General features: G+C 39.6%; 1 protein-coding gene across 1 annotated transcript; it reads left to right on the top strand.

The window, feature by feature from the left end:
* The first annotated feature begins 34,061 nt into the window (after positions 1-34,061).
* cbln1 (cerebellin 1 precursor) lies at positions 34,062-54,832 on the top strand. Its single transcript, XM_062421242.1, has 3 exons — positions 34,062-34,319; positions 35,672-35,791; positions 54,635-54,832. Exons 1-3 carry the CDS (start codon positions 34,062-34,064, stop codon positions 54,830-54,832), a joined length of 576 nt encoding a protein of 191 aa, XP_062277226.1.
* Positions 54,833-72,089: the final 17,257 nt, after the last annotated feature.

A 72,089-nucleotide genomic window follows, 5' to 3' on the forward strand; every position in this document is an offset into this window, starting at 1 on the left:
AAATGTACTGTTTGACTGTTGCTTTCTGGGTATTCATTCCTGTTGATTGTGGACATGTATTGCGGGTGCATCAGGTGCACCTGTTTTACATCACTGTCAGCTCTGAGAAGCACTTACTCATTTGTTTTTTTATTTCTTTATATAAATGGTACATTTTAAAATAGCACATTGAAGCACGTTGGAACTTACAGAACATACTTTACGAAAGAGCAGTTAGCAGTCTGCTTCCAACTCTGTCGCATTTCATTTGCTTAGGTCTAGTGCGCACTTACCGTATGCTTGACGTTCTGTCACTTTCACTCCAAAAGTTATTAACACACAATTAATGGAAATACACACATACAAAAAAACAAAGTGACCGCATTTTAAGTGCTTCACACTGTCATAGAAAGTTGTTGGAATGTACATACATTACATCTACGAGGCACTCTCTCTTTTATTAATAATCCAGGCTTATGTCTAATAAAGTTAGGGTAAACAACAAAATTAACTAAGTATTTTCTCCTAGATTCTATGTGGTTATGACCCTGTAAGCAATTAAAATATGAATGGGTTATATCATCACTTATAACATATAAAACTGGACTGATTGTGTAAAGGTTGTGACCTTTCAAAATAAAACTAAAGCAAAAATTAAACTAAACATCAGTCACACATTCACTGAATAATAAGAATAACGGCTGCATGGCTGCATTTATATGATGCTTTTGTCCAAAAAAGGCTTTACATTTTTCCGCCGCTTTCTCACACACACACACACACACACACACACACACACACACTGATGGCAATACTACGCAAGGTGCCATCAGTATGTTGCTCAAGGGTACCGTGAAATGCGGAAAGGAGGAATCGGGGATTGGAACTGCCAACCCTGAGGTTAGTGGACGAACCGCTCTACCACCTCACCTAGCTACGTGATATTACACACAATCATCAATATTTCTATTTGCATGCACACACACACACACACACACACACACACACACACACACGCTTGCACGCACCCTACACCACCGACTCAACGACATCAACCAGACTTTGCTCAGAAATTGTTTCAGTGTATTCAGATAGATGACAGATATTGATCAAATGTAGAGTTTGTGCATCATTGTGTGAATTCCTGCGTGGCAGCTGATAAGCCTCATTGCTAGGGGCACAGTCACCTCATACAACACACGCATACACACACATAGGCAGAGGTTTATAAGAGAAAAGTGGGTGGTATGATCATAAAAAAGTAGCCTCTATGACCTGTTTCTTTGTAAAGGTTATTCCATTTTTACTCCGTACAGTATTTATCGAAGCATGGCAGGGCAGGAAAATCAGTCCTAAATATCCATCCAAACTCTCCGATTTGAATTCAGCATATTGGGATGTGTTGTTATAGCCTCTGGAGTAAATGCATTTATCAACCAGCAGCATGATATCCCTCCTGCTGCATCTCCTCCAGGATTTTTTTCTGCAGAGCTGTCATAATGTGTTAGTTTATACCAGGTGGCAAGTGACAAGTGACAGAACATGTGGCATTTTTCAAGTAGCTGTAAAAACATATAGATTGTCTCATTTAAGATAAAAAAAAAAAGATAACATCTCATTGTATCTGTCATGTTAAATTAATAGAAATTAATTTGCCCTTTTCAAACAGGAAATGGAGGCCGAGGACGTTGTAACTACATTGAGCATTGCTACATTATAAAAAATGTATGTGTTTTATGCACTAAACACCACTCTACAGTATCACATACAGTATAAGCCATTAGTAGGTTTATTGGGTTAATTTAGCAGAATGTAATTATTTGGTACTGAGAACGAACACGAATGCTAATGCTAGCTTGCTAATGCTAGCTTGCTTATGCTAGCTTGCTAATCAACATTTCCGTGCAACAGCTGTGTGTTATTTTGAGACAACGCTGACAACATGTCGAAATTTGCGTACTATACAAGTTAGTACATAGTGTACACAGTGTACTACACGGCAATGTGCTAGAATGTAATGACTTTAGTAAACTTGTCATTTCCTGTCTTCCAGTCTACCTAACCACTGTTCAAGTTACAAGTTAACTACTGTAACTTGTGATACACCTTATGCTATTTTCTGTATTTATTATGTCTGCCTTCATTAACCTTTGTGTCGTCCTCCCGGGTCAAATTGACCCCGTCTGTTTTGACTGTTCCTTCTTTCCTCCCTTCCTTCCTTCCGTCTGTCCTTCCTCCCTCCCTCCTTCTCTATTTCTTTCCTTCCTCTCTCTTTCCTCCCTTCCTTCTTTCCTTCCTCCATCCCCCTTTATTCCTTGCTTCTGTCCTTCCTTCCTTCCTCCCTCCTTCTCTCTTTCTTTCCTCCCCTCTATCTTCCTCCCTTCCTTCTTTCCTCTGTCCTTCTTTCCTTCCTTCCTCTTTTCCTTTCTCCCTCCCTCCCTCCTACCTTCTTTCCTTCCTTCCTTCCTTTCCTTCCTCCCTTCCTTCTTTCCTTTCCATCCTTCCTTCCTGCCTCCTCCCTCCTTCCTTCCTTCCCTCCTTCCTTCCTCCGTTCTTTCCTTCCATCTTCCTCCCTTCCTTCCTCTTTTCCTTTCTCCTTCCCTCCCTCCTACCTTCTTTCCTTCCTTCTTTCCTCCGTCCTTCCTTCCTTCCTTTCCATCCTCCCTTCCTTCTTTCCTTTCCATCCATCCTTCCTCCCTCCTTTCCTTCCTCCTTCCTTCCTTTTTCCTCCCTTCCATCCTTCCTTCTTCCTCCCTCCCTTCCTCCCTCCTTTCCTTCCTTCCTTCTTCCTCCCTTCCTCCCTTGACTCGAGGACAACAGGAGGGTTAAACCATATCTCTGAATGTGTTGATTGTACATCACAACTAATGGGGAAAACTAAAAAAAACACGTCATCATCACAGTCATTTCAATTTTATGATTCAGTGTTGCAAAAAAACAGACTTTCAAAGGAGAACTCAAAGCTGATAGTGGAGGATTCATAAATACTTCAAGTAGCCTACCCCTCTGGCGAAAGAGGATTTTTTTTTTGTTCCTAGTTTAACTTTTCAGTCTGAGGATGGATGGATGCTGAGATTCTTGATAAAAGCTCCTTCTCATCTAATCTGAAGAATCAACTTTATAACAGTGGTAACGGTGTGCTGATGGGAGTTCAGGCATAAAAGAATGAACTGGAAATAAAGTTGCTTTTAATATCAACATTTTAACACGATTAGATCTTACTACACCTTAAAAAAAAACACACATGTACCTGAGTGCTAAGTGGTCTCTTCACCATCTTATCTTTGGACTCCAGAATGCACCAAACATATGCTGAGTTATCAGTCCGGCGTCGCTCTAATTCTTTTAGCTGCTGCCGAGAGATAATTTAACCCTTTCACGTGTTGTGATGCTGCTGTTTTTTTATGTGCTTTGTTGCTATGGGAATGTGTTTTTTTTTTTTGAAGATACGGGGAGAAGATGCTTAAATAATGGGCTGGAGTGTGTGTTTCCATGTGTTGTTCCATCCATCTTAGCTTCCTCTCAGCGTGAGCGTGAATTTACCGTCCGTCAGCTGACTGAAACCCCTCCTATCTACATCTGTAGCCCTCTCCGCTTACCCTCCTGTCAAGACTCCATAGATTATATGGGAGTATACTGTAATGAATGTCCCCCGTTGGAACAAAACAGTGGTTTGATGCAGTGGAACTAGGTGTCTCAGTCTGATGATGTTCATGTCAGATGTTTCTGTCTTCATTATTCCCTGTGGACTCACACATCGCTCCCCCGTTCCGTTCTTCCTCTTGTCTTTCTCTTTGCTTTCTCATTCTCTTTCTACACCAGGTTTGTGTGTGTGTGTGTGTGTATGCGTGTGTGTGTTTGTGTGTGCGTGTGTGTGGTGCCTCCCGAGTTTTACGGATGATGAGAGGAGGGATGCAGTGTCACTTCAGTCAGGGCCTCTCATCTGTCTCCCCCTTCTTGCAAGCGCATTCAGCCTTAACACACGTACACACACACACACGTAGACGCACGCACACACACACACAGGCGCACAGATGCTCCTGAGATGTCTTTTTTTTTATCGTTTCTTTCCTTCCCATCTACTCTTATTTCTCTCCTCTTTCTCCTCTCTCAAGCTCACTGGCCTTTTTTAAAATGTTTTACTTCTCTTTCTTTCTCTCCCCGCCCCGCACTTCCACATACAACCTTTCCTCTCTTTCGTACACCACCCCCTCTCCTCACATTTTTCTCGTCGCTCACCCTCTCCCGTTCATACATCCCGATTTAGCCGCGTTGTCCAATATTTCCTGGTTTTAAGAGGTGTCGCCTTGTTCTCCGCTCTCCTGCGCCGGCGTTTTCCCCTCCGGGGAGCTATTTGTGGGATGTGGCTCGCCTGTGTCCCTGCTTCCAGCATCTCTGATACCAAAACGAATGAACTTAAATATTGAGGCAGTCACTTTTTACATTACACCCATGTTACAGTTTCTTCTCTTACTCTTCAGAATATTGAGGAGTATTTGACTCCACTTTGTGATATCCAATAAGAAACAGAGAAAATGAACTGTTGACCTTTGGACATGTGACCTTTCTGTACACCAGCACAGAAAACAGCTAGTATGAAAATAGATTAAGATGATGGTGATAGTAGTGAATTGAATTCTCATAATTGATGCAGCTGCGACCGTGATATCCTGACTTTTACTGCCTTTTGTTTGTAGATCCTATACTACCCTTAATGCATCTTGATAGCATCCTTTACTATTAAGCCTGTTCAGCATGGTAAATGCCTACATCTTTGAAAAGAAAATCCTTGTTGACAATTTGTAAAGAAAAAAAAAAAGAAAGTTATTTACAATCTCAAGCCATGATGACTTTTTCAGATGTTATACAACAGTTTTTCTCACTGGGTAAAATGGTAAACGGTAAATGGAATGTACTTGTATAGCGCTTCTCTAGTCATTATGAACACTCAAAGCTCTTTTACACTACATGTCACATTCACCCATTCACACACATTCATACACTGATGACAGGGGCTACCACACAGGGTGCCAACCTGCACATCAGGGGAAGCTAACCATTCATACACATTCACACACTGTTGGCGCAGCAACGGGAGCAATTAGGGGTTAAGTATTTTTCCCAAGTACACATCGGCATGTGGACTGGAGGAGCCGGGAATCGAACTGCCAATCTTCCAATTGCTGGACGACATCTCTACCGCTGGGTGAGTGGTACTCCTCATGACTAGTAAACTAAGTTATACAGACTGTGTTCTTCTGGCAGGTGTAAAGTTATAAAAGAAACTGAAATGATGAGTTGTTACACTACCTGCTTGTAATGGTACAGCAGCCTAGAATTGCTGGCTGATCCCTGACAAGGACCATCGATGTATCAATCTACATCGATTCAGTGATCAATGAGCCAATAGTATCGATAAAAAAAACGATCAGACATCGATCATCATCTTTTAAGACGTGCATTTATTTTGACATTCCAGCGCACCACAACTCTAAAAGAGCGATGTGTTTCACATTTCAGCATCGAGCAACACGTCCACAGCTGGATTAGAGGCGAGGCTGTCATCAAATGCCTCAGACACATTTTAAAATCGGCCACACAGAAAAACCTGAAATTACATTTTAGTTGTTTTTTGTGATTTGATATGAATGGAAGTGATTGTGTTAAATCAGCTGATGATATCGTCTCATATTGATCGCTGCCTCCTATATCGAATGGAATCGAACACGCCCCAATGATGCCCTGACTCATGCCGCCTGCACATGTTACAACAGTAACATGCTTGTGTACACGTGACCATCCAACAATGGCCTTAGTCAATGTATAACTGCACTAGGAAAGTTAATCTTTTCATCTCTTACTCTTCCTTGTCTCAACATTATTACTTCTGTCTCAGGCAGGTAACAGTCTCCAAATGGCTGGATGAGACTAACCTGGATTAATAAGGATTCAATAGAAAAAAAACATCTCCATCAACCCGTCAAGTCTGTCCATCCTGTCTGCTCTTTATTCTCGCCTATCCATCCATTCATCATCCATCTGGCCCGCTATTTAGCTAACGCCCCCACCCTCTCCTCCATCCCTCCGCCCATCAGCCATCCATCTCCCTCAATCTTTACGTCGGTTTCTGCACACATTTCTACCGCCCCCCCCCCCCCCCCCCCCCATTCCACCTGTCCGTCTGTATGTGTTTTCCTCTGTGCGCCGTTGGCAGCATTGCTAAAAGGCTGTCAGCTTTGACCTTTACAGTACTTGCACCCCCCACCCCTGTACCCCGACCCACCACCAAACACACACACACACACACAGGCTGTAGAGAGAGAAAGAGAGAGAGAGGTGGAGATCTTTCTCACCTCCTCACTGTATACCATAAAGTACAGAACGACTACCAAAGAACGAGAGAGAGAGAGGGGGTAAAGTTGTGGTGAAAAAGAGGATACAAAGAAAAACTGTGAGAATAAAAAGTGGAACGTCTGAGCCAGGCAGACAACAGGTATTGATTTTTGGTCTGCATAAGACCATAACACCAGTAAATGACATTTTGAGATATTATGAGATGATGAAAATTCAATTGAAGTCACTGCACAGCTGCAATTCACTCCTTCACCACAACAGAACTGTTTCAATTTTTAATTTCATTTTTAAAGGAGGAGCTGATGTTAAAGTGACTTCAGACTGATTTAATAACAACCACACGTAAAGGAGATAAGGTTGTATTGTTCCCAGAGTGCGACGTCTATCGAACGGAGCAAATCAGCGGGCTATACTTTGCTGCTCCAGCTGTTATAGTTAGTTAAAAATAGACAGATGTGACAAGACAGCGATAATAGGAAATGCAGTGTAGGGGACGTCTATAAGGATAATATCTGTATTACAGACACAGGGGTGGATGCAGCGTGCAGGACTTCAACAGTAGGCACTGCTGTTTATTTTTTGGGGGGGGAATAATCAGACTTGTAATGTGACTGGACAGGTGTAAGCGTGTGCTGCTTTATACAGCTGTCAGCCTTCCTGCCATATCACATGGGTGATTTTTCACAGGGAAGAGGGAAGGGAGGCTGTGACCGGGACACTGCACTCACCCTGCTAATGGACTGCCTCTCCACCAGTTTTTTTTTTTTGGGGGGGGGAAACACAACACTCCTAATGGAGATCCAGCTTCAACATTTTGACTACATCTTGTGACATCAGTGGTTTTTACTCTCCTGATGTTATCAATGTGTATGGGCAAGGTGCAGCAGAGATTCAGATTTGTTGTTGTTCAGATTCATTTTCACTTTAAATGATTTTAAATTCTTAGCTCTGTAAGCCAGATGCTGTTACGTTACATCACCTTGCAAACTAAACTCAAGAAACATGCACAATATGGGCTGCTTTTTGTCAAACAGAATGGTAATGATTGTCCTTTTGACGTAGAAGCTAACCACAAAAAAAAAAATCAATGTTTAGTTCAGTATCTAGCTCTATCCTAATATTCTGTTTTATTCTATAAATGTACAAATTATTAAGGGCGACTTCACAAAACAAAAGTTAAATTACCTTGTTAAAACTCAAAATTACAAATGACTTCTCCCTTATTGAAGTATAATAATGCAACTCAATTGCAAAAGAACTTTCAAACTCCACTCCCACACAACTTTGCAGCAAAGGCTTTTTTATTAAAATAGGAAGTCTCCGAAGCCATTCTGAAATAACGCCTGATTATTTTCTCTGACATGACAAAAGAACCTCATACAGCTGTTTTTCAGAGGCTGAGTAGTACTTACAATTAGGGCCCGACTGTCTTTAAAAATGACTAATTCAACGACCCTTAAAGTGATACTGATACCAATTGAGTACTTCATGCAATATCCATCATGTGAATAGAAGCATTAACTCCTCCACATCTAATTTGATTTAATTTGATTCAAATTCTAAATATTTATGAATTGAAGAATGCTTGCGTTGACTTGTCATATTTTCTAGCTCAAGGTGCAAAAAGGATCGATTGCAGGTATCGTTTGTACGGAAGATGTTTCGATACCCATACCCAGCCCTAATATTAGGGAGTAAAAAATATTTTTTGCAATGTGGTTATCAAATACTAATAATAAGATATGTAATGGAGGCAGAATATTTTATAATAATATATAATGATAAAATAGGCAATATAATTTTATATTTAATAATTATAAATTCCTATAAATAATAAAACACACTCAACAAATAATATATGTGCTTATACATTAAACTTGAATCAAGAAAAATGATCAACTATACGTAAAATGCTGACCTATATAACTTAAAAAACAAATATTGGGACAACATATATGATAGGCCAATATGCACGGTCGCCCATAAAGTTGGACTAATTTAGTTTTCAGACACATTCCTCTCTTTATTTTCTATTCATACACATCAGTAATCACCTTTGACCAGGTGCAATGAGATCAATACAATTTTGAGAATATATACACTTTATCTATCAACAATAAATCACATTGTCACAATCATTTTCATGAGAAGAAGTAAAAAATATTTTATTCCAGCTTTATAGGCGACCGTGTATATCCATGATAGGACAATATCAACCGATAATATCGATATTATTGATCTGGCTCTACTAACCATTAACCAAGTGAACTGGTCTTCATGTGTAAAATTGGTAACATGCCCATTCAAGTCATGATTACTATGATTACGACCATAATTACTACAATTTTGCATTTTTGTGCAGTTCTTTAATTATCACCTCAATCCAAATACATTCAAATGAATATAGTTTGTGTAAATGTCCTGTTTGTGTCTTTTAATCTGCTCTCTCCACCCTTCTCTCCTTCTTTCCCCACAGCTCTGAGTTTTGGGACCCATATTTCTACATTCTCTCGACCCCTGACCCATTTCCTCCTCCGCTCGCAATCTTTCCCTCCGTCTACCCATCACTCCATCTTTTTCCATTAACAGTATGTGACCTGTAGGTAAGTGCTGGTTGAATCAGTCCTCTCCTCTCTTCACTGTGTTTTTAAATAGCTCTGCTTTTCACTGGCTTCTGTATTCTTAGCTCTTAGCCGCTCTACCCATCGCCTTCTCCCCTCGTTCTCTCTCTCTCAGCATCCCCGCTCCTTCCGTCTGCCCCCCTTTCCCTTCGCTGTTTTTCAAAACCGAGTGTTTGTCACAGCAGCAGCTCAGCGGTTACTAGTGACATATGACGTTTTGTCTTCGGCACCGGCTTTCTGTGTAGACTCGTACATGTCTTCGTCATGTTTTCACGAGCCAAAATTTGACATCCATACGAGTGAGCTGGACTGAAGCCTCAACATTTGCTTACAGATGTTAGCGTGTGTATTGTGTGTAATCACTGTGATGGCAGTGTTACCTTCTCTGGCTCATTTCCCTCCCATCCACCCACTTTATACTGGGATGGGACCAGCACCCTTGCAACCCTGACAAAAAAAGGGAAGGAAGAATGTGTGCACAGTTCCTCTATCCATTTTTAGGTGCTTTCATACTTTTCTTTTTCCCAGTGGTGGAGGGGGAATCCCCAAATTACCTGCAAGCAAAAATAACAAGCAAACAAATTGCTTTCCATCTCTTCTTGCTTTTTGCTTCTTCCTCTTCCTCGTGATGAAAGGTCCAAATTATCGGTTGCTTATAATGCAGCTTTGTGAGATAAAGGCATAATATAAAGTGGAAACTGAATTTACCAGTCTGCAGCACGGTTGTGTTTTTCCATCTGCAGCCCTGACCCTGTCCATCACTTTTGTGGAACAGACAACCAACAAAATGCCATCTTTTATTCTCACTTTCATTACAGTCATTTTATTGTAGCCTTCAACTGCATCATGTCTGCACATACACAGTTACAGCTTTGAACACATGTCATGACATGTCCTGACATTTGTGTGTTGCCTCTCTGAAACTCCTGCACAAATGATTGCTTTCCTACGTTGTTTTTTCTCAACATGTGTGAATAAAATGTCATTTTTTTTCAAACATCATAAGGCTCCTTTTTAGCAGTTATAAATATCTATAACTTGAAAAATGTATGCTCATAATGAGATGACAAGAAATATGAAGAAAAATGGAGGAAGAATCTGCTGACTGATAAAGCTCTGATAGCCTATTTAACCTGAATGGATACAAATACAGTAGTACAGCATACCTTCATCTTGCCAGATAGTGACCCTGCATTAATGTATGGGAAATTAGGTTATAACTGTTAATCAATGGTTTATGAACTGTTTACAGTCTAATTAATAACTCACTTACAACCATTTATAAATCCTTTATAAGGGTAGTCTTATTGTAAAGTGTTACCAAATTCATTTATGCAGATTGGCGCTTTCAGAGTGTCTATTCCTACATTTATATTGTGGGATTAAGGTGTAAACAGCATTGTATATGTATACTGTTGGGTAGTTTACAGTAATTCATACAATAATTCAAATATATCACATTTTATTTTATTACTATGTACAGTATAGAAAACAGCAGGTAGGCTCAGATACACCGTCATTATCCCTCCACACGTCAGTTAGTGCTTTAAGAGCACTGAGTGCAGCTGTACAGTTAAAACAGAGTCCTCCATGACTAAATGCTTGGTCTTTTGAATTTGGAAATTTCAACTTGAACAGCAATAGAAAAAATCTGACCTGCAGACTCTTACCTCATGCAACTTGTTGGATGCGCTCTGTCATTGGAACACCTGGTTGCCATTTGCCATTGTGAGCAATACTGTGTTCCTCTGCAGCAACATTTACTCAGTTTCACCCCCCCAAAAACCTGAAATGTATTCTCAGCTGCAAGGGAAAACAAATTTCCCCCAAAAGGTCAAAACTGGTTGTGGCTGTACTCATTTACAGTGTTTTTTGAGTTAGCTGACCATAAAAATCTATCTTGAATCTCAGCCGTATAATATACACACTTTCATCCATTGCACTGAAAAACTTTTTTTTCTCCCCTTCAAAATGGACAACCTGCCATCACTATCACCAAATTATGTCATGTGTCTTTGTCTTCCTGCCATTTTCTTCCAACCCACTCACCCTTCTGTCTCTCCGTTTCTCGATGTCCCTCTCCACATTTACTCTCTCATAACACCTGCATGTGTTTCTCCCTCCCACTACTCTTCCAGCTGCTCTCTCGTTCCCTCAACTTTCATCTCTCCCTTAACAGAGCCATATGTAACAATTGTGAAGCAATTTACATGATTAATTGTTATTTATTGCCAATGAGTGAATGAGTTATTAAAATATGACCTTCCCTGACTTTTCTCGGTTGCCTATAGCAGCCTGTGGACTTATTTCTACACGAAGGACTCTGGAAACCAAAGGATGTAATATTTTTGCACACTCCCGCTAACCTAACCCTAACCCTAACCCTAACCCTAACCCTAACCCTAACCCTAACCCTAACCCTAACCCACCCACCATGAAATCTATGCTAACTTATCCTTCTAGAAACACTAGAAAACAACCTCTCGGAGATCTCTTATGTTATTATGAGAAGTGTAAGCGAGGAAATAGACCCGCAACAGTCTCGTGCCGCTACCTACTCGCGCTGACGGAGTACTCCACAAGCAACAGGATGCTGACTGTAGCTCACTTGACAGCCACCGGTGTCACTAATGAGAATACATTTCTGATTTTTACATATAGAACTTTTTAATGTGTGGATGAAGTGAATGGGCCTGCCAGACTCTCCTCTCTGCATATATTTAAATTAATTGAGGGCGTGAGAAGCAAACTCAACACACACACAGACACACACACACACACACACACACACACACACACACACACACACACACACAGACACACACACACACACACACACACACACACATTCTGGGAGTGTTAATTAGTGTGCCGAGCCACTGCTTCGCCTTCTAGGAAAAGACAGCTGCTGGTTTGAGATGGAACATTTTTCTACTTTAAACAGTTTGAAATGTTTTAGCTCCACTAAAGTCAGCATTGTTTTAATAAGAGAAGAAGAGACAAAATACTTTGCAATTGACAGACATATTATGTCACTTTTATAATATATTTCTGTCATATCTGTGTACAGGTAATCACCATATAACTCCAACAGTTGAGACAAGACGAGTTATGTGATTGGCTCTAGTTGTGGTCTAAATGAGTTGACAGCCAGTCACATAGCTGCATCTGTCTTGTTTTTTTTTACTTGAGTGAAAGTGGCATTATTAAATAAAAACACTTAAAAAAAGAAGCATATCCTTAGAATGACTCTGTGTAAAGAAGAAGGATAAAATAGTTTTATAATATTGACCAGAGTGGGGGGAAATTTACATTATTTCATGTGTTTCTTTTTTTAATTTTTTATTCATATTATTGTTTATTTAATTAATTTTGACCACTTTGCATGTCCATATTACTGAGCTTTGTGGTTTCACTTCAACTGAGTGACTTTAAAGCAACTACCGCATAAATCAACCATCATTTACTGTAGTTATTAATACTAATGCAACACTTCTGGAAAGCTAGAGTTGTTATGTGCTTTACTTTCGGGGGGTTTTCCCTGGAATTTTTGGAGACGACGATGGCAAAGGTTGGAGAACGAGAACCAGAAAATAAGACTGATGTCTGAGTGCTGCTCTACCTTTTTTATTCCGTCAACATCACCTTTGTTAACATCTTGCTTCCAGGTCACAAAAAAACGCACGATGATGTAACCGACTAATCATCTACGGTTATATTAATCGGCAACTAATTCTGTCATCGATTTTTGTCGACCACGTTGACTAATCGTTGCACCCCTACTCCAGTGTTCTTCTTGGACTTTTTCTCATTTCAGTAACATTTCTACATGGTGTGTCGGGTGACATTTATAAACCCTGACTCCATCAAATCTGTTGAATAGCAGTAAATCATTTACAAATGAATTTCCAAGCACATGAGTGAGAAAGGAAACATCTGCACCGTGACTTCATTTTCTTCTGGAGTGTGACTTTTTTTGTCCTTGACAGCTGCATAATGTAAGAGGAACACACTAGGTGAACGACAAAACTCACCTGGTTACAGCATTAATATCTGTATAATGTAAGAGACGATGTATATACTGTATATATACATATATATATATATATATATAGACCAGAAATCAATAATGATGGTGGTTACATCTGTACATGGTCACTGCTAGATGAAAGGTGCAGTGATCATGTTTTGTAGGTGTAGCCTATGTTTTTTTTTTTTTGTCATACACACACACACAAACCAACACATAAACACACACACACACACACACACACACACACACACACACACACACACACACACACACACACACACACACACACACAAACACACACACACACACACACACACACACACACACACACACACACACACACACACACACACACAATGGCGTGCCAGTGTTATTACAGTAGAAGATTGGCCTTTTCCTCTTCCGCAGAGATCAACCATCGATCTCCAGAGTCAACACAGCACCTCACGCTTTTCTGATATTTGCAGAGGGGCGCAAACAAACGTTAAAAGAGGCACACATACAGTCAAAAAAAATAATGAATGTAAGGAACCCCAACACCATCCTCTCCCCCCACACACACACACACAGAAATGACACTGTGACCTGACTAGATTTTCATTTAGATAAACAGAGATGCAAAACAGATTTGTGTCCTACTCACCTTGTTAGAATTGAAGACATCACCTGCTGCATTCGGGGGCACATTTATCATCATCTGAGGCAAATGAGCATCCACTTATGAGCGTTGGCCGCAGTGACATGTTATTCTTCAGGGTAGGGCTGCTTGTTCTGTGCCTATTCTCCAACATGTCTGGCTTCCTCTGGTGAAAACAGTGTTTTCACTGATTGCCCACTTTACACCTCCCATTCAAATCTATTTAAATAGCTTATGGCGAAGGAGTCAGTCTATTTTTGTCCCACCAGGTTTTTCTCGGTGCCTGCCCACTTCACACGTCTTTTAGGACTACTAGAGCATTCACCATCATGAGCAAAAACTAGTCAAAAGAGTTGAGAGCGAACAAAGAGCTTTTTTTTTTGGCGGTAAATGATGTTGTGTTCAGTGTCTTATGTTGTCTTGTAGCTCTGCTCGTCAGTCTGAGATGTGTGTGTTTGTTCACTGGAGTGGAATCTATCAACTAATCAATCTATTGATCAATCAGTCAAACGTGTTAAGCTTGATATTCTGCCATGCAGACAGAGTTGGTTTTTCTTCTCTGAGAATCAGGAAACAATCCCACCTTTAATAATGTGATCACTCTCTTATCAAAGCCGCACCTGTCTTTCAGCTATATATATATCTTGGTGTTTCTCACCTCTCCCACATTTTTTTCTTCTTCTTCTTTTTTTCAATTTATCACCCTTGCTGCTACTCTCACACTCTCGCAAGTCCCATCTTTCCTCTCTGTCTTCCAACTGCCACGCTAACCGGCGCAGGGCCTTCCACGCGTAAACTTTTCACATTTAATCATCCTATCTTTTTGGGGGTGTGTGTTTGTGTGTGTGTGTGTATGTTTTTTTGACAGTTTTGTACACACATGCTCTGATTTACACAGTTTTTAGCTTGACAGTCTCTCCAAAAAGAAGTTTTCAGTCTGCAAATCAAGCTTTTGAAACATTTTGGATGAAGATTTTTTTATAACTAGCATTGAGCAGTTTGGTTTCTTTTACTGTGTATCCTTACATTAAACATTAAACATACAAAATATTGTGGACAGGCTCATGGGTAGTGTTTCTTTATTACAATGAGAGGACATGGCAAAACTGTCCTTTCACTAGCAATGGCCACACCGTCAACGAGATGCATTTAAACGATTTATTAAGAAAAAACGATGGAGCGTGTTTAGTTTGCTTGCTGACTGAGTTGAGATGAAGCTTTTAGGAAGTCCATCAGACCAACTTGGCAGCGTGGACCCCCTTTGGGACCCTACGAAGGACAGGAAGAAATAGGGTGAGGGCAAGGTGGAGGTAGGGCTGGTTATTGTTTAAAAAAATGACGATATCAGCAACAATCCAAGTACCCTTAAAGTGATACTGATACCATCTGAGTACCTGATTGGATACCCATTCCACATGTTGTGCACATACTATTATCCAGTGTAACAGGCGTGTAGTGTAGACACACTTAAAGTTTAGAGCGTTTAGATGACATCTTGGCTGCTGAACTGCTAAGCGTGCTAACTCAAATTCCACGACTTCACCACCACAGACAGGTTGTAGCTGCTGTGGCTGTGGGTTAATCACATGTTGCATTAAATCGAAGAATGCTCGCATTGATTGGCTGTGAGCAAGTTCATACAAATAGTCATATTTTCTATCTCTGGGTGCAAAAAGGATGATTGCAGGTATCGTTTGACGGGAGACGTTTCCATACTACTTGGTATTGATTCATTTCGGTCGATACCTGAAAAGTATTGAGTACCGATACCCAGCCCTAGGTGGGGGCACACAATGTAAAATATAGAAGGAGAGGAGATGGTTAGGTGTTATACTGTAAGCCAGAGGTGGAGCAGTTGTTGGGTGATCCTGCTCCTGAAACTTCGCTGAGTACGCTTCAACATGAGAAACTTGAACCTAAGAGATATCTATTAGTATAGTGTCTCCTACGAACAGACAGTACTGTGTGTATACTCACATAAATTCTTATTAATTTAAAACAGTAGATTTTTTCCAACAATACACATACAGTGTGTCTGGGCTTATGTAATAGTATATATTAATCTTCAATAAGTTAAAATCCTGTTGAAGTTAAAAAGCTCATAAAAGAAACAATTCATTTAAAAAAAGGGCTGAGATATGATTAAAAAGACCATAAAGTCTATAAATATTAGTTAAAAAACAGTAAATGTGAAGAGTTAAAAAAACGGCTTAAAACTGTAAACTCATCAGATGTCTAAGAAGGGGTTAAAATGTTACATAATCTCTTATTCATTTCATTGTTTGTTTTATTTGTTACAGTTAAAAACTAAGTTATAATAATCTCTGTCTTCCACTAAGGAGGTCTAGATCTGTCAGAATCGGGGATTGATTATTTTGGTCTGCGCCCACATACGGTTGATATCGCGCGCAATGTTTTCCTCATTTCACTAAAGCTCTGGTTGAGGAACCACTGCACCACTTGTGTGATTATTTATCCCTTTTTTCCAGGTATGTGGTGGATAATATGAACTGTGAAACTGTTTCTGATAATATTATAAGACGTTTTGACTGTGAGGAGAACATTCATATGATGCTTGAGTAAATTAAAACTATCTTTAATGGGTATTTAAGAGTAAGTACGAGCTAACGAGAATGCTGCCACCTTGTATAAATACGCCAAGCGTCTTCATTGTTTACGTGTGTATGTGCACATAAGTGAATGTATTTTGCACAGTTTATATCCTGTTTATTTAGTTACTTTATTTGTTCAAGTTTACTTGTTTAATTAGCAACTTTTGTATAAAAAAAAGGGTGTGAGTTCACTGAACTACTTTTTTTTACTGATGATACTGAGCTGATGAGGAAATTGTGAATAACATGCTGTATTTTATTTTATTAATAATTTAGATTCAGTTGTTGTATAATGCAATTTGTGTATTAAAAAGACTGCAGGTTTACATTGTTAAATGTATGTGCAGTTTAAAGACAAGTGGCATTTAATCACATCATTTGAGCTGTAAACATACTAACACAGTATATGCAGATGTAATCTGTTTTAACGAAAGTATTGTTGTAAAATATTATTTGAGCTCACTTCACTAAAGCTCTGGTTGAGGAAACACTGCATCACTTGTGTGATTATTTATCCCTGTTTTTTTTCCAGAGTGATCATCATCATCTCTGCTCAAAACTATCTTCTATGTGTTTCCTTTGAGTCATAAAGTCAGGTAAGCCACATTTTTTGTGGAGCCTCCTCAACCGCGATGTAACTGCCAAGACCTTAAGGTATGTTTTGTTTATCGTCACTAGCTGGACCGCTACTTTTCACTCTTCCTCCACAGAGACTATGACAGTCATTAAGCTAGCGAATACCAAAATATATGTGTTAGCAAGTTAAATCAATGACCATGACAAAACTGTAATGTAGTGTGTAATGGTAACATTAGCAAGGCAATGGGGAATTGATGTCACACTGTAGCCATAGCCCATGTACTACTATATAGATTTCTAGTTTCTAGTGGTGGAGCCGTTAGCCAAGTACAGATATCCGCTATATAAGCTGCCTGCTTATCATTGATGTCCTCATGTATTTATGCATGGTCACACACTATGTAGCTATGAGGCATGTTTGCATACTGTTGTGTTTTTACAATTGCTGGGAGGTTTATAGCAGAATCAGATCTGTACTTATTGTGTAATGAGCATGTCTGAATACGTGTCTTCTTGAGGTCTGCCCATCAGAAATTTGGGCCAATCAAAAATCATGATATTGCTCTTTAAACTAGTTTAGTTTAACTGACAAATGTGCACTCAAATCAGATTGAATTTGATTATTTCTCGCTCCTTAGTTTTGTCATTGATAAGCCTCCGTATAGAAGAGGCAGAGAGAGAGAGAGCAGATCACTGTGCAACAAGCAACGAGGGAACAGGTGAGAGTCAAAACAAGAGAGAAAAGCTATAAGCCGGCGAGTGCGAGATGTGCGAGGGAGAGCGAGCGAGCGAGCCAGGGAAAGTTAACAGAGGTGAGAGGGAGGACAGCAGGAGCAGGAAGAAGAGAATGAGAGAGAGCGAGCGAGAGAAAGAGAGAGAAGTGATGACAGGTTATTTTTCACCTTTCTCTCCTGACGGCTGATGTTATTTCCCATTCTCCTCAGACACACAGCAGATCCAATCTAAGGCTTCTCTGGACGGCCCTTCTGAAGCCCCATAACCAAATGAAAACCTTTATTACATACACCTTACACAGACGCACACACACAGACACACACACACACACACACACACACACACACACACACAGAGCAAACTAGAATCTACGCAAAATGTACATCGTATACCCAACACACTGCCACTCAAAATGAAAGAAGAAATATCACAGTCACATTGTCGGGCGAACACACACCTCAGTCTAACAAGATATGCTTTACACATGCAATATGAGGAACACACACCTTACCTCAGGCCTGATATATATACGTATGTATATATATATATATATATGTGTGTGTGTGTGCGCGTGTGTGTGTAAATCTGTGAGGACATACAGATATGTGCATGTACCCAGTTTTCAGTTGTGTGGGTGGCATACGCAGTGTACCCTGACTGGATGGGCATTTATGGTACCTTGAGTGTGTGTGTGTGTGTGTATGTGTGTGTGTTAACAGTAAAGAGGCCAAAGGGGTCTGTATCAGGTGAAGGTTTAATTTTTCAATTGTTTAGTTTACGCAAGGTTTACTATTGTTCACAAGGCTGAGTGTGTACGCTGGAGACATATCCAGCATGTACCTGTACAAGTACACACACATGCACGCACAACACTGGAGAGCCATGTGCGTCAGGCTATAAAAATAAAAGACCCTTAAAAGATCTCTACTGTGAGCACTCTAAATTATTATCCCACCTCTTCCCCTTCCCCCGTCTGATTTTTATTCATTTTTCTTCCTCCTCATCTCAATAAAGTCCCTCATATCTCCTGTACAGTGCTATACGTGCGATCTACAGACATGTTGTAACACAAAATTTGATTCTGATTGTTGGAAACAGATTGGGGTTTTGTGAAGAGAGTGACACTCAGAAGAAATATAGGAAAAACTGAAAAGAGAGAGTGAGAGATTTAGACAGGATGTCTGAGAAAGAAACTGAAAGAAAGAGAGGCGATGACAGCTAATCAGATAGGTGCGAGAGAGGAGAGTCAAGGTCTATTGTTGCTCTTAATTCTCCATTACTACCATCAGGTTATTTCAGTCCATTGCGGTCATATGACATAGAGAGGGGTCGCGCCGAGGGAATTGTGGGAAATTGAGTTGTTATGTATTCACCAGGGGGGGAATGAGTGTGAATGAGAGGGAAAACAGAAAGGTCAACATCAGACTTCCTCCTGTGACATTTCTCTAACATGGCAAATGAGATCCAGTGATCTTATCGCTACCTCTGCTGTGTTATCCAATTGGAGTGAATGAAAGTTGAGTGCAAAAATATTCTTGTTTATTAAATATCCAATTTGAATTTTATACATGTTTACATTACATAGATAAATAGCAATTATGGTAACTGGAAAACTTGTTTCTTCTCTTTTGGCTCTCTGATAAGGCGAGGCTATAGATGGATACCAGCAAACAGTAGAAGTTTACTAAATGATGGGAATACCATAGCACATAGCCAGCATCCACTACTAAAATATAAAAGCCTTTATACAGTCACCGGCCACTTCATTAGGTACACCTGTGCAAGTTAATGCAATCCAATACTACAGCTATGCTTTAAATTCTACTTTAAAGAAGTTTATACATTTCCAGTTTTTGTTGACATTATTAGAAAAGTGATAATTCACCTCAATGTTAATTATTGAAGTCATAGTGCGTGATGGTGGTGCACTGGAGTGCATTATATTGAATGGTGTTTCTAATATTTTGTCCATCCTGTTACCGTACATAAGAATCAGAATCAAAATAGTCTTTATTGCCATTATACATGTACATGAAATTGAAATTAAAAAAGAAAGAAGGCGCTTTTAAAGGAATACAATACATTCCATTCCACTCTGTACTGCCATCTGTATTGCATGATTCCCCTTTAATATTACACTCAAAATTGCTGTTGCAGTTAATACAAGATCAGATGTTTGGAGCATTTAGAGCTGTTATTGGATAAAAACGTTTTTTTAACCTGCTTGTCCATGTTGTTCATATTAGGAACACTATATAATATAAGCTTCTTTAAAGACCGTGTGAAGTGAATTCAGACATTTTCTTCTAAACACATTAAATGGGTCATAAATGTATTTCTAAAAAATGTGTAAAAAGCATTTCAACCATTTAGATTTGAATTGTGGAGCTAGGCTTCACAAACTGTGTTTCAAGATTTCTGTGTCTGGATTTAATGGGCGGGTCTGAAAATCACTGCTGCGTTACGCAAACCGGCAGTGTTAACCAATAGCACGGTTACACACCGGAGCATAAACCCGCCCCTGCTGCTGAAGAGGTATAAATACATTTAGGTCACACTACTACTACAGTCTACAGGTAGCCAGTTAGCTGAGTTAGCCGCCGAGCTAACCGCCGAGTTAGCCGCTGAGTTAGCCGCCGTGCTAGCAGCTGAGTTAGCCGCTGAGCTAGCAGCTGAGTTAGCCGCTGAGCTAGCAGCTGAGTTAGCAGCAGAAAGCTCTTAGGCCTAGTGTCCATGTTTCTGGTAGAGGTGGTGACTTTGATTGACAGGTGACACTTGGTAGGGGGCGGGGTTTCAGCGAACTCATCGGTCACTCCCACAGCGTTTTGGAGCAGAGAAATAGGCAGACTTTTACACAACTTTGAAGCCTAATTTCATATATTTATATTTATACACACTTTTCTGTGGTATGTCAAACTCAGAACACATTTATTTTTACTTTACACGGACTTTAAAGTAGAATGTATAGCAGAGCTGTTGTATTGGATTGACTTAGATTGCACAGGTGTACTTAATGAAGTGACCAGTCAGTATATATAAGCTTGTCATAAAACTGTGAGCTTTATTTAAAAAAAAAAAAAAAATGGGCAAGATATCTCTTTGTTTTTGAGTGACTAACCAACCAATCCGGAATAAGATTATCACTGATTATTATTATTATTATTATTAGATCATTCAAAACTATAAGAGAGAGAGGCTGATGAATTCCCTCTAAGCATTGTTTATTTTCCCTGTCTGTCTGACACTGATATAATACACAGTGTGAAAGACATTGAGACATGTTTTACTTCCAGTACATTGAGGAGCATCCGCACGTCCCGAGCACAAAATATGCTGATTGGACAGGAAAACGTGTTCCCAAATCTTCCAAACTGACAACAGCAACACTAAACTGTCCCGATGTTCCAGGCGAAGCTCCTTTCCTGTTGCTTTCACAATAACAACACCTATTTTTGAATTGCAGATATGTCAGGATAGATGCAGAATGAATGAGGACTTGTATTGCTTTGTATAATGGATACTGCTGTAAGCATTAAGGAGGATGAATTGTCCACAAATCCTCCTCTAGTTTCTGTATAAATGATGCCCTTTCTACATCTACTAGTCTATTATCACTTTTTTTTCCTTCCAAGATCAAATCAGACTTTGCAGCTCTGGCTAGACTTTTCATCTACTGTCTAAACATAGAGTGAAAACATATTCACTCAAGGTACAGTCTCAGATATTAAGCATGCCTGCTCCTGAGTGGGTTTACTTTGTCGTTGATAGTAGATGGATATCATGTAATATTAATAGAAGATTTCTCAGAGAGTTTGTTGCTTGTTTCTGCTGAGTGCTCTCTCTCTCTCTCTCTCTCTCTCTCTCTCTGCAGCAGAAAGGAGAACAGCTCCAGCATGACAAATAAGAAACATGTTTCATTCATACATTAACTAGACCTTGTACGACAAAAAAGACACATTTTAACTGGTTTGATGCTTTCTGTTGTCGTCCTTTACTACTACTGTACCACTGTTTGTGTTAATAAAAATAAAACCCTTGAAATGCCTTTCCCCTCCATTTAGATCTTAATTTGATTTTTTTTTTCTGAGCTTAGATTTCATTTGGAATATTTTTTATTAAACAGTGAGCAAAAACAGCATGTTCATTTTGTGAGTGCTATACTAACACCAGGTTTCCACCAGGCAAAGATGCGCTGCTATCTGGCTGTGCAACGGTTCTGCTGCGTCCTCGGCACAGAAACGCATCGGAGCGTACTCTGGGCAAACAATCCACCTCTTAAATTAAACTGCACTATTAATAACAGTAATTACAGCAGCCCAATCAAATCTGAACTAGTGCCTTTAGGATACCGTAATTACTGGAGCAGCAGCACAATTAGATGGCCCGATTTTGTTACCTGCTCCAATTTAGTTGATTTGGTAATTTCCTTGATTTTTGTGCTTCTATTGTGGGTCAGTAGGCTGCATAGTTAAATGGTCTTTTTATTTTTTATTTTTTATTTGTGTTTGTTGCTAAAATATGATCAGGAATCTGCTTTGGTTGTTTTATTTTGAAAATTGACCAGAAGATTTATTTAAATTCTGAGTCTGACTTCCTATCTGGTGTGATCTGCTCCCGGAGGCCACAGCACCTCCAGTGGAATCACGGGGTAACAGTACTTCACAGAGAGGCAGAACTTTTCTAATGAAATCAGCGATCTGGTTCCCACTAAAAATGGCAGTCATACAGTAGCATGTTGTGTACTTTCATAAAAATGAATTAGTTAATTGCTCTCAAAGAAATGATCATGTTTGTAAAGATTGACTGAGTGGTGGAGAAAGGACACATAGAGATGATACCAGATAAACAAAAGCAGTTCAAACTGGTTTTGGTATGAGGTGGTGGGGGATTGAAACTATTTACAACAAGAAAAACAACAACAAACAAATAAAAATCAATAAAAACTCATCAGTAAACCAAAAGGAAACCTAAACTACACAGATGGTTAGATTATAATCGATGTAGTTAATCTAAATAACATTTCTAATTAAAAAACAACATGGGGAATGTCTACATGTTATTCTAAGTGTCCTAACATATGACACATTGACAAACCTATTTTTTGGTGTAAAAAAACCCCCTAAAAACAATTAATAGAACCCTGTGTATGCTAACCCACCTGGTACAGTCTGGGTTCCCCCCCTATACTATAAAGTCCTTTGGTGCCTCCCACTTCCTGTTGGGCAGTTTGGTATCTTATGGCGCTTTTCCACTACACAGTTCCAGCATGACTTGGCTCGACTCGGGTTTTTTTGCGTTTCCACTAGGGATAGTACCTGGTACCTGGTACTTTTTTAGTACCTGCTCTGGTGAGGTTCCAAGCGAGCTGAGCCGATACTAAATGTGACATCAACAGACTGCCGGCCACTGATTGGTCAGAAAAGTTGTCGCTGGAAGAGTCATGAGCCGTCCCACATAAACCCGGCATTTTTAAATACCGGCATCAGCGTTACAACCATAGTTACATCCATATGGCTCAATTTTCTTGCTCTGTGTGTGACAAAAGCAACAAACAGCAGCAAGTACACCACTGCCTCTGTGTCCTCCATTGTTTATGTGTTTTGTGTCGCGTATAATACGATACAATAAAAGTGCACAGTTTCCAGCCTGGGTCAGACAATGCTGAGTTTACTGACGAATTATTAAAAATCAGGATGTGTTGTGTGAACTATCGTCATCTTAACCCGCTCAGCACTAATATCCCCGCACATTTTCTGTTGTGTATTGCGTTAAGCGGCAGATTGGAGAGAAAATGAATTAATGGACAAGAAATGTCCAATAAATGCAGCATGTTTCTAAAGTTAAAAAAAAGCGTTTTGATAATCGTGATTTCAATTTTGACCCAAATAATCAATGCCCGATTTCCGGAGCTGCCCGATTTGCTGTACGGACCGTCTGCGCATGCGCGAACGAACCGCCATCTTGTATGTTAACTCCACTTGGACAAACTTCATTCCGTCTCTACCCGATTTCCGCTTTTGGACATACTTCATTACATATATTAAAACCTCTATTTTAATAGCTTTGTTGTGAATCGTTTATATATATATATATATATATATATATATATATATATATATATATATATATATATATATACACACAGTACCACCATCATAGAAACAGAAAATACAGGAAATATGTACACGAAATGTAACATTAATTATTAAATATTATTATTTAAAGTCCCTGCTATTGGTCTAGTGCAAAGAAGGTCCTTTTTTCCTTTTAGTTTTTAATTGTATTGTTGTATATAGCCTACTATATGTTATAACTGCAGTTTAAGGTCCTTTTTTTAGTTTTAATTTTTATTGTGGTATACATTTGTTTTGTTTTGTTTTTCACATATCACTACCTTTTTGAGTTGCTGTAGTGGTGAATTTTCCCCACTGTGGGATCAATAAAAGTTTGATCTTATCTTATCTTAATACTTTACTCCACTTTAACCTATTTTCTGGTTGTATTCTAATTAAGAGACTGAAAAATAATAATGTATGGTCATTATAGCATTGCTAAAACAACTCCAATGGCCTAGGATTTTTGCACAGTACTGTATATACATATATACAGTATATATATATATATATATATATATATATATATATATATATATATATATATATATATATATATATATGTAAAGGAATCACAACAAAGCTAGAAACTGGGCAGAGACGGAATGAAGTTTGTCCATACAAGATGGCGGCTCGTTGGCGCATGCGCAGACGGCCCGTACAGCAAATCGGGCAGCTCCGCAAATCGGACAGTGACACTGCCTCTTCCTGGCAGCTCATGCTAGCTCCCTAAAAGCTACAAGTGGTAGCAGTAGCTAAAAGTCTTCCCTTGCATAAAGTGATTTTGGCAGCAGCTTCCTTTATCTGACCTCCAGATCTGCCAGCTCCGTCTGCATATTTTTGCATTTGAGATACACAATCAATCAATCAATCTTTATTTATATAGCGCCAAATCACAATAAAAGTTATCTCCAGGCACTTTTCACCTAGAGCAGGTCTAGACCGTATTCTTAAGTTTAATATGTGGGCACAACTAAGAAAATGGCACATTTTAATACCAGGTTAATGCAAAGTCATGAGGATGAGATGTCATTATTCAGATAATGTATCCAGTTACAGATCACATGTGTAAATAGGGCAATGTGTCTCTAGTATGGGTCGAATTAAAAAAAGACTATCCATTTCATTCTACTTTCATTAGACTCTTCCTGCTTTGTGAACACTAAAATCTTTCAAACAGTTTGTGACGCAGGTGTTTGTTGTCTCCCAACCCAACAATTACTCAGCACATACAGGAACTATTTTATCCAGGAAATGACAACCTTGCAGAGGACCAGACTGTCAAGCCCAGCAAACATCAGACCTACCAGTGTCCTGTCAACAAAATGTAATCAAGTTTAGAAAATGAGTTTACAGGCCACACTTTACATATCTGATTTGATTATTTGAACAGAAGTGCTAGATGTGGTGACAGAAGATAATTCAGTTAATGGCAGCGCCGCTTCAAAAATATGCCTATAAATAGCCAGAGCGTATGTTAATTAAACTTATGCCAGGACAACTGTATATTAAATAACCTTTTAGACTTTGGGCAGTCTGATGCATCAGGACATTATGATGCTGATATGTCAATAAAAACTGGGGGGGGGGGGGGGAATATAAATTATACTGCACAGTGTCTTGGATAGAGGTCAGCACCAGGTGTGAGGCCACAGCAAGATTATATGTGTCATATTATAATATATTTAGACTTATAATTTACATAAGTGTCAACAAATATTATTTCAGAAGAGCAATCACTGTGGAGAGATGTTTTTTTTAAATGTCTTCTTATGATCAGGATGGAAAACAATCTCTCAACACAAAATATATACTGTGTGTGCATCTACCTTTTGATACTAAAATAGTTGAAAAATGATGTAATCCCAGTCTCAGAAACTGTAAAAAAAAGAAAAGAAAAAGAAAAGTGGTGTGACACCTCTGGAGCACCAGCCAGGGTCATGCTCACCTTGTACACCCCTCTCCCACATCCCACACACACCTATACTTATGCACGCACGCACACACACACACACACATTTTGTGTATTTTGTAAATTTTGTTTTTGCAAAATAAAACAAATAAAAATGATGCTATGATCTAGTGCTGCACAATTAATTTAATTGCAATTGTAATCACTATGTCAGCCTGTGTGATTATATTACTGCAAAAGACTGTGATTCAATTCAAATTAAAGATGTGTGCGTGAGAATGTTTGGGTGCAGTCTATGAAATATTCTATGCTTATGGTGCATAGATGACCAATCGCTGTCTGTCTGGTCAGTGAAACGTGTGCAGTGCATGGTCACATGACTTCCTGGTATTCAGATCACAGACCTGGCGGGAATGGATGCTAACGAGTAAGCTAACACTGAACTGGTGGCCAAAGAAATAATATTTTTTTAAAAACCCGACCTCTGTTATATGGTGATATTTTGGTTACATTGATTTGATCTATTTTTAACATTATATATTCTCTTAAGAAATTCGACAATTTATAAGAGGAATATAACATTAACAAAACAGTGGTGATATAACCAATATAGTATTAATTAACAGGGCCAATAGTATTGAATAGTTTGAATCATCATCATAACGTGACCTGTTTCCAGGCTAAATAAATGAACTGTGAAGCTCAGAGTGTGTCTTGATGATCTCTAATTTGATTGTAGACTTGTTTAAGTTAAAGACTTCCTGTTTGGTTTCATATGACGTGAAAACTAAAAATCTCTGTATCTTGTTTGGAGCTTCTACCCTAAATATACTGTAGCTTTAACCAGTGGTGTGCAGCTTGTTCCCTGCCTAGCTTGATTTAGATAGAAGCTAAGCTTACCTGAGTTCAAGGCATGAATAATCCAGCCGCTGTGTACTCCATTAAAAATTTAAAGATGTAGAAACGTAACATTTGTGATTTTGCCCTCACTGTCTCACAAGGCTATCTCAGCCTCTCCTTTGATTAGGCAGATCATGCTGAGATTGAGAGCCAGGTCTGTGAATTCAAACAGGGGAGTGGGCATCGGCTCATGGTACAGTATAATAAGGATCAGACACCATTTTTTCCGACTGCTTGCACGCCTGCTCTGTCAATAGCCCCTGAAAGGCTTGCTGCGTAATGTCCCAACGGTCGACAGCTTCCTCTCCCTCTTTGCTTTTCTCTTTGTGTTTAGTCACCCCCATTTCTCAGAGATGTATGACGAGTACAAGTAATGCGGAAAGCAGAGATCAAACTCCCCAATGGAACAAAACGAGGGCAGAAATAAAGCAGAGGGCATTAGCTTTTTCCCCATCCTACTCCCATCTCTCTGAGATTGTAGAGAAAAAAAAAGTTCTGTACCTCAGGCAAAGGTATGACGCAATGAGAATGCTCACATGTACCTACTACACACACACACACACACACACACACACACACACACACACACACACACACACACACACACAGACAAGAGGGTCTCAGGAGGAAAGCCACTGATCACCAGACAGCACATGATGCCTGGTTAACCCAGATCCCTCTGTGTCTACCTGGCTCAGTGTGTTTGAACATGTGTGTGTGTACATGTTTCGTTCTGGAAGACTGCTTCTGTCTCTTTGCTGGCTTAGTGTGTGTGTGTGTGTGTGTGTGTGCGTGCATGCATGCATGTGTGTGTAGGTATGTGTGTGGGCGTGTTGTTTTGCAGGAAACTGTCTGTGGGACCTGAGATTTCTCTGGTAAGATGTTCTTTTTAGCGGATGAAAAATCACTCTCTGTGTGTGTGTGTGCGTGTGTGTGTGTGTGTGTGTGCGTGCGTGCGTGCGTCTTGGACAGATAATGGATGCAACTGTTTGTGTATGTTGCATAAAGTTTTACTCACACATTCTCTCTACACCCTGTCTATAATTTACTTTACACCTTTAAGTGAGAACTTGAACTCCTTTTTCAATTTTAACACATTTGATATGTTTGGTGGAGATTGTTACACTTTTTTTTTTTTTTTTTTTTAAATGTTGTACATTTGAAATAAGTGATGATACATAAACAAACAAACAAAAAGCTGTATGAGATCTTGTTAACTTCAAAGATGCTGATTGTGATTGTTGAATGTCTTTAAGGGTTTATGGACTAATGTGGGCTTCAACTTTGGGCTGAAATCAATTGATTTCAATAGAATGAGTGCGATTATTGGATTCTTGCCTTTTGACCTTTTAAGGGAATTAGAACAGCAGTCATTTTGACTCATCATAGCAGGAAAAAGCACACGTGTTACTAATAACATTAACAATGACTGCTCTATTCAGGTATCCCAGTATAGCCATGACAGTGTGAGCCAGCATGCACAATACCAGGACCCTGAAACTGAAGCAGCTAAATGGAATACAGCCATCATTCACTTTATTATTTACACCTGTGCTTTTCCCTCTGTGACATGTCAGAATGCCTTTTGTGAAAATGACCTGTGGATAGTCAAAAAGCGAGGAAGCTATCATGTCAGCTGTTTGCCCCATCAAATATATGGGGTTTTATAACTCTTCTCTGCTGCAGAATGAACTGCTCCACAAAAGAAATACGGTAATGTTTCGCAGTCACACATGACTCATCCTCAGACAAGAGTGATATAACTTTGTAAACCTACTGTCCGATATATGATTAAGAGCCGCGCCAAGCTTCTAGCGAATCCCACTTTGTGAACACGTGCCACTTTTTCAGTCAGTTTCTACGACCGAGCCACAAAATGTCAATATAGGCCTAAAGAATAAACGTAAAACCAGATAGGAAAAAATATATACTGTGCACTGATGCAATGATTTATATTCACGATTTTTAGGTTACACAAGTGACACAACAGAGACTAAGGAAATATACAAGAAACTGCTGCAAGTGAGAACTTAGATAAGATAGATAGATAGATAGATAGATAGTCACTTTATTGATCCCACTGGGAAATTCAGGTTTCCAGCAGCTCAATGTAAGCATGAGAGTAATAAAGCAACAAACAGACCAAAAAAAAGACAATAAAAAAGACAAGAGGTGTAAGAATAAATAAAACCAACAGCAAGATAAAAAACCATATGTAATGTCTAAAAGTAAATGAGGATACTAAAATGTATTATAAAAAAAACCCACAAAAAACCCATGACCTAATAAGGCTGTCCTGGTCACTCTAAGCCTTCCAGTGGTTCACAGCAGCCTATTTACAGACAACATCAGCCTCAGTGTATAAGGTACAGAAAGCACAACTTGCTCAGTTCTTTATTGTAGGTGAGTAGGTAGGGACAAGTGACTCTGCCAGACACTGGAAGAACTGCAGGCAGACTTGTTTAGTAATCTTTGAAATGAGTCTCACAGTGGGAGGTGTGATATAATTATATTTGTATGTATGATTGTTTCAGACTGTATATTTAGAAAATGATTTGTTCAGATTGTTGTAATCAGCCTGGGTAAAGACAACCAGTGAAGCTAAAGAGAAAACTTAAAAACATTTTTTTTTTTTTTTTGCAGTTTTGTGTTTAACTGGTAAGAGAGCAGCTGTTGAGAGACATGTTTCTTTAGCAGTTCCACATCTGTAATTTTGAGTCGTGCATTTTAGAGTGAGGCAACACTCACTGTGATTTTCTCATAGGACTTCCTTTAGGACTTGAGCTCATGAGAAATGATACCCAGGGACACGTAGATAGATTAAATACATTGAATCCAATGCATAGAATAATCTAATTATCCTCCTGATTGGCTCCTCTTCACTATCAACAGGAATTTGACATTCACAATGAAGAAATTATTCACATAAACCTATTTTCCAATCCTATAGAAATAATACACAGCTTAGTTAACACTATAGAGGTAGAAGAAATAGAATGTCACATCACGCATCTCAGTTAGACTAAAATAAGCCCGCAAATAGAAAAGTGATACTTGTTCTTGTCGTCTCAGCTTTCACACCTAATTAGCTTCCAAACAGCACATTAGTCCAGTGATGACAATAGGATTCATTCCAGACAATATGCCAACTGAGTAAAGCCATATTTTCTTCACATTATGCTGGCTTGTTGGTTACAGTGTATTCCTACTGCTATCTTCATAATTATAATAAGAGGACTGTGTTTCCCATATTAGCTTTTGATTATTTTCTGGTTGTCCTTCTTTAAACCCCCCCCCCCCTCCAAAAAAACCCCCTGAACTTTGGTGATCTCACTTCCTAAATGTCATGGTAGCACTGCGCATCCTCGGAGTCTGAGGCTAGAGAGCATCATCGGCCAGCAGGCAGACAGACAGACAGCCGAGCGGAGAGACAGACAGGCAATTAGGCTGGCAGGTGGACAGACAGGCAGTATGGGGGGGGGGGGGGGGGTCTAGAGGCAATGAATATGATATCCATGATGGCTCTTAATCTCTGCTGAGTGAAAGCCAACACACACACTCAGACAAGCACATGTACAACACACAGACACACACACACACACACACACACACACACACACACACACACACACACACACACACACACACACACACACATACATATGGACAAAGTAGGTTTGTGGTGGCAGCTTGCTCCTGTCAGTCCAGTTAAACTGCAGTCAGGCCAGTGTCACCCTGAGAAACAATGAGCTCTATTCCTCCTGTGTGACTGTGACAACCTCAGACAGCTTACACACACACACACACACACACACACACACACACACACACACACACACACACACACACACACACACACACACACACACACACACTGTGGTTGGCAAAAGAGCAACGTGGTACTGAGAAAGGGAGAGGAAAATGGAGATTTGAGTGTGTGACAGAATCTATATATGTTTGTGAGAGAGAGAGAAGGAGAGAGAGAGAGAGAGAGTAGATGTGGCTCGTCCCCTGCGTCCTGCATCCGAGAGAAGTCCTTTTGGCCTGTCATTCACCGTCAGCTTGTATTAGAGGCTGAAGGAAACCCCTGGGAGAGAGAGGAACAGCAAAAGAGAGACAGGGAGGAAAACTGCAGAAATGACAGAGATAGACAAAGACAGGGAGAGAGGAGTCAGAGGGGTGGGGGGCAAGGAGGGGAGAGAAGAGAGAACAAAGTGGTGAAGAAACGGGGAGAAGGAAAGAAGTGAGGAGTGAAAGACAGAGAATGGGAGACGTAAGGGGATGGGACAGTAGAAATGATGATTCAGGGACACGCAGAGAGTAGTAAAAAAAAAAAGGGACAGACAGAAAAATAGAAAATAATTAGAAAGCAATGATAAAAGAAAAGAGTTTGAATGAGAGGAGAAAAAAGAAAAGGAAGAGGACGAAGAGTGTAGAAACAGAAAGGAGGATGAGTTGGAGCAGTTGAGGAGAAATGTGATGACTAATGACAAACTTTAAACAAGGAAAAGAAAAATTGTCGAGTCACTGTTAAATAAAATAGTTTTTGAATACAGTAAGTTGTGTACGTTAATCAATGAGATGCAATCTTAAGGCACCTATAGCCTATGAGATTTGAACAATCGTATAAGTTTACCGGGTATGACATCAGGTTTGATGTATGCAGACTGTACGATGATCACACCTACTGAATTGTAGTCTATGACACAAGTCAGAGTGTTATCAGCGTGCATCCTCCATCTGAGCTGCTGTAGTAGTAAACAATGAAGCTAAGCAAGAAATGTCGCCTTCCTCCTCTACTTCTTTCCATGCACATCCATCATGTTGTGGTCATGATAACAGCTGGACCATGTTTTCTGCTGCCACAACTCAACACATTTATTTTCTTTGGAATCCCAAACATTTCATTTTGTGCCTATATCACATAGATCAGTACATCAAATCTCGCTCCATCAATCTCACTCCACTGACTTTATGTGTCAAAGAGAATTTACTACTAACAGGGAATACCACTCTCCAAACACGCTTCTATAATGTCCTCTGTGACTCATAAGGGAGCTTGAGCCGTCTTTGGCTTTATTTTGTGATACTACAATTTTTTAAAAGATTAATTTTTTGGCATTTATGGCTGTATTAGATAGTGGGCAGTGAAGAGGCAGACAGGAAACAAAGAGAGAGAGAGAGATGGGTATGACATGTAACAAGTAGCAACCGTTTGGAGTGCTCTGATATTACCTTTTTTTTTGTGGAGTTTGTGGAGGACAGCCCTTGTACCTGGACACCGACATTTCTGCGGACTGTCAAATTTTCTGCTGACATTTCAAACCGTGGGGTGCAGCGGAGACAGGTTGTGAACCCAGCGTGACACGTTATCACCTTTTTAATTTGACATGGCGAACTTGTTAGCAAACAGTCGCTCATCTACACATCCAACAGATATGAAACAACGGTATAATTATGATATTCACTGTCATGTAGCTCTGGTTTCGGCATTGACCAGCTGTCCATTTGATTTGATTTGACTTGCTGAGCAGGTAGTGTACAGTCTTTTTATTTTTAGTGCCAAAAACAACACATGAAGAATGGTTAGAGTGAACCAACAACAAACTGAAGGAGAGCTGCAAAATCAGGTAATAATTCTCTGTAGGTTTTACCGCATTAGACATTGATATATTTTATTATGAAAAGATATTGATTATTGCCACTTGAAGAAAGCTTTATAAACAAAAGGAAATGTCATCTTGTCTACTTCTTCCACGCTTTGCTTTTGTTCTTCGCTTCACTGTCACAACCGCATTTTTTGATTGAGGATTATTCTCTTAAGCAAAGTCTGCAGAGTTGTGGAAAGTGTGCGCATGAACCTATGAGAAAAGTCAACCAAAGAGCCCTCGAGCACTTACCAATTTCACAAGGTCTTGCATACTTAATTGTCTTTGAGTGCATAAAGGGGGGTGGGGGGTATTCAATCTGGAACATGAATGTAAGGCTGGGAGGGTCTAATGAAATATGCTATTGAGATGTATTACGTGAAGCAAAGGATCCCGCCTTTTCTGGAGTTTACCCAGGCACTAAAAGTTGACCATTCTTCATTAAACCTGTCTTGTTTGAAACACATTCCTAGACTTTATGGAAGTACAACACTAAATCACTGGAGTTCTCTTTAAAAAAAAAAAAAAATACCTGTCATGTCTGTGTGTCCCTGTTGGTTTGTATCCCAGTTGCACTCATTTGGCACACTTTCCGCATTGCTGCACCCTCTCCTCATGGTGTCTTCTACGTCTGCCGTGATATTAGGTATGCCTTATTTAACGTGACATTTTTCAAATCATTATACCTAGACCATCTTTGTTGACTCTTGTCTGCAGCTTTAGTTAATCCCACTGCATACTTTTAGGTTTTACATCGCTTCAGGAGGTATTTACACATCCTAGAGAGGTTTTATCTCTACACCTATGACTTCTTGCTGGTTGCAGAGCAATTTATCAAGGCAGTTTAGTGCTTCAGTGATGATGATGATGATGATGATGATGATGCCGTTGACTAGTACATCACACCAATAGTGTAATGTGTACTTATCTTGCATGGTTTATTGGTGCTGCTGCTACTCTTTAGGTTAACCTTTAAGATGCTAAGAAGATACTACTGTTTGGGTGGAAGAGTGAGAGAGGGAAGAGAACAAAAAAAAAAGAGAGAGAGACAGACAGACAGAGAAATTGGAATAGAGAGAGCAAAGAGAACAAGTGTGTGGGCCATCTATAAGAAAGTTGTGTGTTAGAGATAGATAGATAGAGAGAGAGAGAGAGAGAGAGAGAGAGAGAGAGAGAGAGAGAGAGAGAGAGAGAGAGAGAGAGAGAGAGAGAGAGAGAGAGAGAGAGGTGAGGCGGGGAGGGGAGGGGGGTGGTCGGCACGCCGTGATTGGAAAATAGCAAAGACGCGCACGCGCTAATCCGATGATGGGTCTCCGTTACCAAGGGGAGGGAGGGGTCTGTAAAAAAAAAAAAAAAGAAAAGAGTCGGACCAGGGCGGGAGCATCTTGCGCTCGCGCGCCGCGTCCCTTTCTCTCGAGCCTTTTGTGTATGAAACTCTCATATCTTACATATCAATAATTCAAGCGCGCGCGAGAGAGAGCAGACGGAGCTCCCCCCGCGCGCTATGAGTTCTGCTGCCTCCTCACTCGACCAGGGCCCCTCCGCACCGCTCGCGACTCCCGCTTCTTGTGTTTCCAAGTGACAGAAAAGCTGGTGAGAAGTGAGAAAAGAGGAAAAAGAACAGGTGAACACTGAGGCTGGAGATACGGGGTTGTTACACAGATTTTTGGAGGGGGGAAAAAAAGGATAAAATCGTAAAAAAAAAAACATAACAGTCTGGTTTCAAAAGACTCGGCGAGGAAGAAAGTGTTTGCTGTAGGCTCGTGAAAGAAAAGAAAACGGAGTGGCATCCAATTTTAAGACAACCTTTCTTCAAGGCTCATCGGGGGAACACCGGGAAACTCTTCTTGTCTGACTTTTTTTTTTTTAATAAGGGGACCAGACCCAGACGGTTTGAGGTGTGAAGACAACAGGAGAAGTTGATCGTTCTGGTCCGGTATGTTGGCGTTTTGCCTGTTAAGTGCCGTGTGGCTCGCGGCGAGCCCGTCCCTTGCACAGAACGAGACGGAACCAATCGTTCTGGAGGGGAAGTGCCTCGTGGTGTGCGACTCCAACCCGGCCGCGGACCCCACGGGCACGGCGCTAGGGATCTCGGTGCGCTCGGGCAGCGCCAAGGTGGCGTTCTCCGCAGTCCGGAACACCAACCACGAGCCCTCCGAGATGAGCAACCGGACGATGGTCATCTACTTTGATCGGGTAGGAGGCAAAAATATATATTTTTTTCTAAAAATAAGAGTAGAAACAAAACAGTGGAAGAAGTAAAGTCACTGACACAGGTCTATCCACATTTGTGTCATTCTGCCTGATCATGGACCTGCGCACATATTAAGTTTCAGGTGTGTGTGTGTGTGTGTGTTTCACGTGTGGCATGCTTATTGCCTGCTGTGGTAGCTCTAAGCCTAGACAGACAACTTGAACCGTATGGATTGAAATGTAAAATATCTCATAATTTGAAAAGGCACCAGACACGATGTTTTTTTTCCTGTGCCTCAGATCATTAAAATACTCCCCGAAGACTGTTTCATTTGATCTTTTTTTCTGTATCATAAAACCCCCAAACACTGATTAAAATCTACGTGTAATGAATCCCGAACTTCATCAAGGAGCATTTTGTGTAAAACTATCAAGAACTTATGAAAGCCAATAATCCAGGTTCATTTAGCCGGTAGATAAAGGTGACAGTGGAGTGGTACGCGCACCTCATTCAAGTTAACTGAAAGTGGAGCAGAAATGAGTCTTTTTATAGGTAGGCTGATACATTCCCTAAGTGGTTGGGGTGGGGGGAGTATAACCTAGTAGGAAAGCCTTCTTAATATTTCAACTTTTTGAGCTGACAATATCGGATATGGGAATGGACATGTCGCCAAATAATTTAGTAACTGGCAGGTCGGGAGGGCGAGGTCCTACCCGCCTGCCGTTAAAGGTTAATTCTCCCTCAAACTGCCGTTCAATTACACCCCCATAGTTCTCTTCCAGCCATAAAACCAGACATTTGGCTGCAGAAATGCATAATTGAAAATTGCATTTGAAAGATTGATTAAGCTTCTTTTCATCTGCCATGAAGTTTGGAAGTTCTGACAGTGGAGAATGCCAAGATAAAAGCAGAGTTATCCCTCTATATCAGTCAATCTGAATATGTGGTCCGGGGCCAGAGGGGCCATTTTTTTTTGGAGTAGTTCTCTATCTGGAATAGAAATGAAGTATCCGTTTCCAAATGATTCCGCGTTGGAAATAGGCTACAATAATGACACGTGGACTTAATATATGTTTTATTATCTCTTAGAATTTATTAGATTTCTTGAAAAAAATAGACAATATCTACTACAGTTTTAAATGCAATCAGGGGGAATGTGTGGCTTAATGTGCGTCTATCTGGAGTATATCTATACATGATTCCATCAGATTTTAAAGTTATGAGCTTTATGCACAACTGTTAATGATCTGAGGGCAAAGAGACTACTGTGACAAACATTGTTAGCCCAATAAAGTTATTTCATCAGTTACATTTTCTTTCTTTCTTCCTTCCTTTCTTTCTTTCTCTCTTTTAGGTTCTAGTAAACGTTGGGAAGAATTTTGACGAGGAGAGAAGTAATTTCATCGCGCCACGCAAAGGGATTTACAGTTTTAACTTCCACGTAGTGAAAGTCTACAACCGCCAAACCATACAGGTAGCGCTCGTTCTTGTGTTGTCTTTTATATGTGTGTGTGTGTGTGTGTTTGTGTGTCTGTGCGCGCAGACCACACCATGCACTCCCATACGCTGCTTTCTTTATCCCTCCCCCTCATAAAAGTTGAATATCATCCGCACTGGAAGTCATTTTGTACATGTTTGAGATGTCTTTCCCGGGAGACAACGACGGGGGCGGGCATCAACAGATGAAAGCTAGTCGCCCGACACCCGCCGGCCCAATCATAATTAATCAATACATGCACGGAGGACAGAGCCAAATCTTGCGCGTGTAGCCGGCAGGAGGATGGAATGCTGTGGTGAGCGCGATGAGGGGCACGTGTGCACCAGCAGATTTCTGGTTTCAGCACCATGGACAGAGACGTGTCCTTCTCTTTGCTTATTTAAAAGATTCAAGTCAATTTTAAACGTGTGCACCAGCAGATTTCTGGTTTCAGCACCATGGACAGAGACGTGTCCTTCTCTTTGCTTATTTAAAAGTCAATTTTTTTTAAACAGGCAGGCAGGCACGCACGCACTCACGCACGCAGCGTACACACACACACACACACACTATTCTTTTTTTTCTTCAATGCTCTGTTTATTAATTTTTCCAAGATGAAAACAAACATAACATAGAAACATCCTCCAACAATCTCAGCAATAAAGAAAATAAATAAACAACAATGATAATAATATGTACATACCCACATACATATATCTACATACACACACACACACACACACACACACACACACACACACACACACACACACACAGTATTAACATATATTCAAGAAATATCACTCATACGTATACATACCTATACCCTACCAGTTAGCAATAGTAGTATTAACAGAAATGAACAATATTTATCATTGTGCTAATAATGTAATAATTACCAATTCAAATAAAATAAATAAATAAATAAAATACAGTAGGAATACAAAAAATAAAATAAAAGCAAAGAGTAAAAATAAATAAATAAATTAATAATCATAATAAAATAAATAAAAAATAATAATAATTTAAAAAAATATATACTATTCATTTTTATTAGGAATATCACATTGTCCTGTTATTTGCTTCTCTCTCTCACGCGCTGACTCTTACACACTGCCTATGTGGCCCTTCACAACTCTTCTTTCATCCTACTAACAACTCATTCTCCCTGCGCCTTTAGATGCAGTCTTAACATTCTTTTGATGTGTCAAGTGATAAGAAGCACTTGAGAAGTTCTTAAACCCATTTCCAGCGTTTAACATGCTCGTGACGGTGCTTTACAAGCCACACAGCGTTAATTACAATGTATCTTTTGCAAATTAAACTGTTGTGTAATTATGCTGTTGGCTCCCCCGGGGCTTTGGTATTATGTGTTGCTGCTTATACTTTATTATTGGAGTCTTGAATTAATTAGCATGGCAGCAGCAGTAACAACAATAACAACAACGAGGGGAAGTGGTGGGCGATATGTGAGGGGGAAAAGTCAAGCTTGGCAGGTACTCAGAGACATCTTTGTCTGAGTCTGAAATAGGTAGATGGTGAAACACTTGACTCATGACACTGGGGTAATTAAGTCTGTCATGCCATACAGAACACAATGGCAATAATGCCTGTCATATTAGTTCTATTATGTACTATTTTTGCCAATTTGCTGTATTCCTAACATGGAACTACAGTGTAGCTATTAGACATTGTTGGCAATAAAGTACTGGTCTAGATAATAGCCTAACCAACTGATTTTTGATATGCAGAATTTTTAGGATAGAGTGCAGTACATGTGGGCTCTGTTGAGTTTTAATCCACCAATTCCCTGAGAGTTTGTACCATTTCAAAACTGGCTTTGAACCTTTCGTCTTGTATGCCGTTAGAAAAAAAACAACTTTGTTCTGTCATGTTCCTGACATGAAACAGACAGGTGTAGGTTGTCCTCTCTCCTCTTAGCAATTCGGCATGTGTGCAGCTCAACCCTCAACCCCTTCTTCCATTCATCCTCCCATCCATCCAGCGCATCTGCTGTGTTGAAAACTCCCACTGTTTAATTGCCTTAGAGACAGCTACCGTGGTGCATGCAGAAGATGAGAGACAGCGGGGAAAAAAGTGTGTGCGAGGGATGAAGGGGATGGGAAAAGAGAAGGGAAAGGATGTGAATGTAAATGAAATGTGTGTGTGGGGGGGGGGGGGGGGGGGGGAGGAGAGGAAAAAAGGGATGGGAATGGGAAGGCCACGGACATGAGAAAGGAGGTAGTTAGGAAAAAACAGGGGGTATGAAAAAAATTGGAGGGACAGGAGAAGATGTGGGAGAGGAAAAGAAGAGAAAACAGATGAGAGTAACTATTTATCAGCAGATGCTGGGTAGATGCACAAAGGAAAGGATAAACGGTTTGTTCTATCTCTCATCAATCCTTTACTATCTATCTATCTGTCTGTGAGGGTGACAGATGTGATGGGAGTGTCTTTGTCAAAACCACTGCAACCCCATCTCACATCGCTTTTTACCCAGCTATTAAATTCAAGTATTGCATAGTAATGCATATTCTCTGATGTAAAGGACCAGATGGAATCACACTAACTACACTGCCACATATTAGCTATTGCTTCTCTCCCACTAATGGATAGTTTCTTCTAATTTTTATAGTCATTGACAATATACATACACTTCCTTTTGTCACGGTGTGTCATTTCAGGTGCAATTATTTACATTTCCTACATATGCCACTGCTCTCTTGTTTGAAATCACAGTAAATTGAAACAAATATATTCCATCTTACCCCTTGGTGAACATCTTGTACCTGCAGCCTAAAACAGAGAGCTCACAGAAAAGAAAGACAAACAAATGAGGCGCTGCTGGAATATCTATATTCAACAATGTGAGGTGCTCTTTGGATATATAGGTGGGCTTTTTAATCACAGGCTTTGTTTTCTATTGTTTTTTTGAAGATAATATAATGGAACCACTTTCAGGTATTAGACAAGACAATGCCTCCTATTAAGAGTCATGCTCTGCTATTATAACACAAATCAAACCATAATCCAGATGTCTTATTACTACTAACAGATCCTGTATGTTACATAGATAACATGCTTAAAAACCACAGAGCACTGAGTTTAAAGTTGACCAAAGGTAAATTATTAAAGGATCAGTCTGTAGAATTTAGTCTAGCAGAACAGCTATTCATAAGTATGTTTTACAGTGATGTTTTACGGTTTAGTTTCTGTAGAATGAGCCCTTTATATCTACATAGAGACCGGGTCCTCTGCCACAGAGCCCGCCATGTTGAACCACAATGTTTCTACAGTAGCCCAGGATGGACAAACCAAACACTGGCTCTAGAGATGGGCTTTTGTATTTTTTGCACCGCTAGATGCCCTCTTACACGCTGAACTTTTAATTAATTTAAACAAAAATGTAAAAAAAACATTTAATTTAAAGCAATATATAATGGACAAATAAATGCTAAAATGCTATTTATTGTGGTTTTGCAAAGGGAATAGTTGATATTTTACAACCCTACTTTGAGCACCTGAGCATTCAGAATTGGCATCAATGAATCCTCAGATCAAAGCAGATGTATGAAAACTACACAAAGAGCACATCAAAAATGGCTCTTGCTGTCTGTGTACTGACTATAACTATCATTTCCCATTGAGTAAAGAAAACCTGGAGGCACTGCCTAAAAGCATACTGCCCTGATAACCAGGGGGTTTTCCTTACTTCTCATTAGATCATCATTTTGGTAATATTTTAGTAACTTCATCTGTTTGCAACAAAGCAGAATCCTTTCAATTATATAGTGCATGCTTAGTTATATGAAAACTTGTTTACAATATGATACAATATTGCATATGTCTCTAAATAAACTGGTGTTAGTGCTGTGGAAATGTGCTTATACTTTATAAGCGCCACTTAATTAAAGTGTTGGCAAATTCTGTTTTTAAAATAATACGCACATGTTAAAGATTGATATGTGTATACTGTAGAACCACCGAGATGAAAATGAGCTCCAGTCACACCCGCTTCAGACATTCTTAAATATGTTCAAACGGTTTATTTAATATAGTCTGATTTCCTGTGCAGAAACTCTGGCTAAACACAAAAAATGGCCTTGTGGTGTGTGTGTGTGTGTTCATTGGTGTAAGCTTAGGGCTATGAATAAAGAGCAAGTTAATATCCTGTTTAAGCACACACCATTAAAAAAAAAAAGCAGTCACACCCTAAGGCTGCATTCAGACTGAAATGAGCCCTGCGTTAAAACAATGCAAGAGGCTGCGTTGGTGGGGGGGGGTAGTATTGTTTAGGTACCTGGGGGACAGGAAGTCCAGTTGGAGCTACAGATGAATGTGTTTGACGGCTTATCAGATGCCAAAGCAGAGCCCAGTGGTTTGTAATCCTCACAGACAACTGCTTACCAGAGCTCCCTGCATCGTCACCCTCACACCGCGTCCACTCACCCCTCCTTTCAAAAGAACGGAAGGGTTTCATTTTCTTCATACAGAGCTAATGATGGTCTGAAGGCGACCAAACACACCTCACTTCTAATCGCCTGGCTGCCCCCCACTTTTCTCCAGTGCCACTCCCACCTTTCTCACAGCCATGTCAGATCATTTCTCCAGGCCCCCCCCCCCCCCCCGACACATTTCAGCCATTTTCAGCCATGCTAATGTTCAATTACACTTATTCTCAGTGTTGCTTTGGTACATTTCTCAGATCAGAATTGAAATTCTCAAAACCACTTGTTCAACCTCCACTTCATCTAGTCACTTGTGGACATCATCAAAGCAATGAATCATTCTTTTGAACAAAATTGCAAATGTTTTATGACATTCATGCAAATGATTACAGTTGTCTGCTGTTTCCTACATTCATCATTATACCGGTTCTCTGTTGAATATTCTTATGCACTGCAATGTAATACTTTATATTTAACTGCAATTTATCCTCTTGTTCTGATATCTACATCACGGCTGTTAATGGCTCACATTTCATCTTTTATACCGACATACATTGAAAGTAATGAATGTGATGTTGGTTCAGAGCCATTTCAACTGCAGGTTTAGGTGTCAGCAGTTGCAGCCGAGCAGAGAGTGAGTGTGGTGTATAAACTACTAGCTTACAACGATTAGTAGCACTACTTGTAAGTTATAACCCTGATAACTTGGTGTTGGTTGTGGTTATGGGGTGTGGTGGACCAAGGTATATTTTAGAGGATAGAATTCCTGGATTTGGATTGTCTATGGAAAAGGAAGTCAATTGTGTTACCATGAATACTATGGACTGGGACCCAGATCAATTGATACAGCCTAATAAAATGACTGTAGACATAATTTACCAACTGAAAAATTGTTGTGTTAAGTTTACTCTAACATTGTTCTACGCGGGACTGGGAAATCTTCTAAATGAGTGGTCAGTTTCTTTTGGTCTGTAGATGATCTACCACTCAAGCATGAAGATATATAGAAAATTATCATAAAAAGATTTGTTGGTTAATCTTTTTAATCCTCTATTGTGAGCTTCTAATCATTTTTGACTTCAGAATATACCAATACTGATAACGAAAAGTGAGCATCTTTAAGTCTGTAAGCATTATCCTCAATAATACACTGTAAGAAATGTCCATAGAATTAACACCAAAATGCTGTAAAATCATGACATCAAAAAACTGTAAATGGAAATACAATGGAGCATTGTTTACTTTACTGTTCATTTTAAAGAAAGAATATGTAAGAATTTGTAGAAATGACCTATTAGTGTAGTTCAAATGCAGAAAAAAACATTATACAAAAAGCAATACAATGCAGTTTAAATGACATTATTAACATTATATTATATATCATAACATTATTTGTCAGGTAGATTTTGAGGCGAATTTATAGAAAAAAAATCTGTTAAATGTCAGTCTTATAATGAGGCTTTTTTAGTTAAATAATGTTTGGTATTTTTCAGTGAAACTGGAAGGTATTCTATATGCATTAAGCAACAACTGGATGTAAATCTTACTGAAAGAATTGGTTTAATAGTATACCATTCATGCCAATTCAGCAGAAATCCAATGGTGAATTTACTGGATTAAAATGTAATTTTATACATTTTGTGTATTTTTTACAGAATTATTCTGGCAACCACAGCTGCCAGTTGTTTCGTGTAAAAACAACAGGATTTTATTTTATTTATTTATTTATTTTTTACAGTGTATGGACATGGTCATTTACGAATGTACAACCATCAGGGAATGTGACTACTCTCCCAACGTACTACAGCTGTGTGTTTGAAGACATATGGAGTATGAACAGAATAAGCAGCATTTATTGAGCCATGACAAAGAAAAACATAGAAGTAATACTGTACTCATCTTCTACTGTAGAGATGCAGGGAAGCGAGAGCCAAGTCAAAAGCCACATAAAAAAAATCTTATGTGTTCCTGTGTTCTCTTGCCTTTGAGATGCTGGACAGAGAAAGTGGGAACAAAAGATAGAATAATGAAGTTGGTTTGTCTGCTAACTGGCCACAGAGACACTATATTCTGGGAGATGTCAGACCTCACACAGAAACAATATTCAGCTGCTTGTTTTTGTGAGTTTGCTTTTCAAGGACGGGTTTCGACAATTCTGCAATAACGAGGGAGAATCATTTTTCTACTCTCTTTTGTATTTTATACTCATAGTTTGGTGCTAAAGTTTTTAATCTTAGAGACCAATTCCCTAATGGAAAGTAGATGACAATAATATACAGAAGCAAATCGAGATGTATATTTTGGTAATATTTAAAAATGAGGATCAAATACACAACCTCACCTTTCAGCCCATGTCATCCCATTATTTATTCACTATCATGTGATATGGGTTTTCTTTGAGAAGATGTTGGTGACTCTGAAATCCTCCATTGTCGGAAATTGATGGATTTCATTTCAAAAGTCAAGTGAAGTATTAAATCATTGTGTTGGGCAGAAATGAATGCGAAGAAAACTGAATAAACTGAGTGTACTTAAACCGTTTTCTCCCAATAATCACACATACACACACACACACACACACACACACACACACACACGAATGCCCGCACACACAGAATCTACAAGCCAGATGCTTGGTTTCATTTAGCTAATCGACCTGCGCTCAGTCTCTCTCAGTTTGGCAGAACATTACAGAAAGTTTGTGCTCATGTGTGAAAGAGAGGAGGAGTGAGAGAATGTAGTCCTTGTATATTTATTATCTTTAAATCAAATGAGATTGTTACAAAGACCCAACCAAAGTGGCTCATTAGGACTTTAGAAATATTGTTGATTTAAAAAAAAAAAAAAAAGTACAATTATATTTCTTCCAAAAAGCTTTTTATGGTCAGGATTAACCTCACCACCCATTTCTCCACATTCAAACCCCGGGTTCAAAGACTGTACGAGTCTGACTGCTGCATCACTTTTACTGATATTGTCCTGGCAGGAACAATGAGAGCATCAGCCATTCAAATGAATAAACCCTCTAGTAACCGTAGGAATTATGACTCTTGGATTAAGAGAAAGTAAAGTGAATGATTGGGTCAACAAAATGTCAGACTGCAATCTGCTTCCCATTTTCTACTGGCAGTCAACATTGCCTAGATCTAATACTTAGGTGACTTCTGGTGCCATGGTGTTTGGTGTGAAGCATTACAAGCAAGAGGAGAAGGAACCATTGTCATTTCCTATCCTAAAGTTGACTAGAAGTGTCTAAACTTTTAAAAAATCAGATGGTAAAAGTGATGCATTTCATACCATATTTCTCCACCAGTACTGTTGTATAGGGTTCAGTATATAGGATTTCTGTCTGTTTGCAGGATATCTAAGAATAATTTGTGTGTTTATTACAGTGGCACGGGTCGCCAAAGGTCAAATATCAGAGTTGGTTGACACATAAGATGACACAGCACTTTTTGCATCCTGAAGGAATTTTAAAAAAATACTTTTTTACACTACAACAGTTAAGATTTGCTGTGAGCTTCCAGTTAATCGTCCAAAACAGAGGCAACTCTGCATAAAGGTCAAATCTAGTAAAAGACACACAAATTATAAATGATCATAAAATCTTCACTAGAACTGCTTTCTCAGGTTTTGCATCTATTTTTTCATGAACATGTATGCAAATCAAATGAGTCACAGTTTCTAGCTGTAAGTCCAGTGTGTGTGTGTGTGTGTGTGTGGGTGTGCGCACGTGTGTAAGTAACTGTTGTATGTCTACAGAGTGAAACATGCGTGGCAAGCTGACTGTTATTTTCAGCTGCAGGCGAGCGAGCATTATTTTCTAATTATTTGCAGCGTGTTATTGTTTGATTCATTTCATTCATAATGACATGTGAGTTAGAGCAATATCAAACACTGTCCTTCTTTGTTGTCCTGTGTGCTGTGTAGAAGGTCAGGACTTGCTGTCTTATAGCATCACCTAGGTGTTTTATTTCCTCTTCGTTTTTTTCTTTTTCTCCACAATGTAAACACTATAAATAATCAAAGAACCATCTGCTTCCATTTTCAACTCATTTTTATTCATTTTCCCTCGTGTGGTGTGGTTTGGCATTTGGCAACAGATTCAGAGTTGGATGGTTTGCCTCGATGATGTCAGTAGGTTGTGCCCAAGTTAATGATGTTGTTCCCTGAGGTGATGTTGATGAAGACTGAAGATTTGCTGAAATTTTCTAGGAATCAGTTTATTTGTTCCTGGGGCTATAAAATAAATATTTCAGTAAGGTGTGACCTTTGCACCATTTCTGCTTTTTTTTAATATATATATATATATATACTGCTTTCCTTATGACTCATAACATAGAGTATCCAATATCTATCCGATAATTCTTTGTTTACACAGAAAGAAACAGAGGTTATTGCAATACAGATGCAATCATCACAGAACAGTTAAATGAGATACATTGTATTAAATGTAGAATTTGATGCTCAAAAATAAGACTACTAATTTTTTTAAAAAGAACACCCCGTGTACACTTTTCTAGGTTGTGAAATCTCTTACATAATACACTGCTGAGTATCAGGCCCACATAGGACACATAGAAAGCAACAGAGAGACAGTAAATTCACCTTCCTTTACATTCATCAGCAATCTGTCATTTTAATGATATGTCTGAAAAGTCTGTGAGTGAGCTGAATCTAGTATATTTTTCTTTAACTACTTGTCACAACACACCTCCCGACTGATAGCTTGAAACATGGTAATTAGTGTAAAGAATACGGGTCAATGATGTGGTTTTTGTGTCCATGTGGTTTAATCAAATTTAAAGGTGTTAAAACTTGAAAATAAACGTATGAATAAATTGCACACATTCTTTTTTTGTGGACCCAGTATAACATTTCTGCTTTGAATCCATTTGAGAGAATATATTAGAGGATTATGGCAAAAATGTCTAAGTGGTGTAACCATAAAAACAGTAAATTCTCAATAAAACACCATATCGACTAGTTTGGCATGATCTTACATTATAACGTTTTATATTAAATAAAGGTAATGGAATATCATTTAAATTAAAAGTAATTATTAGTATAAGTCCACTTAAATACACTGTAGGTGGACAAAATATTTATTATTTATCATTCTTTTGTGGTTACACCATTTGACATTTTCAGGAGCATTCAGTCTTACTTTTGGTAAAAAATGGTGCAAATGTCATTTTCAAAATGACGTAAAACCAACATAAATAAAAAATGTACATGTGTCCAGTGTTTGAAAAAAACAACAACTTAGAATCCATTCAGAATTTTAGGAGATTCCCTGGAAACATACAAATAAACATAAAAAGGCAACAATAAGAGTGATTATAGTAGAGGCTGCTATGGTGACTGTGGCACTGATGGAGAAGTACATCAAAATACTTAAGCAACACTGTCTCTTGCTTACAATACAATCTCTACAAAGGGATTTTAAGATATAGTGTAGGGTAACATAATCTACTGTATAGTTAATGCCATACTGTATATGAATATATAACACTAATCTGGAATGACTTCACTGTGTCCTAATTGGATGTGATGTGAGCGAGCGTCAGTGATGAAATCAGTTTGATTGCTTTGTTTTCTATTGGAATGTCCTGACTGGCCGCGAGCGACTCAGAGCTACGCAGCGTTAAGCAGCGGGCTGTTTTGAGCTCAACTTTAGCCGGGCGCCCTGTTTTCTATTTACTTCCTGTCACTCACGTCATACCGCTCTAGGACACGGTGTCATGGACGAGGAAAGAGGCTGATTCATTCGGTTGAAATGAGGAGTTCATCTCTATGATACCTCCACATTTCACGATAAATACCTAAATACGGTGGCAGCTGGCTGGAGGGAGATCTATATTGTATGTTATTTCCTGTGTAGAGATCTATAAATATCACAATATAAAACATATGTTTTCTGTTTAAAACAGTACAAGGAAGGTAGGGAGGAAGATGGCAAGAACTTCCCCACTTTTACTTGAGTGGTTACATCTTCAGTGTGCTCTTGAGTGTACAGCTGATAGGTACGTGGTTTGTTTATATGATGTAACAGAAGTGCACATTTAATGGATTCAGTGTAGACAGGACAGCGTCCAGTGTTTGGCAATGCGACAAAATAGTTGGACGTTTGCTTGCTGTTAGTGAACGGTGTAAAGAAATAAATAAATAGCAGATCCAGAGCGGAATTCCTCATGGCATTCATTCATTGTCACTCATATGTATGTATTTACTGAGGAATTTATCATCATTTAAAATCTATGTCATTACCTACCATTACACTGCTGAGTGTGCAACTGTGAGACACGCTGCACACACACCTCATATGAGTATGTTTAGGATATTCAAGCATTATAACATGAAAAGCTTCCTTTCATTTATGTACAGTAATTGTTTTTTCTGGTTTGTATTTCTAGGAATCATAAAATAAAATAAAAAAGCTTTTTGAAACCACAAACTAATCACACACAGAGCTGACCTAAATAAATTCTCCTGGCCCGGCACAGATGTTCTAGATTTCAATAATGAGAAAGCATGTTACTAGATACTCTGGGTATCTAGTAACCGCTCCAATTGTTGGCAGCGGGCGACTGTTTGTGGGTATCATCGAATTTAACACTGTTTACAACAGTTATTCATAGGTGGCAGCACTGCAGTCCCCTCTGCATAATATAGTGTTATTGATCTCTGACTTGCCTACTGTCACTCAGACTAAATTGTTACAGCAGGAACCTCATTGTTCTTTGTGTTGCTCTGTTAAATTGCTGTAGTAAACTAATGCTGATCTTGACAAAACACTCTCAACCCAAGGTCCATTTACTCGACTTGGACCTGGAGCTTTCCGTCGTATCACACCGTCCTCACACTGTGCAATCTATAACTTCTAATCTATGTTGAATTTGAGCTTGACATTTGATTCCTGGCCTTGGAAACAGCTGTTGACAAAAAATAAAAAATAAAAAAATCTCAATTTGCTTGCTTTCAGAGTTTTACAGAGTTCCCGACTGTGTCCCATGGTCCTCAGAAACAATGGTCAAAAGCTGAGATGGTTGACATTGTTTTGTGTTTAATTCTCAAGCTCTACATGAAAATCATTCTACTAATTCAACACTTCTTCCATGTTTGTATGTAAATGTGACAGGAGGCCTTTATTGAGATACAACAATGAAATGTGACAACCTAAATGAAAATCAACACTGGTGAATGTCTCAGTATGGAGCAAAGAATTTGTATATCCCATCTTATCGTTAAAAGGTTTGCTTTCCTACTACTTCATCATCTCTAAAATGAGCATGACTTCACATTGTTACAAACTTTAGAAAACTTTCACTATTTGAAACTTTGCCATTTTAAAGACAAGAGGGGTGTCACAGGCCCCAGACAGACACATCATTATGTTTTCTATCCATCAGGATGTCTCTGTCTGTACAGAGAGAGGGATGAGAGAGAGGGGGGAAAAAAAAGAAAGATAGGTTGCAATAAAGAGATGAGTAAAAGAAAGCAGAGGAAAAGATTTAGAGATTAAAAAAGGGGGAGAGAAATGTTGAGAAAAAGAAAGACAGACATTAAAAAAAAACGTAGGACAAAAAAACCCTCTGAGTGTCATCGTCATGTCAAGACAGTGGACTGGACAGGATGTGATGATGCAATAACAGGATGTCATTGTATCGTTGGCGTTGAGTGCCGCACCGAGACGTCACCTAACTTCTATTTACATATTGAAAGCTAGATTGTCTTTCTCCCTCTCCCTTTCTCTACCCTGCTACTGTCTTCTGCCACTCTATCTCTTTTCCTCTCTCTTTATATCCTCGTTCCGCCTTCCCGCTCTCTCTCTCTCTCTTTCTCTCTGTTATTCTGTCTCTCTCTGTTACTCAGTCAGTTAATTGGTGCTTATGCATTAATGAATGCAGATCGTTCGAGGCCTGACACGATGCACAGCCCCTATTATCATGCTTTTATATTTATGGCTGGTAATTGTAAGGGTGTAGTTGACAGTGTGTGTGTGTGTGAGAGAGAGAGAGAGAGAGAGAGTGAGTGAGACTGGCAGACAGCTGCACAGAGACACAACCAACACCTATTTATTCATACAGGTTTGTGTGTGTGTGTGTGTTCATGTGTGACCACTGAGGCAATCAGCGTGTTTCCACAAGCCGACACACACACACACACACACACACACACACACACACACACACACAGGGAAGAGGTCAGATCCTAGACAGGATCCCAATACTTTGTACTCTACACACCATTTATTTACCAACCCTCCGTCCATCACCCTGGCCGTTCTGACCATTCCTGGGAGCTTGATGCCTTGTCTGAACCGCAGTACAGGAGTTAATGCTGGGTTGTCTGGAGCAAATTACAGAGCTGCAATACTGAGAAGAGGTTTCACTACTCACAATATTTAGGGAACACAAATGCTGCAAAGTAACTATGGAAAACAAAAAAAGACACGACTGAGCAGAGAACTTGTACATAGTAAGGGAGACTGATAACACTGACTTTAGGATGGGGTTGAACTATACATTGAACTACTGTATATGTGAACTATGCTAATACACTGTGGAGAACACTGAATTTTTGCTGCGTTGGGTGCTTCATGCTTACTACTGTTTTTTTTTTGTATGCACTGATAGTTTAAAGGATTGGTACCTGTATCAGTTCCTTGTAGGGTTTTGCTGTCTGTAGACTAAATATTCTATTTTGTCAGGCTGAGATTGTGACTGACACCAGCTTAACCGCCAGCGACCGCAACACCACAGTCTCATCTTTCCAAAAGCTACTGTCACAGCTTTATTAGAGCTATACATCACCAGGGTACACACCATGCACTGACCCAGCGTGGCTGTGTGTGTATATGTGTGTGTGTGAAAGACATATAGATATATATATATATATATATAGCCAGAGAATGACACAAAGACTTCCTTCCAGACTTGCACTGTTTCTGTAAAAAAAAAAACAATTTTATTAAATGAGTTAAATTTGAATGAATGAACCGCTCTACCTGCTCTCTGCACCAAATGTGAGATAACAAGACAGCCTATTAAGATGTTGCAGTACATTCTTTCATCGTCCTTTCAAATGCCGGAAGCCAAAAATCACACACAAGCATCTTGGCTTTGTTTGTTAAGGCTCCCGATGTGTTTGAACAGAGTCAACGTGGCACTTCACCACAATGGAGACCTTTTAATGTGATAGCCAAGAAACCATTATTTTAGCGGTTGGACGAAGTGTGTTGCAGATTCCAAGTCTTAAAGGGGACAACGAGGGAAAGTTGAAATAAATGACTGATAGAAAGAGAGACTGTGTGTAGTGTAGTGTAGTGTAGTGCGTGGTGGTGTAGGTGTTCCACATGAGCTGCTTGGCTGGACGGTCGGGTAGGTAAGAGGGATTTCATCTGCATGATGCGTATGTGTCTGTGTCTCTAGGGGTAAGGGAGTGATGTAGTGGAACTGGATTTTCTTTGTCTGCTATCTCTGTCTGTGTTTGGAATCATTACATGCACATCAGACAGAAACCATGTCTCCCCCTTCTTCTCCATCCATCCCTATCTTTTCTCTCTGCCTGGCTCTATCATCTTCTACATGCATTTCTACCTATCTAATGCTAGTTTTCTCTGTTTCCTCCACCTGTTGTTCCTTCTCCATGCCTCTAGTTCATATTATGATCCAGAGGTTAATGAGGCTAATTTGAGGTGTTTGGTTGCACCTCTCCATATAATGTTCTTTTTTAACCAAAGTGTCCGTCATCTGTTTTGTACGAATATTGAGCTCAGCTTGACATTTTAGGGTGGGGGGGGGGGGGGGGGGGGGGTTACTGATGATGGTTGCACAACTGGATCAGCAGAGCATGTTGCACAAATTTCATGTTTCTGCAGCTCTGTTGTAAGTATTTGTGCTCATCTCCATCAGTAATTGCAGACTCTTTGAAACAGTGTTACATTTGTGATCAAATCAGGACAGATTTGAATGAAGCCTGAACATCAATTGCTGCAGTTACATTCTTACTAGTATAACCTTTATTTAACCAGGGAGGGACATAGAGAGCCAGCTCTTCTTTAATAAAGAAAGCTCTGATTACATTATATATAAAAGTGTATGGAAACTACAGTATACATCAACAACACATCATGTATAACAACAACAGAAACAATAAAACTGGTGAACTCATTGGTGGAAACTAGACACTTGATGGTATTGCTGGTATTTTGCTCAGGCAAAATAATGGTTCTCTGCAAAAATGTCAATATTATGCCTGCTGTCTACATTAAAGTCGGTGTAAAGTACAAATAAATGTGTGTTCTGAGTTTGACATACCACAGAAAAGTGTGTTGTTAACCACCCTGCCAAAGTTGAATGATTAAAAAAATCGGCAAATATATGAAATTAGGCTTCAAAGTTGTGTAAAAGTCTGCCTATTTCTCTGCTCCCAAACGCTGTGGGAGTGACCGCTGAGTATGCTGAAACCCCGCCCCCTACCAAGTGTCACCTGTCAATCAAAGTCATCACCTCTACCAGAAACATGGACGCTAGGTCTGAGAGCTTTCTGCTGCTAGCTCAGCGGCTAACTCGGCGGCTAACTCGGCGGCTAGCTCGGCGGCTAACTCGGCGGTTAGCTCGGCGGCTAACTCAGCTAACTGGCTAACTGTAGTTCAAATCTAAATGGTTGAAATGCTTTTTACACCTTTTTCAGAAATACATTTATGACCTATTTAATGTGTTTAGAAGAAAATGTCTGAATTCACTTTACACGGTCTTTAAATGATAAGCCAGAAATGTGCACTGCCACTGCACATTGGTGTGTTCAAAATATATTGTCAGTCTACTGTATATACTCCTTATATCTAAAGCCGTTACAAGACTTTGGTGACTTCTCCCCATCCATAGATTGCAGAGAGGTGGCGAATATGGATCAGAAGAGTGTGAAACTGTCAAACTGAAAAAGCAGAATTTAAATAGATATGTATGAGGAGATTTATTTTTTCCCCCACAGCACAAGATGTGTTAATCTGGAGCCAAGTTCAGGCAACCAAAACAATACCCTCTCATCTCATAGTGAGTCACTTGGCTACTATACAGTGTGTATACATACAGTGCAATAGCTCTTGTATGTTAAAGAAAATATTTTATGTCAGCAATGGTCTGAATTGCACAGCACTTATTTGCAATTACAATTATCTTTGAATATTTCATTTAAACAAAATCTTCTAAAAGCAAATTCCCATTTATCAGATGTGAAATGTATGATGTTTTGGCAATGCCTGCAGCACTAATAAACATTATACTACTAGAGAGTGCAGCAATTATGCACCTATAAAAGACATTAGAAAAACATGCTAATATATACTATAAAATATGTAAGTGCTGCATAACTTCCTTTGCAATTATTTGCAGTCAAACTAACTAAATTTTCAACATGACCTGTGGCATGTTCCCATCCTGGTAATTAAAAATAATAATAATTTAAGTATAGTCTGAGTGTCCTCATCAAATTCACAGACTGGCTGTTCAGAGCAGCACACACACACACAAACACACACACACACACACACACACCCAAACACCCATTCACACACGTACAGTCTGAGTTGCTATGTTCAGTTTGCTATTAAGAGGAGTGCCGGGCCAGGAGGGCTCTTGACTCTGACAGGCTCTCCATCTCCTGCCCACACACACACACACATACACATACACACACACACTCACCCTCTCCTGACCATCAAGTAGAATGAGGTGGATAAGTGTATAATTATGTGATGTTTATAACTGCGCTCCATCAGTTAGCAACAGTTTTACAATTACTCACTTCTAGAGTGAACAGAAATATTTTGACGTATGTGGAGCTCAGGTGTGATATTCCCTGACAGGATATATATATTTTTTTTTACAACATTAGAGGGGATAGAGAGTACATTTTCTAAGATTTTTAAATGGTTGTATCTTGCTTGAGGAGGCAGATGTAGTTAAGAAAGAACAACGCCAACGCTAAGTTTGAACCAGACAGTGGAAGGTTTACAGGTGGTGGATGCAACATTGCTCATTTTCTCCTCACTATGACTTCATCTTGGTTTTAACTTTGTTTTTAATCATCAGGAGTCATAAGGATTATTTTTCTCAATGGCAGCAAAACACATCGCATGAGCCATGAGAAAATCATGGATGTTAAACTGGTATAACTTAACATTTTTAGTGCTAAAATAACTCTCTTGCCTACCAATATTAAGCTATGTTATACTGGTATTTTATACATTAAAAATCTGATGTTTTGAATATGCAAGGCTGAATTAATACCCCTGGGCACTGAAGCTTATGTGCCCTGCTTAGCTTGTGGTTACCGCTGGCGCTGTCCAATTTCCACTGGTTAATCATTTTTCCCACACACACACACACTCATTGATTCAATCTAAGCCCAGTGCAATGTGGTGTCCTAACCAATCATCACTTGCCCAGTCATCAAAAATGGACTGATAAAACTGTCAATCATGAGACTTAATTGTCTTTAAAATAACATTTATTATATTATCACTGGATTAATTGGATTGGACATACTTTGGTTTCCAATGGCGATGGTAATTATCAACATCAAAAGTATGGCTGTTGAAAAAAAAAAAATCATGTAGAGGGCCCCTTTCAGCTCAAGGGCCCCAGGGTACTCGTGCTCAGATTGCCTGTATGGTAGCTCCGGCCATGTGAATATGTACTATATATATATGTAGTGCTCAAATGCAACACGACCCCCACTTTTTTGTTAACCCTTACATACTGTTCGGGTCACATTTTATCCATTTTAAAGCATTTGAAAGCAATTAAAAACCACATATTCACACACATTCATTAAGCCTGAAATTTTGACTTTCCCTACAGTGGCCTAGATGGTCCAAACAACTGATATATTTTTGCACATAGAGAGTGTTAGAGGTTATCGTGAAGCTTAATATTCAAATACTGTTGCATCCTTCACTTTACATGAATTAACGGAAACAATTATGGCTATTATGTTCTCATTTTAGATAACATAAGGTCATAATATAGTCTGATTGTGAATGTATTTTCACTATGATAGTGTCAAATCTAAAGAAAACATGGACACAATATACATTAGTGGTTCAAAAAATTGGTATAGGCACTAATTAAAAGCCGGGTCAGAATATGGAATTTTTATTTCAGTTACTTTTAGCGCTGCGTCAGTGTCAGGGGGGGTAGCATAAAACCATTTCTTAGTGAAGCATAAGGGGGAAACTAATCCAGGGAGCTCTTGTATTTCTGCCGTTGCTCAAAAGAGAAGTGATGAAAGCTGTCGTCTGGTGTGTGTGTGTGTTGGCTGGCCTGGGAAGGGAAGGGGGAAGGGAGGGGGGGGGGGGGGGGGGGGACACATTTTTGACAGATACTTCTCTTTGTTTGAAGAAGATGTTATTCCCTATTGAAACATCTGTTGAGTAAGACAGCGTGTGGGTCTGCTGTGTCTTTCTGTGAGTGAATATCGCTCTAAGTCATTGTTAGATCCTCTCCAAGTGGTAATTGAAAAAAAAAAAAAAGAAGCAGCCATTCTTGATAAATCTATTGATATGTGTTGAATTCCCAGCAGCTGTGCCAGGCAGTGTTGTATTATCATAACAAAAATGCATTTTTTTCATGATGTCCCCCCCCCCCCCCCCCCCATTACATTATTTAAAGATTGTTGGGATGTTACGGCACAGCAAGAAGTTTAAATGTGAAAGCATCAGGATCAAGTGTATTTTGGGTTTGCATCCATGGTTGAGAAGGTTACTTTGGAAATGTAATAGGTTACAAATTACTATTAAAAATGTAATAAGTAATTTAACTATTTCAATTATTTAAAAATAATGTAACTTATTACATTTGATGCACTAAAAAACTAACCAACTTTCATTTGTAATGTATTCATTAGTTCATGTAGAGTTTGGAATATACAATAAATATATTTTATAAAAAAAAGTCAAAATCTGGCATGGGCTGAATTGATACTGTGACATCATTTAAGCCCATGTGTGCTCCAAATAAAGTCCATTTCATAATTAATTCACTAAATATAAAAATGTATTGTTATTGAATTAAAAACAGCAATATATGTATTCAGTAACAGTAAAAACCCTCCTGACACTGCGTGCATCCTTCCAGATGTTCCTACATTTAATGAATTGAATGTTTTTATTGCAGTGTGGTTTGTAATGTGTGGAGGATGCAGCTGTTCTCTGGAATCCAAACAATTTTTTTTCCTCTGGGGGACAATGAAAGTAACCTGTAACCCCCATAAGGGTTAACCTTTAACCTTTCCCTGCTTGTGTGAGTGAGTGTCTGTCTGCCAGTTTGTCTCTCTCAGTCTCTTTCCATTCAGTAAAATGTCTCTCCTGTTCCGTCTCATCCAGGTGAGCTTGATGCACAACGGCTGGCCGGTGATTTCGGCATTTGCCGGCGACCAGGACGTGACGCGCGAGGCGGCCAGCAACGGTGTCCTGATTCAAATGGAGAAGGGAGACCGGGCCTACCTCAAACTGGAGAGAGGAAACCTAATGGGAGGCTGGAAATACTCCACCTTCTCCGGCTTCCTGGTGTTCCCCGTGTAGAGAAAGAGCGAGAGGAGGGAAGAGGAGGAGGAGCAGAGGGGTGGAAACGAAAAAGAGGAGGAGCTGCTGGAAGATGGAAAGTACAATGAAGAGGTGAAAAGGCAGATGGAGGAGGCGGAAGGGCCGTGGGGAATAGAAAACGGTGTGAATAGGATGGTTGAGGAGGCGGAGAAGAAGAAAAACGAAGAGGGGGGGAACGTGACATCAGACTTCTGTTTGAGACGCGGCAGAGGAAGAATGGCATATGTTATAGAGAGATGTAAAAGCATGACACAGAAAAGAGGGTAAAACGAGAGGACAATAGGGAGCCAAGACATGAAAGTGTGTGGCCAGCTTCTTCACTTCCCTTCATCCTTCCATCCATCCTTTCCTCCCTCTGTTTCTCTAAGGCTTGACTGCAGCTTTGGACCGCCAAAACCTTTTTTATTCTCTGCTGAAAGACGCAAATTGATCATTTATATGTTCCAGAGTGTTCTGAAGCCCGAGTGTAACCCCCCCCCCCCCCCCTCCCCCACCCCCCACCCTCCCTTCCTCCACATTCATTCATTCACTCAATCATTAATTCATCCATCTCTATCAATATAAGATTTTGAAGAATGTTCAATGCTCCTCACATCTCCCATTTACCGTGGCCATATTTGTAGTCTTTTTCTTTTTCTAACATAAATTGCACTGATTTTGGATCAGCCTCTACCCCCAAAAGCCAAACCAGATTTTTTTATAGGGGGGGGGGGGGGGGACACACACACACACACTAAACACTGATCACAAAATCAGGCGCTTAGGGACACATGTACCTTCCCTGTAAAGCTGTGTTTTATAGATATCATAATAATTATTGGCTTTTAAAAACTCAACGTATCCAGGGCAGTTTGTTTTTTTCAAAGGCACATTTGTTCCTCTCTTTCCCTCCTATCCATTTCCTCCCACTCCCCGTCGCTTAATCCTGCGCTCTCTCTCCTTCTTAGATCCCTATTACAGTCAGTTCCCCCCCCCCCCCCACCCCCCCCCCCCTTTATTTATCTTCAAATTAGACGTCTCCACTTCCTACAACTAGCTAACACTGCGGACACGCTCTCCAGCTGTGAGCATCAAAGATGACTCACAAATTTAAGACAGTCAAGCGTGGCGGTAACAAAGATAAGACGCTTTTAATTGAAAGGCTCACACGCGCCAGCTGCCGAAGATGTTAATGTTAACCTGGAAACTATAAATATGCTCAAATCACATGCAAGTTTGCAAGATTTAACAAGTCATAACCTCCACAATTATGATACTTAACTGTGACTCTTGTGACTATATCTAATGAATCAAACACTGGTATTGATACGAGCCACACAGTCACACAGTCACAAGTATTGTTAAAGCTGCAAATCATGATTTCCATGATTCCCATTTGATCTTTTCTTTCTTTGGCCCAACCCCTTACATGTTTCTATCATCATCTCAGGCAGCCATACAATCATAGGAATCGACCCTACATGCTGCCCCCACCCCCTCCCCCATCCTTCCTCAAACACATTCACCCCCCCCCCCCAGTCTGTTTTTCCCTGCCCCTCTCATCACTGAGATGCTGTTTCTCAGATTTGTACCCCTCCCCTCTCCAGGATCCTCTTCTCTCTTTTGACTATGCTGTTTAGCCACAAGTGCAGATTTCTCCCTCTCTCTTCATTTTTGTATGCCTCTGTTAACACCCCCCCCCCACACACACACACCCCCCATCACCTCTCTCTCCTTTCCTCATTGGTCCATCTCCCTCTCCTTCCTCACGTCTGTACTTTATCTGCTGCTGTACTCGTTTGCCTCCCAGCACGGATCCTTCCTTGCTTTTTTTCTTCAATGTTGGACTTTGGACACTGAAACCAACTTACTTACAACCACGAACTCTATAATGAATATATATACATATATATCTATATATATATATAGATATATAGATCTATATATAGATATATATATACTTTACACAATATATATATACAAATGGATATATAAATATATCGAAATCTAAGCCACCGTTTCTATTCTACTGGTATTATGATGATACTACTGATGATAATACTAAAAAACCGAATCTGGTTGATGACTATAATATCTGTATTTCCGTATTTTCAGTGTTATATAAAAGAAAAAATATTCTAAGAGAATCTTACTAGTGATTGTGTGTGGAAATCTGAGGCTGCCGTTCTGCTCTTCTGATTAAAAACATGCTTCTTGTTTTTGTTTTTGGGTCAAACCAAGTTGTGGCTAAAAAAGCTGAGAACTACTCATATACTTTACCAGAAGAAGAAAAAAACCTACAGCTAAAAAAGGGACTTTTATTCATTTATTTATTTATTTATTTATTCTCTTGACTGTAAAATACATGTGAATATTTAGACGATGACAATATTCTTTTTGATTTATCGATCAAATCAAATCAATTTATCTACTGTTTTTTCTTATTTATTTGCTCTAATGAAATCAATAAAATTTAAATGGTACTTTTATTTTTCTTAAACCTACTTTAAGCCTGGCCTGGCAGTTTATTGTGTTGAAGCTTGGCATCACTTCTGATAACAACCAGAAACACACACACGCACGCGCACGCACGCACACACACACACAGGTGTGTTAGAGTACAACTGTTGATGTGCGTAATGGTGGGCGGTGTTCACTATATGTGCCTATGTGTGTGTGTGTGTGTGTGTGTTTTCCTCCTTTCTCCATATCTCTGTCTCTTTTTACTCACTCACTTCTACTGTATATCTTTTTATTCCCTTCATCCCTCTCTTCTGCCCTCTTGCAGCTGATTCTGTTGCTTCATTTTTACTCTATATTCCTCATGTCATATCAATCGATTGAAGTTCCTTGTTCCTCTGTTTCCTACGTCCCTCAAAACGTTCTCATTCCTCTATTTCTATTTGTTTATTTTTTATTTTCTTTGGTTGCCCCCCCCCCCCCCCCCCCCTTACTCCCACTCCTCCCCCCTCTCCTCTCCTCTCTCTCTCTTTCTCTCCACTATGTTGGTTTTTTAAAGGTTTTGTGGTTCGTTTCTCTCCAGACTAATGAGCTCCAGGGGGAAAATTTGTGCTGGAATAACAAGCAAACATCAACATCATCTCCCCTCTTCCATCCAGTCCCTCCTTCCTGCCTGCTCTTCCTTCAACCCCCCCCCCCCCCACCCCCACCCCCTTTCCAACTTCATTTCTTTCTCTTTACATCTTCTTTTCCCGCCACTCGCCTCTCCTTCCTGCATCTGCTCTTACACATCCTCCGACTTCCTCCAGTTTGTTATTTTGCATCTCTCGCTCTCTGTCCTCTTCCTCTCCATCTCTTTTAAAACCCAGTGGCGTCTCCTTTCTTCTACTTTTCTATTTTCATCTTGCTCTCTTGTTGCTTTTTGTCAAACAGATTTTTTCTCCTTCCCTTTTCCCTCTTACTGGTGCCAACTGCCAAGTACTCTACTGGCACCAGTATAAGGAAATGCTTTACTTTTAATTACACTGGAAAAAACTGGAGTCGTCTTACTTTCGCAGACAAGACATAAATATTATTAAGCTTTCAACACTCTTTCAGTCTGTCTCTCTCTCTCTCTTTCTCTCTCTGTCACTTACTCTATTTTTAGTCCAGAGGCAACAAGTCCTCCAAACTCAATGACAACATAGTTTTTTTTTTTGCATAAACTGAAGTTATAGGTTAAATGTCTCCAGTGTTAACATTGAATACTTGGTCCATCCACCCGGATCTTTGAACTTTAAGCTCCCTCCACCTTTACTCCTGAGAGGCAACAATCAATATGTGTGCAGCCACATGGGGTCCATGTCAGGGTAACAGTTTCTCTGGCAGTGTCCAAAAGATGTTTTAAATAAAGATATAAAGAGGGATATAAAGGGTTCATCCAAAGGTAAAGAAATCAGGATTATTGTTTTCAGGTGATTATATACTAATTAAAACATACTTATATTCCATTTCTGCCAAGTCCGTTCCACTAGATGCCGCTAAATTCTACACCTTGGACCTTTAAAGTCCTCCTTGGATGTTGGAGCTTCACCGTGCAGAACGATGTACGTGCAGAATTTTCACATTCATCTGCTGAAGGGAGAACGTCTCTCTGTGCTCACCTTAAAACTGTTTGTGACATCACAACTAGATCGAAGACAGTCGTGGTCCAATATACAATTTGCACAACTGTCATGTTGAAACTTGAAGACTCCAGTGCAGTTTTTTTTAATTAGAGAGAAGGAATAGATGAGAAGGAATTAATAGTTACATTTTAAGAATTGATATTACAGTTAAACTGAACTTTCTTTATAAAACAAAACAAAATAAATGAGTATTTAAAGTATTTTAATATATCTTAAAATATAACTGGAGGAGAAGTTTTAAGCTGTTGAACAAACAACCAGTGCTGTCAATCATTCAGGAGGACAGTCTCTCTAGACAACATAGAGGATGATTGATTACATTGATCACATAAATGACAGAAAGTCCTCATAATTCACCAAGGGGGTCTATTAGCACACACCTATTAACACACACACACACACACACGATTCATCAACTCAATCAGTTTACATCATTCAAAGTTTGAAACCCAAACATCAGTTAACATATGAATCAATATAATTCACATCTTGCTTAGAAACATATTCATCAAGGCACTTTAACTAAGGTAATAAACCAATTCATCGCTACATTAACTAAACAAAGATTTTGATGTTAGGCTTCCATATATATCTTGTTAGTCCTCAACTTTGTGTAGCTATTTATATTGATTATTTATTGTCATTAAGTACATTTGTTAACTCATGTTTAGCTCAATGACTGTGATACAAAACGATGTCATCGTAGACCTCGTTAGCTAAAGTGAGCTAAAGCTAAACAATGTCAGCCTAACAGGTTGCTTGTTTTTTTTCATCCTGTGCATCGTGTCACTGCAGAAGAAAAACAAGCCTCACATCTTCACGACAAAAAGACGAGCGTGTCTGAGCCGTTATGCCGTCTTGCCAGTTTGACAAGATGCGTGACGTGTTCCGTGATGTCGGTGTTCACATCTGTAAGCACGGCAAAACAAAAGAGGAAGTCGGTTTGATTTCATTTCGGTGTACCTGTAACTATTTGAGTCATCGTGTTCAGGTCAGGAGCGCAGGTCACATCACCCTTATTTTATGGCTTCACGGCGATACATTGTTCCAGGTTCATGTTTTTTTTTATACGTTTTTAATTTTTGGAGCTGTCATATGGAACAATGAAGTCAGTCATTATGTACATCAGAGGTGTAAAAGACAAGTTATGATTGGTCAGGATCCAACGTGTAGTCCACCATGTCTCTTGGCCAAGTCACTGCAGTAATGTATGACTCTATAACCCTAATCTCACTATATCAAAGACTAAGATGTCATTTAATCTGATCTCAGGATTATAACTTCTACTGTACTGTACTAAATATACTATGGACTTACTATGTGCCAATCTTCTTATTTAATCGTTTTTCTCATTCATTTCATATCTGATTTAAAATGCGTATTACATTACATTTTTATTGATAAATGCAGAGAAGTTCAAAGTCAGTACAGTATATACATTATTTAGACCTTATTTTGGAATGTTTCTTATTTTCAAAAAAAAAAAAAAATCTTTTCCAAATCAAAACATCAAATCATCCCTAAACAGGTGCTGCATAAAAGCTAATATGTTCATGCTACTTTAATCATGATTTTTCTTTTTTTAAAATTACCTGTGAAGAATTTGCTATGTGTGTTTGTGTGAGACGGTGATAAGATTTTTGTACGATGTGGAAGTATATGTGTGTGTGTATGATGAAATGTGGGTGCATGAGCCAGAGGGAATGTGTGTGTGTGTGTGAGTGTGAGTGTGAGTGTGAGTGTTTATTTCCATCACAGCAGGTGTGTCCAGAGGCCTTGTCCTCCAACGGTAATTTGATTGTGGCTGAGCGAGGGAGACATAATTGTCTGCAGCAGGTCACCGCATAACAAACAGAATGGGTGTGTGTGTGTGTGTGCGATGTTTGTACTCGCCTATGCCCACCCCACCAGTGTGTTCTCTTCTTTTCGCTATACACTTTCCTTTCCTCTCCTCTCTTCTCCTCTCCTCTCAATGTCAATAGAAAGCTGACATTTGGGTTTGATGCAGCATTATATTTTCAGCTCTATGGAAATGTGCACACACTTATTTACATTTGCCAAGAGATTGCACACACACACACACACACATGGCACACACTCACGCGCGCACGCACACACTTCCTGCTGCCCTACACACTTTTTCCCCTCATGCCCTCTCACTCTGGCCAGATGGGCATGAAGGCAGATAGACACTCACCAAGAAAGACCAACAGAGAGCGAGTCAGACTGACATCTAGACGGGGGGGGGGGGGGGGGGGGGGGGGGGGGGGGGGGGGGGGGGGGGGGAGTACAGACTAGCAATTTTTTATCCCAGTGACAGATAACCTATGACCACTACCCCAGCTCACCCATTCCACAGGTCACACACACACACACACACACACACACACAAACACACACACACACACACATCCCCCGTACTGTAGCTTTATCTCGACCGTTTTCAGATGGTCTGACACCTAGTCCCTAAGGCCCTCCCCTTTGTCTCGCCCCTTGTCACTCAAACAACACTTACAGACACAAAGACCAACACACACCGCTGGCCAAAAAATCCTTCTGTGTTCGGCCTGCTTGATCGGTGGAAACCTCACAAGTTATTAAAATTCATGCAGGTGAAAAAAAAGCAAATATGGGAAAAAGTATAGATCATAGCGACTCTTAAAGAAACAATCCACAGGAAATGCGTCTTTTGAGTTGTAATTACACACAGTATCTCCTGAAGGTTGTATTGTAAAACATCTGCACCGTGTGGCAACAGAGAATTGGACTTTTTATATTTAACATAATTCAACAGAAAATGCACTGCGATGTGCTTCTGTATTTATTGTGTATAAATAATGGATTATTTTCCCCTCAGAAAAGTACATTCATGGCTTCAGCTGCACATGTGGGTGTAGAAAATGTGTGTAAAGGTTAATGATACAGCAAAATAAGTGGCATGACAAATATGTATCTCACGCACAGCTCCGGAAGCAAAGGGGAATACACAATGAAACCATTAAATAATCTGACCACATATACACACACACACACACACTTCATGGAAAAGACCGGAGTGTTGGATAAACCACAGACATGAGTTTGTAGTGTCTCATACTAATGGTCAGAGTAGACAGACTACTGGTCTGTGAGTCCGTCCACCGCTTTGGCCTAGACTGAAATACCTAAGCAACTATACATGGATCGATGTGAAATGTTCTAAAGGTATTTGTGGCCACCAGAGTTGTGACGGCTACTTTGGAAATGTAATAGGTTACAGATTACTAGTTACTAATCAAAGTAATGTAACTTTTTACATTTGATTACTTTTTGATTACTTTTCTAATTTTTCTACTGAATGTTTTCAGCTGTTAGGGTAAGTGTTCCCATTAAGCACCAAAATCTAAGTCCAGCTGTTTTTCATGGATACTGACATGATTTATAAGAGAGATCATTTCTTATAAAGAAGACTTATCTCTTATTAGAAAATGTAGATTTTGGAATATAAGAAAAGTCTGGCATGAGCTTAACTGGTACTGTGACACCATTTAAGCCCATGTGTGCTCCAGATAAGCCCACGTCATGATTTATTTACTAAATATAAAAAAATATTGATTTCAAAGAATTAAAAACAGCTGTATTCAGTAAAATGTTAAATATTAAGAAATGAAGGGAAAACCCTCCTGAGTAAAATCTTAAAGGTCTGACTTTAGATGTAACCTCCTTTGTAATCATCAACATTTTCATAAGTAACTGTAATTCAATTACAATTTTTTCAGTAACTAAAATGGATTACAGTTACATTTATTTTGTAATAAAATGACGTAACGTCGTTACATGTAACTAGTTACTCTCCAACACTGGTGGCCACCAGATGATGAATTGTGTTTCTGTGCTAACTCACTAAACTAAGAAAATATTATACCTGCTGTTTTTTAATGACTCATTAAAGCAACACTGACATTATCTCCTGCTAATGGCTGATATTTTTAAACAACAAATGCCATAAATAAATTTTGCCAAAATCAAATTGTTGCATATTATGCAATTATGGATGTATTTTAGGAAACTGGACTCTGGACTCTGGATTTGACACTTTAAAATCTAGGCTCTGGTAAAGTAGAAATATAAAATGCATTAAAAATTCATCATACAAAGCATAATAATTAAGCTCTTTTTCAGTCAGAATTACCCTGTAAACAGTTTTACAGATGCTTCTTTTGTAATGGGGGTCAATCAGGAAAATTAGATTATTTTTTTTGGCCATTGAGACAAATTGGAATCGGATGGAATTTTTTTGACATGTAGGTGACTGCATTTCATCAAATATTCAACTGACACCAAAGCACTGACACAAAACACTTCACCCACGTTATACTGAGTAGATTTGTTCTATGGATAATTAATGATATGACATTTTTTATTCATGGTATAGAAAAAAAATGACTATGCGGTGTCCAAATTGAATGGTTAAATGTGACATGTTGAAGTCTTGACCAAGAGCCATGTCGCTGTAGTGAGCCATGTCCATGAGCAGAGCCTGACTGTTGATTTTGTGTTATGAGCTGAGGTGATGGGGGAGTGCAATTGAGACACCAGAACAAGAGTTATAGATAGTCATAACACAAAGCAAAGAACATGACTATAATGAACACTGACAGCCTATATTCAGCAGTGATGTTCAGACAAGAGCACATACTATACATGGGAACAACTTTCAAAAACTCAAAGAGCTTTATGTTTGATTTCAAAGACACAAAAGCTCTCATACCAAATTCTGACCAAGTCACACATTGAATTCCCTAAAGTCTCTCAGATCTACCAGGTTTGGTCAGATCCATTTCCAACATGCCATGCAGGCTGATCAACAGCATTTTCTGCAACACCATGAAGGCCAAAACCGTGCGAATGATTCTCTGTTTACAGAGAACCGCATGGTGAACTGATTTTTAGCACCGTCTGAATGTGTGAAACTAAGACAGCTGTGGGAAAGCTGATCATTACAATTAAAGAGACATTTGTTACGCTCACAGCATCTTCCACATTCATTACACTTTATGTTCAACATAAAATCCTCAGACAAAGTGATAGGAAGGGTTATTTCATCTTTTTTTAATATTATTTTCATACATACGAGATCCACCTGAGATCACACGAATGAGTTGTACAATAGGTCACGCATCCTTTCAATCCAATAAACATAGCCAGTGTACATGGCCAGTAGAGGTTAGAAATAAAACACATCATTTTTGATTACTTGACAGAAATTCTCTCTCAGACAGAGTCACTGAGCACACCTGGGGGAAACGGGTCTGTGCTTTCACCAGCTTTACATGAACCCGTCCTCAGAACTGACCGAGCAGTTTGAGTTGAAGCAGTCTATGCAGGTACAGTACTTTCATTAAATGCCATTCGATGTCATTTACATTTAGCACTGAGTCTTCTGGGTTTTTTGTATAATATTACATAACTGTCTATCTCTTTCAAGGCGAGCAATATTATCATTTCTATGTTTTCACATGCTCACACATATGCAGCATAGGGTAAGGAAGCATTGTTGGGTAATTAGAGTAAAACGTTACATTACAGTTATTAATTAAATTAAAGTTACCAGTAATTAGGTGGGCAGGTAAATATCAATTTCATCCTTGTACGCTGGAGGCAGGGAAAGGAAAGCTTCCATCAAAAGAGAATGAATACACCTTCCAAGTCCAAAGTTATCCTTATTTACATGTTGTGTCTTCTTAACTGGCTGTCTATCCACTGGTAAGCCTTCTATTAGGAATCATCTAGCTGGTTTTGTTTAAAGTTGGAGGATGTGTAGGATGTGAAGCCTATAACTTCAACAGCACTGCAGTGAGGACTGGATTACTGTTGCCACTGGGGCTTTGCTACAGTAGCTGTTGATGGTCAGGAAATGCATTCAAACTGTAGGCCTAAAGCTCATTAAACCAAAATGTCTCGTATTCTATTTCCAAAGGTGCTAAAAAAAACAGAAAATATGCAACATGTGAATGTGGAAGCTTTGGGGTTTGCTGGAAGACCACTTTGGCAGAGCTGCTCTAAAACAAAAATAATGTAACAAGCAATTAGATCTGCTGTTGAATAATTAATGAATAAAAGTATAAATAATAATAATAAATAAATAAATAAATAAATGTCATTATTTACTTTCTCACTGAGTGTGTTTTCAATGGAACAAAAAAGAAGTGTCCGTGGCATGTTCACAACTTTCATTTTGTAGGAGATGGGGAAAGTTAGAGGATAGCGACGATGCAAAAATGATGACATAAGTGTCATAAATCTTACTGCTCACTATAGAATCAACTACTGAGAGTATATTTTACTGGGAGTAGTGAGTGAAGAAGAGGATGATTTTGATGCAGTCTTCTCTGTCCTGCCCCCAATTATTACATCCCGCTTGATTGAAATGACCATAATGAGCTGACAACACTGACAATAAATCTGATGACAAAAACATGATACTGGCCATTTTTTCAATTCAATCAGAACATATGTGTTGTTTGAGTGTTTTACTACCTGTGTTTTATGATATTACAAGACTGGAAAGAGGGGCAAAAATAGAGGTTGGCACATACAGGGTAGTTACTAATTTCCAGAGTGGACTGAAGCTTTCTCTTGCACATAGTGTGACAGCCATGATGCTATGAAAATAAGTATAAACTAAAGTTAGCTAGTGTCTCATGTTAACATTGGTTCTCTCTGACTGTTATTAGACTGTTTGAGTAAATTACAATTTGTGTCATGAGGCTTTTTTGTCAAAAACGTTACCACTGACTAGAAATGTATTTAGAAATGCCTTTCTGCCTTCATGATGTGGTTCTAAAGGTTTGTAGTCTTTAGGTGCATTATCAATAATCAACTGTCAACTCCTCTAACTGAAGACTGGGGGTAAACACCAAATGAAGAGCTGACCAGACATGAAGAGCATACAGAGAGGGATGAGAGAGCAGGGACAGACATCTCATTCATTTTAAAATGAATGTACGCATGATTGTAAGTGTGAGCATTCCCTGTTTGTATGAACCTTAGAGAACTGTAGTGTACATGCACGTATTTAACACTGTGTGTCTAAGGGCTCTCACCTGTGTAGGTGTTCCCAGTAGAATGCTTGTATCTGTTACAGTGACAATAAGCAGGGTGATCGGTGCAGGAAAGAAACTTGTTCTATCTGTGTTTCCATCATCTGCCTGTGTCACTAACAGATGCTGCAGCAGGTGGATCCTACAGGAATATGGTTGTGGTGACCAAGGTGACTACAGTAATGATGAAGACGTGCTGGTGAGAGGCATGGGTGTAGGAGGAAGACAGCGTTACTGAATCCAAATTAGTTTTCAACTTTTGAATTGAACTGTCTTGAATTGTCACTGATCCAGACTAAAGGTTATTATAACCCTGTTTCTATAAGCCTAGGCGGAGTCCTTTACAGGACTCTATGGGTAATACTGTCCTCTAAACAACACACATGCAATTGCCCACTGAAAGCTACATGTACGCAGCCAGCCAATCAGGACATGCCTACTGATCAAGTCTGTCTTACACAGTATATAAATCAGTGTCTCGTTGTCGCTCTCTCACAAAAAACACTTCAGTGGATGGCGTAGGAGTGGTAGGGTCCATACGTAGAGGAGCATTTGGGGGCCCAACCAAGATAACATGAACATGAAAATGGCTGCAACCATGGCCTAACTTTGCAGGGGTCACATGTACCAACACCCTTTTCACAAGTCCTGAGTCACACAAGCAAGCACGGACCTTGAAAATGAGCCTGTCATGTCCTAGAAATAGTAGACCATTTCTGCCTTAAATGGTAAATAGATTGCAATTATATGGATTGTATTGGATACCTCCTGAGCCACAGCCTCAAAACTCTTCCCACTGAATAAAACCATTGACGCTGCCACACCACATGTGGAATGCACTTGGACTATGGATGGGGTGTCCTTACCCACCTGCGTGAAGTCTGAGGGGGTTGATGTATCGGTTTTCCCCTGAAGGCCACACACCAACTATTTCTCTCCCCAGGCATCTGTGAACACTGCTCTGTAGGAGGTCACTCAACCTAGCATTGTCCCCTGTAGACAGATGCTGTGGGGAATCTTAATAATGCAGTTTCTCCTGCACTGCAAACATTCATCATGCAGTGCTTGTGCCTCTTGGGATCCAAGCACAGGCTGGCATACCACCATTGTGGGCAGTGCTTGTGCAACAGCGGGCAACCTAACTCTATGAGCCCCAACATCTGCATGACAGACAAAGCTGTCACTGCTGCTCACCACCGCAGTCCATGGACTACTTCCTGCAGGGATGTCTGTCTTCTTCCAGCTGTTGGCAAGAACTAACCGGGTTAGGTATAGCACCAACTTGGCTGTTTTGAAAATGGTTCATTCTCTGGACTTGGCCATGACAATGAGGTAAATAGGTGAATAGCAGGAACTTCCTGTGTTTCTGCGCCTCCTCAATGTGAAAGTATATCTGAAGTCGTGGTGGTCAACCAGCCACATGGTTGAAAGAGCTCCAGCAATCTCCTGATGGTTAGCATGTGGAATGTCTTTCAAACAATGCACTATTTCAGGATGCTGAGATCCAAATTTTATCTGAAACCTTCTCTAGGATAGGTTTATCTCCTGACAGTTCTGACACTAAACATTATTATTGTCAATGTGTGTGAAGCATTATTCCTCTGTGAGGATATAATGGTGCTTGCCGCATTACCATTAGCCAAGGAGACAAGCCTAGCTGGTCAGTCCAACACATAATGGGACCAGCAAGCACAGTGAGAGACAAATCTGCTTTTAGGTGTCCCTACATTGGACTGGATGTGTTTCTCTCTCAAAACATTGTGCCTAACATAGTGCTTATGTATGGGCTCAGCGCTGAGCTTTGTCTGGCTAACACAGCCTGCAGCTCAATGAGGCCTCCCGCTGTCCGTCCGTAAGTTAGGGAAGGGAGGCATGGGCGCCAGCTGTGAGAGTGCTTTTTGCATTACACAGCCTCTGCAATCAGCTGGATGAAGCACGATGGACTGCTATCATCACAGTGTCATGGAGGGCTGGAGAGGTGGAAGAGAGGAGGGTGAATGATTTTGCCCTTTGTGGAAAATGTAATTTGTTTTTATTAAAACATTTTCAGCACATGGCAAACATGAACATTGGTGAACAGTGGTGGGAGGGGGCTGTGAACTCTGCCATCACATCCACAGGGGGATGTTAAACACAGTCTCCAGCAATGATGGGGTACCGGATGAGGCTAGGGACTTGTCATCGACACGAAGATCTATCTCGAGCTCCAGGTCACTCTCGTCTCAGTGGAGCAAGACGTCACACAGCCAAAAATGGCCACACCATTGCTGGTATTGAGTCGTAGAAAGTCCTTGGCTGTGAACACATGGTGGTGGTTGCATTATGGTGCTCTCTGCATGTTCCAGTCAGAAGCACTGGACAGGCAAAAGAGATGCCTGTGGGTGGCAGCAATGAGGCTCAGGAACGGGTTTGCTGGAGTGGCAACTCCATCCATGGAGAAGTAAGGTATTTTTAAGTTTATAAATTCGCTGTCGCTTAAGTGAGAATGCTAACAGCAGCAGCCAGATGCTGGCTCAAATACTGTGTGAGACACGAATAATCAGTAGGCACTTCCTGATTGGCCAGCTACCTACATACACATTTCAGTGGGCAATTGTGTCCGTGTGATTGGAGGAGAGTATTAGCCATAGCACCCAGAGGAGGGGGATGTCTGAGTGGGATAGAACTTGCTTTTCTAATAATATGTGTCCCTCTCGATTTCTTCTCAGTTTTGTTCTACGTCCTATTTCAAACTAAATAAGTAGACTATGATCATAAAAAAGGCTAATTTAGCTTCTTTCAGACTGCAAATTATAAAACTGAATATGTTTATCTCATGCAAGACACTAACACCACATGCATATTATATTTGTCCTTTAAAGATGTTTTCCTTGCTTTGAGTTATGCATGCATCTATGATGGCTATTAAGATACACTAATGTGGTATGAGTGTATTACTTTAAGGGCCTGATTTACTAAGATCTCAAATAGTGGGTACTAAATTGTGTGCACGGTGCAATAGATTGCGCGTTTCGTTTGCGTGCGTTTTGCGGGTGATCTACTAAGAATAACTGCATAAATGAAAACAGGTGCAACAGGAGTATTTAAATGAGGGTTTTGTGTCTTTATGGAGAGTTTGGACGAGCAGAAAGCTGCAAGCACAAAATGAAATGTGATCAGGTTCTAGTGGAAGAGGTTAACTAATATATTGAGTTATAACAAAAACAAATATTACCAGAAAAACCCACATATGGGAGAGTATTTGTGACGAAGTCAATGCTGTTAGTAAAACCAAAAATATTCCACTCCACAAATATTAACACGGGTGGAAAACAGTGGCGGCTGGTCAATGCGGGGCGCTGGGGCGCTGCACCATCCAATAATCTAGAGAAAGTCTACTTAAACATATTAAATATAAATTAATTAGATAATGCTAAATCATTATGAAATAAAAAGTATTTGCTTGTAAAATGCGCCTGTTAGTCTCTCAGCACCTGTCAGCATTCATTATAAATCGATTCCAAATTGTATTTTATTAATTTCTATATGTACTTCCTGTATGCTGGGCGCCGGACTAATGGGAGTCAATGCAAGCCCTCAAACTTTTGACAAGCACATGACCTGAGGCTGCTCTCTCATTGGCCATTGGCGTCACGTTTCCCACGGGGCGCAGCTCAGTGCGCCCCGGACACGCCCACTTTTATTGGCAGCGAATTGTTGTTGTGTCATGTTTTTTAATCTACTGTGATTGGACAGTTCCGGCTGTCATTCACGCCCTCCCGTCAGCTGCTGTCACTCACCCAAACTCCTGCTGACGGTAGATTCAGGAGATGACGTTAAAGTGGAGCCGCGGAAATTAAAGAAGATTATTTTGTAATTTCTCTACAAAAACATAATTTCACAAGACTTTCACTAGAAGAGAGAAAGAGGATAAAGCAGCAGCAGGTGATGGAGGAGCTGAGAGTTTCTCCTGCTGCTGATAAACGGAGCTGGCTAGCTGGATGCAGTGTGAGTTATTCCTTTTATTGCTTAATCTGTTTGCTGTTTCAAAGTGTCAGCACCGAAGCGTTGTGGACAACGACCGGGGAACGAGACCTAAAACATCTCTCTGAAAAAAATCAAACAGAAAGCTGCAGCCATCGAGACAATAGCATGAAGCTAAGTTGTTTTTAGCAGACTTAGCATTGCTGAGCTCTTTCTGCAGCTGTTTCACCACATCTGGCCACATGTAGACCTCTGCTATGCCAAGCTCCAGAAGAGGAACATAGATTCAGTCAGTGTCTGCATCCAGCAGCTCCAACAGGACATAAAATATCAGGTAGTAGCTGCATTGCTGTTATTAATATTGTAAAGTGTTAAAAAAAATACTTTATAAAAGACATAACTATGAAGTGTAAAAAACTAAAATGCATAAATGCAGGATAAGAAATTATGGAAGTAATTTTGACTATTACAGTTGATTTGGGGTACATTTCATTATTAAAATAAGTTAAATAAGTTATGCTTAATCACAGCAGTGTATAGTGCTTAATGCGCCATCTATTGTCCTGTTTAGGTATTGCAACAACTAACAGATTACAGTGAAATCAGGACTGAAGACACAATAACTAAAATATAGGTGGTGTGTCTTTTTAAGCATATTACCTTATTGGTAACTCTGCTTTAACTGCTGGTAACTTTAGGTGATGTGAATGAAATGGGCATTTTATCATGTCTGGTTATAATTTTTTATTCCTCTCTCTGTGGGTCAGAGATACCATACTGGGACAAACCAGGGGACATTATAGTGTGTTGTGTTGTTTTTAGATTAGTTTTTCTTTCTTATTTTTATTTTTTCGCTGCGGTATGAAGTGGTGCTACGGCTTATTTGACACTAACCCTAGGACCACCAACCATCAAACTGCCCCCCCAAACATTTTTGTCACCAGCCGCCACTGGTGGAAAAACTCCGTCCTGTGTGTATTCTGTCATTGTGCCTCCGTCTCCTCGTCTCCATAGTAACAGCAGTCATCTGTGCGCAGTGAGCAGCCGGTTAATACCTGTCCTTCAAAGGTATTATTTATAGACGCAGTTAGCGTCAGAAATAATACTTTCAGGTTTGGTAAATCACAATGTGCGTGCTAAATAACACATTAGCATTTTCTCCTCCCTGTATTTTGCACACTGGGGTTAAAACGCCTCATATTACATTCATTATGGTAAACGTACTAAATGGACAGCGCGTACTATCTTGCACAGATAAAAGACGCAAACCTCAGTGCGCTGCGTTAGTAGATCAGCTTGCAAATTTTTTGCGGGTGATGTCAAGTTTGCACATGTTTCTACACATGCAAACCTTTAGTAAATCAGGCCCTACGAGTGTGATAATGGGCATAAACCTTGTGTGGCATAAATCTAGTGTGTACACAAGCAGATAAAAGAATCCTTTATTAGTCCCACAGCAGGGAAATTTGCAGTGTTACAGCAGCAGAGGAGATAGTGCAACGACAAGAAGCATCTGTAAAAGAGCAAGATGTAATAAATAAGTAAACAGTAAAAAAGCAACAAATAATAAATAAGTAAAGAGTAAAGAGCAAAATATAAGAAATAAAGAGACTCAGTGGTTGAATTCACACTATTTCACATAAGATAAATTAATATTGCACAGTTTAGTATACACTGATATTGCACATGAGTGAATTGTCAGTTTTGGTGGGAGCAGTATCCTTCTTTCACACACAGTGGATGAAGCTGCCTATCACTGAAGGAGCTGCCCAGTGCTCTCAGTGTCATGAGTGGGGCATGATCTCCATCATGGATGATTGTTTAGCCATCATTTCCCCAGGACACAGCTGGACCTGTTAAGTTCCTTCTTGTCAGCAGTTGAGATGCTGCAGATCACTCCATAGAAGATAGCTGATGGCACCAAAGAGTCAAAAAAGGTCGTCAGCCGTGTCCCCTGCACTCCAAAAGACAAGAGTCTGCTCTGTGCTTTCTTATACAGTGTACTTGTGTTGTCCCTCCAGTCCAGTTTATTATTAATTTACTACTTCATATTATTCATTAGTATACAAGTTCACCATCTCAACG

Source organism: Scomber scombrus, chromosome 6 (assembly GCF_963691925.1).
Source record: "Scomber scombrus chromosome 6, fScoSco1.1, whole genome shotgun sequence".
Taxonomy (NCBI): domain Eukaryota; kingdom Metazoa; phylum Chordata; class Actinopteri; order Scombriformes; family Scombridae; genus Scomber; species Scomber scombrus.

What these genes read in the sequence shown, in the direction of transcription:
- cbln1 (XM_062421242.1), top strand. Translation starts at nt 34,062, where the DNA reads ATGTTGGCGTTTTGCCTGTTAAGTGCCGTGTGGCTCGCGGCGAGCCCG. An exon ending in TGGTCATCTACTTTGATCGG is followed by an intron (nt 34,320 to 35,671) that starts GTAGGAGGCAAA and finishes TCTCTCTTTTAG; the next exon opens with GTTCTAGTAAACGTTGGGAA. An exon ending in ACAACCGCCAAACCATACAG is followed by an intron (nt 35,792 to 54,634) that starts GTAGCGCTCGTT and finishes CGTCTCATCCAG; the next exon opens with GTGAGCTTGATGCACAACGG.